At 45.7% G+C, this 72,089-nt stretch overlaps 2 protein-coding genes and 1 pseudogene across 8 annotated transcripts; 1 reads left to right on the top strand and 2 right to left on the bottom strand.

The window, feature by feature from the left end:
* The first annotated feature begins 2,000 nt into the window (after positions 1–2,000).
* LOC125518112 (F-box only protein 7-like) lies at positions 2,001–4,367 on the top strand. Its single transcript, XM_048683049.1, has 2 exons — positions 2,001–2,242; positions 2,452–4,367. Exon 2 carries the CDS (start codon positions 2,529–2,531, stop codon positions 3,933–3,935), a length of 1,407 nt encoding a protein of 468 aa, XP_048539006.1. The 5' UTR covers positions 2,001–2,242; positions 2,452–2,528; the 3' UTR covers positions 3,936–4,367.
* A 17,595-nt stretch (positions 4,368–21,962) lies between these two features.
* Positions 21,963–26,769, bottom strand: LOC125518113 (cell number regulator 13-like). Of its 7 annotated transcripts, none has more exons than XM_048683054.1 (6): positions 26,238–26,769; positions 25,830–25,882; positions 25,465–25,550; positions 24,674–24,855; positions 24,355–24,556; positions 21,963–24,222 (listed from the first exon to the last, which is right to left on the bottom strand). In XM_048683054.1, the coding sequence occupies exons 1-3, from the start codon at positions 26,673–26,675 to the stop codon at positions 25,529–25,531; spliced, it is 513 nt and encodes a 170-aa protein (XP_048539011.1). In that variant the 5' UTR covers positions 26,676–26,769; the 3' UTR covers positions 21,963–24,222; positions 24,355–24,556; positions 24,674–24,855; positions 25,465–25,528. The 7 variants fall into 7 exon arrangements, with proteins under 7 accessions (XP_048539011.1, XP_048539010.1, XP_048539009.1 ...); XM_048683053.1 differs by having other exon boundaries at positions 25,830–25,885; XM_048683052.1 differs by lacking the exon at positions 25,465–25,550.
* A 2,699-nt stretch (positions 26,770–29,468) lies between these two features.
* Positions 29,469–37,467, bottom strand: LOC125519183 (annotated as a pseudogene).
* Between the last annotated feature and the right edge of the window lie 34,622 nt (positions 37,468–72,089).

The following is a 72,089-nucleotide window of genomic DNA, read 5'->3' on the forward strand; positions in this document are numbered from 1 at the left end:
TGCAAGTTCACCCTCGACTCGCAAATAGGGTCCGACCATTTTTGTCTCATTTGCAAGTACGTCCTTGACTCGCAACTGGGACCTGACATTTTTTTGTCCCAGTTGCAAGTCTATCGCCGACTTGCAACTGGGGCTCAACCTTTTTTCCCAGTTGCAAGTCCATCGTCGACTCGCAACTAGAGTCCGACCTTTTTTCGTCCCAATTGCAACCCCCTCAACTCGTAACTAGAACCTGACTTTTTTTTGTCCCAGTTGCAAGTCCACTCTCAACTTGCAACTGGGGTCCGGTTTTTTTGTCCAAGTTACAAGTATACCCTCGAGTCGCAACTAGGGCCCGTCATTTTTTTCCGGTTGCAATTTCATTGTCGACTCGCAACTGGGGCCCGACATTTTTTCCTCCTAATTGCAAGGAGGGTAGAGTATTCAACTCAAATTTGTAGATTCGACACAAGGGGAGCCAAAGAATATTTGCAAGTATTACCAACTGAGTTATCAATTCAATCACGTCTGGAGATTAATTATCTGCAACAAAATGATCAGTAGCTGAGTAATATGATACCTTTGATAGTAGTGGTAGCAGTAACAGTAACGGTAACAGTGATAGTATAGTTTTGTGAGGCTCTGGAGAAGAACTAGAATTGAGTCGTCGCACAAACTTGCGAAAAGAAAATAGAAAAATGCAGTCGACGGCGAAAAAAACTAAGGCCCACTAGATGTGAGGCTCTGGAGAGGAATGTGAGTGGACTATAGACAAAAAGCGGCCGGCAACCCAATATCACGAAAACACACGATAACGGCCCGACCTTGCACTAGCAACAACCTGGACATGAGCTACGCGTGGGACAAGGCTCAACAAGCAAGCGTACCAGCCAGACCATCATGTTTTGTACAAATATTAAAGACAGATGATCCAACGACTTTGGACTTAGATGTGAGGTACTCCCTTCGTTCGGAATTACTTATCTTGAATATGGATGTATCTAAAACTAAAATACGTCTAGATACATTCATTTCTGCGACAAGTAATTCCGAACGGAGGGAGTAGCTATTTCACATCTAGATGTGAAATAGCAAATCTATTATTTTAAAGATGATCTAGGCTACCTATCCTCATTTTGATGAGAATGAAATCTGTAATTGAACTGGGTGGGCCTAAATAACAGATAGTTTGTATTTCCTTTTCTTTGCATTTTTGTAGTTCTATATATTATCTCTGATGTAGATGATAGACACAACTCTGTAAGCAACTTTAGGAATGATAAGATGTATCTGGCAATTTTCATGCTAAACTTTATTTTTTTACAACAATAATTCAATATTTTCTCTCTTGGTTTCTTACATAATGGCGTAACGGTGCATTAATTATAAATTTGCACATTTTATTTTATTCATGTAGAACTCCATTTATTATTACGATTTGATATTGGGGGGGGGGGGGTTTCTCTGCCATCAATTCACACGCTTATGTGAAAAAATTATATTGATTTCAGTTTGAGTTGAATATCCAATCTCAATATGAGAAGCTATCATGAGGTTGACCTTAATTAGATCATTGCATGTGACTGAGCCTTCGGTAATTACCTTTGTGTTGGACCCAATTAAGTAAACTAATTAAACATATCTATTTGCTTGCCACTGCAAATCAAAAATTGAACAAAAATACATTTTTATTGTTCTTTTATTTTTTATTGAGGTTCATGTCCACTACTCCCTCTGTACCAAAATACTTGTAGTTGGGGAAACTAGTGCAAGTTCCCTCAACTACAAGTATTTCGGTAGAGAGTGAGTACATTATTTCATGTTGTGAATTTCCCTGGTTTATGCATACTATTTTTATTTTTACAGTCCTTTGAAGAGTAGAATTTGTTTTCTAGTGGATGAATAAGAAATTGGTTATTTTATACTTTTTTGAGCGAAGGTTACTATACTTGTATTACACGCAGGGGCCTGTGAGAGCAAAATGGGCCAGTCTACAGAAATATATGCATGATGGACCGCTTGCCAATTGACCGCTCAAAAAACCGGTACCGTCAAGGACAGGAAAAAAAGACTCCACCGGTCCCACCCCCTCGCCGCCGCCGCCGCCGCCGCCGGCGGCGGCGCGAAGTCAGCTTGCTCCTCCCAGCGGTTCGAATCGCCGTCTTCGCTGGCCACAGTTCGCACGAACCAGCCCCCCCTTGTCGTCGGCGACTGCCCCAGCTCCTCCCCCGGCCGATTAATCCCCTCTGGTCGCCCTCCGCCGGTTAGTGCTCTTCCTTTCGCCCTTGCTTGCGTGACTCGGAATTCCTGCAGAAACAAGTCCGAATCTTTGTCGAGTGCCTTCTTGGGCTCGGATTTGCTTCTCCTACCGGAATTTGAAGCGGTTGGTGATCTATCTGTATATAAGTATAGCCAGGAGCCAGCCTTTCCTCTGCAGAAATTTGCGTCCAGCTTACTGATTTTTTTTATCAGTTTGGCCGAAGCTCCTCAAGATATCTGCAGAGACACTCTGCGAAATTTGTCAGTTTGGCCGAAGCTGAAGATATCCAATGGAGTCATGTAGTGTTGCCAGGATAATGAGCTTAGGGAAGCTTGCTATACACCGGACGTATTTGTGCACCCTAATCTTCAGAACTTTGCCAAAGATGCTAGGCTTCACTCCCAGTTTGCTGAAGAGATTCTGCAAAGCTGAACATGTTGAGCTACAACTGACCAAGAAGACTACACTGGGCACATTGCCGGAGCTGCCTCCGGACATTTTGATGGGTATCTTTGCCACCCTTGAGATCCCTGACCTCGTGCGTGCCGGCTCTGTCTGCTCATCCTGGCGCTCCGCATACACAAGCCTACGGAGCCTTGGGCAGTACAAACTCCAGCAGACGCCATGTCTCCTCTACACCTCCAAATCCACCAGTGAGAGTGTTGCATGCCTCTACAGCCTCGCAGAGAAGCGATTGTACAAGTTAACCCTCCCGGAGCCGCCTATCCGCACTAGGTGTTTGATCGGGTCCTCACATGGCTGGCTGATAACTGCTGATGAGAGATCTGAGATGCACCTCGTCAATCCGGTCACAGGTGAACAGATTGCTCTCCCTTCAGTGATCACCATTGAGCAGGTGAGGCCCATCTTTGATGAGCATGGTGCTGTCCACAAGTATGAACTCTCATGGCACACTGGAATGCACGATGGTTATAACTTGCCGTCAATCTTTGATCTTGACAACCTGCGGCACGAACTCCACTATAAGGCGTATGTGTTCTCCGATGCATCCACGGAAAGCTTCATTGTGGTGCTCATCCACAATCCAATGCGTCAGCTCTCTTATGCAAGGGTAGGGGATGACAAGTGGACCTGGCTGCCACCTCATGATGTCTATGACGACTGCACTTACAAGAATGGCCTATTGTATGCAGTGACTTCAACTGGAGAAATTCATACTTTTGATCTTAGTGGGCCTGTCGCCAGTATGAAGATAATTATGGGGGCATCTGAGAATGTTTCAGCTGGCAGTGCGTACATTGTTCAAGCTCCCTGGGGTGATCTGCTGCTTATTTGGAGAATCTTTGGGGATTATGATTTAGAACCTGAACCTGGGGCATCTGTGTTTTGGCAAACAGGCAGAATTAATATGTATGAAGTTGACATGGTGGCAAGTAAACTTAAGGAAATCAATTCGTTGCGTGCCCATGTGTTATTTCTTGGGCATAATCAATCTCTTTGTCTCAATGCTGAAGAATATCCAGCTCTCAAGGCAAATCATGTCTACTTTACTGATGATAGTTTTTTCTGGACAACGGGATTGAAGAATAATCACCGTGACATGGGAGTTCTCAATTTGGATGATAATAGCAGGGAGGAAATTATATCTCCTCATCTTTGCTCCAACTTTCCAGCTCCTATGTGGATTACGGCTGATCTTAGAAAGATGAACTTGGCATCAGTAGGGGTAGCTTGAATAAGAGCTGATGGGTTCAATGAGCTAATAATGGGTGGTATTTGCAAGGTTATTGCAGATACCCAGGGAGTAATAGGACTGTGCGCGGCCATTATTTGCAATGAGCTAATAATGCCCTTAGTTTGTACACTCGACTAGCTTCGATCCAGTTTACTTTGAATAAAGAGATTTCGTTTTCCTTTGTTTACTCATGTTGTTTACTCAATGTACCAAATAACTCTCTCCAATTTTAATGTGTCAACAGAAACTTGAGGAATACCAAATTGCTCTCTCCATTTTTTTGGGGTATGTTCGGAACATATGGTGTATGCTCAAAACATTGCTGGGGCGGAATCAACAACGAAATCTTGCTGAAGTAGAAACAGATTATTTTTTTTGCTGTAACAAACAAGATTTTCATGCATACAAACAAGGGAAAAGGTCTATGTATAAGGAAGAAGAATTCCCAACAGGTTGTCAAGAAGTTGATCATGAAATTTGTTCCAGACTTCTCTACCACCTAGAAAGAAACTAATTGACCAATGTAGTTGAACAACAAATGTTCCCATTTCATACATTTACAGGCAGTTTGTGACTGGCCACTCTACACCTTTGATGCGCAAGAGAGAATTCTTGGTCCAGTAGAATGCCGAACAACATGACGCATAGTTGCCGCCTCTTTTGTTGTTTGCCTTCGCACAGTATCGGTTCCTGTAAAACTGGATTAACTTAGTTTGGTTTTATGTCAGGAACAAGAAATATAGCTATTCACAGGAGCAACAGCAGCAGCACATCTATTAACTTGAGAATCAAAAACCTACATGGTAGATCAAGCATATTGTTGCCACCAGTCAGGACCTAGCCGGTGGCAAAAGTGCGCGTGCCAGCGGACATCATCGCCGGAGCGAAGTTTGGCGACGCAGCCAAGCTCGCCACACCAAGTGCCGCCTACTTGATGCAAATAGGAGCAGTGCCTGATCATCTATGGTTAGGGCATTTCAAAATTAGCTGACTCGGCACTCAAAGGAGGAGAAATATGTTCAGGCCAGCCGGGGTATTTTCTTTTCTCTTCTTTTTCTTGATCTGGCCGGGTTAATTTTTCGGAGACAAGAAAGAGGGAATATGGGGCGGGACGGGACGGGGAGCACGGGGCATATGAAGCGAACCGACTTCGGTTGCGTTCTAGCCCACGAGGTTTTTCCAGGTGGCCCATTTGGCCCATGTTCCACTCTCTCTCTCTCTCTCTCTCTCAAAAAACACATTCCCTCTAGCACACACACAGAAAACTCTTCCACTGAAATAAGATATGGTTAGAGAGGAGTGGCAGCTACAACCTACAAACATCAGCAATTCAACATGGTGCATACTTCGGATCCTCCGCGATAGTGTTTCGAGGAACTACCGATCTCAAAATCCTAGAAGCTTATGCTTGCCGGGAATCCACGGCTCTTGCTGGGGATCTCGGTTTGCGGAAAATATATGTTGCATCTGATTGCCAAGGGGTTGTGAATGATATTTAGTAGCCAGCAGGGCACCGGAGGTCCTCATGGAGCGATTATAGAAGAAATAGCAGATCGAACGGCTGGCTTTCAGTCATGCAAGTTCATTCATGAATGTAGGAACTTCAATTTTGAAGCTCATAATCTCGCCAAGTTTTTTGTTTTTACTAGGGGGCATAGTAAATGCGATAAAATAAGGACGCCAATATCTGGCGATCGGTCGCCGGGGAGTGAGGCTCCAACGACCGATTCATTCTTTAGCTAGTCGATCGACCAGCAAACATTTTCATTCGTTGGGAACTCGGGATCGAGCGAACCAACGGCCCCTTTAGCTCCCACATTCGGCTTCCAGGCCTCCAGACTCAGTTATAATTTCCTTTGTACAAAAAAACACATGTAAAAATGATTTGTAAAGAATACACTTTCTTATAAAAAGCAGAGGAACTTTTTTTTATAAAAATCTCATGATCTGAAGAAAAAAAATGAAAATTGCCATTGTAAAATTAGAGAATACTTTTCCCATAGACAAAAAAACAAAAAGGCATATGTTAAAATGCCATGATAAAAAAAGCAATCTCTTAATAAACATAAAATATCATCTCTTAATAATAAAAAAATGCGCTCTCTTAATAATAAAAATTTCATCTCTTAATAATAATAATGCCATCTCTTAATAAAAATAATGCCATCTCTTAATAATAAAAAATGCACATGTTCTTCACTTAGATTTGTTTGAGCTTGTCAAGCAATTGCAATATATGAAACTAGTCCCAACATGATAGATATTTAAGAGGTATATAATAAAAACTTTCATGAAGATTATTGGACAAAATAAACTTGATTCATTGTAATAGTTTTGAGATATGATGATAGTGATATGTGAGTGATATTGGTGAGTAATTATGCTTTAGTAAGAATATTGGTGTTAAAGTTTATGATTCCCTATGCAAGCACAAAAGTCAATAGTTATGCAATGAAATTATATCCTACTTGTGGTGCATTATTCAGTGTTAGTTATGCTTAATGCTCGCTTATGTAATTTTTTGTTTCTTGGTTGGTTGCTTCTCAATCTATTTGCTAGTCTCCATTTGTGCATCCAAAATATTTAAACCCAATTTTGTCATATGAGTCCACCATAGTTATCTATATGTGGTATTTTCGTGTTGTTCTAAGCAAATTTGTATGTGCCATATCTAATTTTCAAAATAAATTTTCTTTTTGTGTGCTTGTACCGCTCATGAAGCGGCAGGGGGTGACTAAATTTTTTCATGCTAGATGTGTTATTCTCAAGATGAGTGTTTATTCACTTGTCATTGCACGAGAGTGCGACGGTAATAGGGATGCTCAGTCCCGAAATGAAAAAGAAATTTACTTTATGTTATCAAATAATAAATTCCTTGAAAAGTGTTGGTATGGACGGCACCCGTGGATACGACTAGTCGTGCAGTGTGAAAGAATGGTGGAAAATGGAATAAACTTTATTTTCTGTTTGGGTACCGCCTATGATATATCTAGCATGGAAAGTGTTGGGAATTAGTCGGTCGTTTTTGGTGACGGTAAAAGTATGCCTCTCAAAAAATTTATCTCTCAATTTAAACTTTGAGCTCTGGCACCTCTACAAAGCCCTACTTCCCTCTGTGAACGGCCTATTTATTTAATTTATGCAATTTTTATTTCTATTTGAGTCACCATCTTCTCTTATAAAGCACCAACCAATGGGCACTATGATCGTACTTGAGCATTGGATGTAGCTAATATGCGAGTGTGTTTCATGAATGAATCAATGATTGAGCATGATGGGCTAGGGATAACTTTCTTTAGTGCTGATATTTTGAAAGACATAGTTTCTTATTGATATGCTTGAGTATTGAAATCTTCATGTCAAAACTAGATTATTTCTTTGAACTATATAAAAGTCCAAATGTCCATGCTATAAAAGAAAAGAATATGTGATGGACATGTTAGGCAGCATTCCACATTAAAAATTTTGTTTTTATCATTTACCTATTCAAGGACGAGTGGGAATTAAGCTTGGGGATGTTGATACGTCTCCAACGTATCTATAATTTTTTATTGTTCCATGTTGTTATATTATCATTCTTGGATGTTTTACAATCATTTTATAGTAATTGTTTATCATTTTTTAGGACTAACTATTGACATAGTGCCCAGTGTCAGTTGCTGTTTTTTTGCTTGTTTTGTACTTCGCAAAATATTAGTACCAAACGGAGTCAAAATGCAGCGAAACTTTTTGAAGAGTTTTTTTGACTAGAAGACACAACATGGGCCAAAGAAGTACCAGAGGGGAGGCCCGAGGTGGGCACAACCCACCTGGGCGCGCCCAGGAGCCCAGGCATGCCCAGGGGGTTGTGCTCCCTCGGTGGCCTTCTGCACTGCCTCTTTGCTCTATAAATATCCCAATATTATTCCAAAAATCTTAGGGGAGTCCACAAACACAATTCCAGCAGTCGCAAGTTTCAGAACCACGAGATCCAATCTAGACAACATCACATAGGGGTTCATCATCCTCATTGGTGCCTCTCCGATGATGCATGAGTAGTTCATCATAGACCTACGCATCCGTAGGCAGTAGCTAGATGGCTTCCTCTCTCTTTTTTGATTCTCAATACAATGGTCTCTTGGAGATCTATTTCATGTAACTCTTTTTGGGGTGTGTTATTGGGATCCGATGAACTTTGAGTTTATGATCAGATCTATATCCATGAATATTATTTGAGTCTTCTTTTGATCTCTTATATGCATGATTATTTATAGCCTTGTATTTCTTATTCAAATCTTTGGTTTAGTTAGGCCAACTAGATCAATTTTTCTTGCCATGGGAAGAGGTGCTTTGTGATGGGTTCGATCGTGCGGTGTTCTTTTCCAGTGACAGAAAGGGCAGCAAGACACACATGTATCATTGCTATTAAGGATAACAAGATGGGGGCTATTCCTACATGAACAGATCTCGTCTATATCATGTCATCGTTCTTATTGCATTACTCCGTTTCTTCATGAACTTAATACACTAGATGCATGCTGGATAGCGGTCGATGTGTGGAGTAATAGTGATAGATGCAGGCAGGAGTCAGTCTACTAATCTTGGGTGTGATGCCTATATATTGATCATTGCCTTGGATATCATCATAATTATTCGATCTTCTATCAATTGCCCAACAGTAATTTGTTTACCCACCGTATGATATTTTCTTGAGAAAAGCCACCGGTGAAATACGCCCCCCCCCCCCCGCGTCTATTAATTATCATATTTGCTTTGAGATCTATTTTTATTTTCTTTTATTTTCATATCTATTATTTCAAAAATCCAAAAATACCTTGCTGCACTTTTTTATTACTTATTTTATTTTATGTTTTATCAAGATCTATTATCCAATCTACACAATTTTTATTCCGTTAACTTGACAATTTCTGGCACCGTTACCTGTAGAGGGATTGACAACCCCTCATAAGCGTCGGGTTGCAAGTATTTGTTCTTTGTGTGGAGGTACCGTTTACATAATGTTCCTTGGTTCTCCTACCGGAATTATATCTTGGTTTCATAACCGAGGAAAATACCTACCGTAGCTGTGCTGCATCATCCATTCCTCTTTAGGGAAATACCGACGTAGTTCAAGCGACATCACGCTTCTCCCCCGCCGTTCCCGCCATTCTCCTCATCGGACCAATCGCCATGCCGCCGAAGAAATATGTTGCCCCTCGCGTCGCTGATGCCACCCAACCGAAGCAGAGGAAGCCGAGGGTGCCGCTGGCAAGACCGCCGAGCGTGACCAATGCCGAGTGGAGTGTGGACGTTCAGTGCCAGGAGGCGGTGGCGTCGGCGGAGCAGGCAGAGGCGTCTCGTGCGGGGATGATGAACCTGTCGCCCGGCCACGGCCCACATGCCACGTGGGGGAGCCAAGCGAGTGTCGCGTCGCCGGCCAACCTCTCGCCGCCCCCGCCGCATTGGGGGTACGCCCCATCGCCCGGCTACTCGACGGTGATGCGCATGGCGGGTTCAACCCCAACATCACCTTCCCGCATGGCGTGCCGCCGCGTGCCTCGCCCTCCGGCCTCAACCCCGACCAACGCGCTCCCTCCCCCGCATTCACCACCGGCCTCAACACCTAGTACATCTACTAGCCGCCTACGTACTCAGCCTTGCCTGCGCCTCCTCTACACCGGGGCGCCCTGCCGTTTGGACACGGTTCGGCGCCACAGTTCAATAACACCGGCACCGAAATGGACGAGATCATCACGAGCGGCTCGGTCGCTGCCGCTTCCTGCCCCGGGTTCCACGCACAAGACGACACGATGGACGCCGACATGGATGACGATCTCGACGACGCCGATGAGGAGGGGGAGGAGGAAGAATAGGCGGAGGAGGAGGCGGAGCCGGCACCGACGATGAAAGGGAGGAAGAAGAAGAAGGCGGCCAATGCCAGGCCGGGCGAGCCTCGCGTCAAGTGGACATCGAAGGAGGACGAGTGCCTCGCCGAAGCATGGAAGACAGTCAGCATCGACTCGATCACCGGCGTGAACCAAAACACCGATACGTACTGGAGAAGGATCAAGACGGCGTTTGACGAGCGCAAGTTGGTCGACCCCTACTTTGCCACCATCCACATGGAGCGCGGTGACACAGCCATGTCAAACCATTGGGCGATCATCCAGGTGCCCTGCAACAAATGACATGGGATTGTAGAGGAGGCCGCGGCTCGCCCGGAAAGCGGCTCCAACATCGAGGGTCAGGTATGCCCAGCCCGTCGGCTCAGCTCTTTTTCGCCGTGCACTTCGCCGACTCTTGTTCTTCGGCTGTGCAGATGGTTCGGATGTTCAACATGTTTCGCCAGGACAACAGCGACGACCAAGAGTTCAAGTTCCCTCACGTGTTCTCCAGGATCGAGTCGTGCGAGAAGTGGAGGGAGGTTCGGCTCACCCTTGCCAAGGCCAAGGAGACGTACAAGCCGGACGCGCCTACCCTGGGACGACGGATGGGCGCCCTGATGGCAACAAAAGAGCCAAGATGGCGAGGGACGTGGCACCTGCTGCCGAACAGTTGCAATCGTCGATCGAGTAGTGCATCGTCGACGCCAAGAACAGCGCCGCAAAGAGGGAGGAGAAATCCGACACGCGCTGGTCGGCTTTGATGACGAAGCAGGACGTGAAGCTTGACCTTCTCAGGACCAACGTCACCGCGAAGAAGAGGAACACCGACCTGACGTTCTTGATGTCGGCAGACATGTCGAAGATAGACGAGCAAGTCAAAGCGTGGTGCCTGGCGGAGCGCGGACTCATCCTGAACCAGATGTGCGGGCCGGCTTCGACCACCACCCCTAAGCCCACATCGACACCAATGCCGAGCCCAGCCCGAGCAATGAAGCCACGCCGCCGACCACCAGCCCGAATGCAGAAGCCACGCCGACGCCGAGTACACTGACGCCGAGCACGCCGACATCGGCCAGTCTCACGCAAGAGGAGCCCGCCGTTTGATGTGTTCCTTTGTCTACGCGCCCTTTCTTTTGATCGCCGAACTTTCGTCTATGTTTGATCGCCGAAGTATGGCATGGTGATCGCCGAACTGTGTCATAATGATCGCCGAACTTGTGGCGCTTTTTGGCTGCGGGAAAGACAAGTTTGAATTTATGGGCGTCTGGGGGCCGAAACCTGGGGGCGCGGCTGGGAACTGGATCGCCCCCAGGGCGAAAAAACCGCCGGCGCATACGCCAAAACGCGATCGCCGGGTGCGTTGGGGGGCCGAACGAGTGGAGATGCTCTAAACATACACACATAAAATCACTCCTATAAACTCACGCACACACCATACCCCTATAAGCATCTTTTTCTTCTTGAATACGACCCCTGTAAGCACCTCCGAGTGCTGAACCGGAGCATCATCTTGAGATTGACGAAGTCGCCAAAGACGTCTTCATAGTCGAAGGTTAACGTCTCTTTCCACTGAACACACATCACCAGACGATGTAAAATAAATCCAGGAGAATGTGAGCACCAGTGTAAGTCAGGACTTGAACCCTGATGGCCTGAAATAAATTTAGGAAAATGCGATCACGCCCCTATAACACCGTTGCAACACCTCCCATCACCACCTGCTCCTAATCCGGTCAGATGGCGCACCATATTGCCAGGGATCTGCTCTCCTCCACCATGGTTCAAAGCTCCGAGGTGACGACTATTCCCCGACGGATGAATTTAGCTCCAACGAGTGGCATAGATCCCAGGTTTCAAGCCACCACTGCGCGGATGTACCACGATCCGCCAATTTTGTTTTCCCTGATGGTGCCCCTACCATATCTACGAGTAGTACAAATTGTGTGAGTTCTTATCTGAAAACCCTAACCTTCTGAAATCCTTGAGCGATTCCGTGTTTTGCAGAAGCATTGCAACATTTGCGTTGATGATGAGCTTGTTTGTGTAGAGACTAAATGTTTTCCTGAGTAAATTCCTTGTTGCATTGATGATAACAGATATGAACTTGATAGATGTTCATCTTGAATTCATTACAAAAAAGATGCATCCCCAACAAAATGATGCTGAATTCAGTAAGTTGCAATAGCTGATTTTTTTCTTAACGTTGTTGCGCTGAATATGCTGAATGTTAATGTTGAATTTCACTTATATCCTCATTGGATGTTGAAGTCCAGTAAACCAGTTATTTTTCTAAAAATGTTGCACAGTTCAGTTAATATGTAGCGGCGGGACTCCATCCAAAAATATATTAAGTTGCGATTCAGAAGTAAAACAAAAAAGAAAAACAACTAGTTCATTTAACTACTGATGACAAGTGCTATTTAGGGAAGGAAACATCAATATTAACCCTGAACTTCAGAGCTGCTACAAGTTCAGGACTGTTTTGTGCCTGCATCATCTTGACATTCCAAGCTATGCTAAAAGGAGGTCTAGCTCTTACAAATAAGCCCCTTTATTAGCACACAAGATACAAACAAAGTACTGGCGTTCACAGAGGAAAAATAATATGTCACCCCAGGAGCTACAAAACTTGTACAGAGCAGAGCTAATTTTTCCATTTCCAAGCGTGTTAAAGTGCGCACTCGTGATTTCTCTTCAGGAAAAAAAGCCGAGAAGCTGCGGATGATGCTGAAGGTACAGAGGAGGAGGAAGAACTGCAATACCTGTGGATGTTGCCAACGTTTCTCATTGTAGCTGAGTTGATTTGGAATGAAGCCGTGTAGTTTGAATTCAGATGATGCATCATGCATTGTAATTCCCTTACCTCAATGGATCCATATCTATGAATTTGTTAATTAAATGCAGTAAGCACCATTGCCGTCAAGTACTATTGATTTTCTTTGCAGTGTGACATGAAACTAGTCTGGCATATATACCAATTGTACTGAATGAAATTTGCAGCAGTTGCAAAATTCAGACAACATATATGTTCTTCTCCAGGAAAATAGCATATACACCAATTGTACTGAATGAAACATGCTTTTTGGCGCCTTCCTGACACAACAAATAAATTCTGCATTGTTGAGGTGTAAAATTCACACAACATATCTGCATTGTTGGACGTCGGATCGTTTGGCCAGACGAGGTCTACCCCATCAGGATGCGTGCCCCCTCTGTGATCAACAGGAAGAAACATTGCAGCACCTACTGCTTGGCTGTGTGTTTGCACGGCAGGTCTGGCATGAGATAAGCCGAACGACAGGGCTTCGGGAGCTGGAGCCACTCCAGAATGAATCTTTGAGTGCTTGGTGCCTGAGGCAGGATCGGGACCCGACGGGCAGGAAATCAACTAGGGCAAAATGCATCCTCGCCTTGTGGACAATTTGGAAGCATCGAAACGACGTCGTGTTCAATGGGGCTCCAGTTTCTCTGCCACGAGTCAAAGAGCGGCTACTTGAGGAAGGGAGGCTCTGGGCGAAAGCTGGCTTGTTTAAAGACGACATTAGAGGGTTTGAAGAGTTAGGTAGCGAACGGACAGCCAGTGAGTAGCATGTAATAGGAGTTAGTGCTCGGTGGATTCGGGAGTGTTCTTTGTAAATATTGTAGCCCGCGTGAATATTTGGGGAGTTTTTCCCCCCTCTCCTTTAATGAATGATACGCATACTCGTGCGTATTCGAGAAAAAATATCGGTTCTTCTCCAGGAAAATAGCAGTCATCTGGAATAGTAGTTAAGCACAGAAGTGATCTTCGTGGTATGCTTGCATCCATCAAATCCAATGCTTGCATACAACAGACTGAAAAATACAACACACGGAAAACATAGAAAGAGATCTGATGCGACAAGTAGATTCTGCATCAGGATTCAGGAGTTCAGCAAGCACACATATCTGTTCTTCTCCAGGAAAATAGAAGTCATCTGGAATACTAGTTCAAGCACAGAAGTGATATTCTTGATGGGATCATCACATCCAATGCTTTTACATAAAAAACATACTACTACAACAGATTGAAAACATAGAAAGAGATCTGGTGCTACTTGCATACATCAGATCCAATGCTTTTACATAGAACAATCCCTTGCATTATTGATCAACTGTGATCATAATGCACACTAATTGATGGCCAAATTAAGAATCTCACTCACACTACTAATTGATGGCCAGCGAAATACTCCTACTACACACTTGCAACTAGCACTAGCGACTCTGCTTCATCTTCTCTGCTTCCCCTGCTTCCTCTGCTTTGCTTCCTCTGATGTAAGACTACCACCAAGAAGCTTGCACCGCTGATGATTTCTTCCTCTGCTTCCATCACTTGAGCACTCATCCGTGGATTCGCAACGCTTGAGCAAAGTCCCGTCGACGAGCCATCTCGATGCGGTGAGCTTGATAACGCCATGCTTGCTGTCTTGCTTGGAGCAGCTCCTCAGGGGACTTGGTCACGTCGGAGTGATGGATCCAGGGGTCGTTGAACTGCACGGTGTCCGCCATCTGCTCCACCTTTCGCCGGGCCTCCGCTCGGCTGCGCTCGATGTCGCCCCGACGGCTGGCCTCTTCTTCGGCGGCACCACGAGCCTTGTCGAGAAGAGCCATGGTGAGGCGAGCGTTCGCGATCAGTTCGCGCATGCTGATCGGCGGCTTCGACTGCGTCGTGCTCGCCGGAGATTCGGCGACCTGGTTCTTGGTCACTGTCGGTGTACTAGAGTAGGGGTACCCTAGTATCCCGAACTTGTGCACGGGCAGTCGCAGCATCCCGCGGCAAGGCTTGCCGGGTAACCGCCAAGGTCCTCCGTGGTTCCTTTGGAGCCATTCAAGGACAAAGTATCCAAACCAAGGAGACAAGACCCCGGCAAGAGGAGCTTGCCGGGAAGGCCAACCAAGGCATCTCAAGGAACTTGCCGTGACGCGCCACGCGTCCCGGCAAGGCCCGGTGAGCGACAAGCTCCCGGACGCGACAAGACAACGACCGCGGCAAGGCGCTTGCCGCGGCAAGCCACCACTCTGTGCCCGCGCTCCAGCACATCCACCAACGTGTCGCTCTGGGACCCTTCCAGGCGTACGTGGCGGGAGGCTGTGCAGCCAGCGGTGCGCGGTGGCAAGCGGCGCTGACAAGATTGCCATTGTGGCGAGCGGTGGCGTCCCTGACGGTCCCTTTTGCACTATTTAGGCGACGCAGACGGGCATTTAATGCCCTGGCCCCCTGCCGTCAGGGTTAGGTATGATACACTGTAGCAGGTAGCTGTACCAACCGCAACACCTTTCCATTTTTACCCTTGTCTACGTTGCCACCTGTCGGTGACCCCTTGAGCATATAAAAGGAGGCCCATGCGCAACGTAGAGGGGGAGGAGAGGGGAGAAAGAGAACACTCACGCTCGGGCTCGTTAGCTGCTGGGGTGTACTGTAGCACTCCGCGCTCCCGAGCAAGAACTCAATACAAACCACAAAGCAGGAGTAGGGTTTTACGCATCCGTGCGGCCCGAACCTGGGTAAACTGCTCGTGTGCTTCGCCTCGATCCGCTCTTCGTGCGACCCTCGCCCCCGCCGAACCGAAAGGGACTCGGTCCGCCGGTCCCATAGGTGCTCGTGGATTAGTCCCGCGACAGTCACGGACGAGTGGAGGCATGTCGGACTCTTCAGATCCTTGCCGCTGCTGGGACACGGAAGCTTTCTGTCCTTGATGTTGGCGTTGACCGCGACATGGAGCTCGTTCCCGGAGCAGGCACCGCGTACGCGCTTCGCCGGCGGCGGTTGGACGTCGCGCACGGGTCCGGGGCGCTTTGGCTTCTTGGCAGCCGCGGGGTTCGCCATCGAGGCCGGGTTTACGCGCACGCGGGAGGAGCAGGAGTGCAGGTCGGCGGTGGCGGCGGCGCTATGGTGCGGGAGCAGAGACGGTGGGAGCACCGTGGTGCCGGCCATGGTCGCGGCCGCGGAGTCGCGAGAGCAACGATCAAACGATGATCGCGAGAGTAGGGATCCGGCGGGAGGGAGGAAGAGGATGCGGTGGAGAGCGAGGTGAGATAGATCGGGAATTTGGAAGACGGGGACGAGCAAGAAAGAAGAGACGCGGGAGACAGAGAAGTGGCTGCAAATAATTTGAATCCGAGTCGGCCCAGGCACCTTTTTTGAATCCGAGTATAAGATGAATCTTTCCCTCTTTCCAACTAATGGCTTCTGAGTTGCTTACGTCTCTCTGCTTCAACTAATGGCACACAGACACACAAAGAGGATCTTTTGGTGCATCAAGGTCTTTTTTCAATCCAGAACAGCACTTATTTCGAGATCCTGATGTGTTTGTAGTGTGTGCAGCTACAGATCTTAACTCTGAGCTCTGTAGTTGCTGCTTGTCAAGTTGAAGTCTGATTATGCGCAAAAATAAAATAAAATTGAAGTCTGATTATTCTGAAGTTGAACATGCCGGCTAAGTATCACTTTTGGCTCAGAAACCTCGCTTACATTTTTATTGTATATATGCTACTGAATGTGCTCCATTATATCAAACCTCCGGGTCTAGAATGATCCGAACTCTGGTCAACATTGGAGCTGAACTCGATATGGTTACTTCTATTGTCCTGTTTGATCGGCCCATTTATGTCGATGTCGTGTCTCTGTCAGCACACCCATGGATCAGCACAGTGGGTTGCTTAGGCTCCATTGATAAGCTTATGCTTTCAGAGTTCAGCATTGCAGCAACATCTGTCATGGCGGGCCGATCTACTGGATCTTCCTGGGCACAAAGCAGTGCCACCTCAGCACATCTCTTTATTTCAGTTACTTCATATCTGTCAAGTTGAGAGAAGTGTGCCAAAGTAGGCCAGACGGGTGCATCCGTGAGCATGTTGTTTTTCTTAATTTAAATGATTCTATTATTTACAAATTCCATCATTATCAATCAACACGAACATTTTGTTATGTCCTAATCATTTCTTAAAATTTGTTAATAATATTGGAATTTCAAATTGTGTACGATTTTTTTACAAACTTGAACATTTTTTCCAAAAATATTAACAAATACCCAACAATTGATGAAAATTTTAAATACAAAGTGCAAACCACATACTTTTTTAAAAATGTATCAACTTTTTTCAAAATGCAAACATTTTTTAAATTTATGAACATAAAATCCAAAAACAGGAATAATTTTTGAAATTACGGAACATTTTTGGAAATTGTAAAAACTATTTGAAAACCAGAACATTTTTTGGTATTCTAAACAACATTTAAAATTCTTGAACATGTTTTGAAAATAATAATAAAGTTCAAAAGGGAGAAATTGAATTAGCGAAGAAGAGAAGAAAAAAATAGAAAAAAATTGCTTAGGCCTCGACCCAACTAGGCGACTAGGGGTGGGCATAAATACCGCCGAAACCCAAAAAATAATTTTACAGTTCTTATTGTTAAGTACAGTTAAAATTGGTTTTTTGTTTTAATAACCGAATTCAAATCAGGTTCGGCATTAAAGAAACCATATAATTGAAATAAAAAAGAACACAAAATAATCAAAATAAAACAGAACAAGACCTAGTAGAAAAACATGAATAAACCGGCCTGAAAAATTAAGAAGGTACATTTGCCACATAAGAAGTCAAAAGAAAAATAAGTGAGCATTATTATAACTTGAAGTAAACCTTGAGGGAATCTCTCGTGGCTCAGCTTTTTTGAAGATTAGAAAGAAAAGAAAAAAACTGAAGGCGCCAAATAGAGTTTGAGTATGCCACGCGCGTCGGGCCGTGTACGGGTAATATATACACATGCCGTGTATCGGTGTGCTCGGCGCGAACGACGTGTTTTTTAAGAGAAAGACCATCCTATGAAAGGGTATAAAGAAATCTTCTCTGTTGATGTGTTAGGGGGAGGGTTGTACCCAAGCAGGAGTGTTTATGATTTTGTAAAGGAAACATGTGGACAAAAGTCTGATATATAGAGGCCTTTTTTTTATGGAGATAACTGTTCCAAAACATAAGCAATAAGATGCTAAATTTTGCTAAAACTGGCTTAGGACAACAACAACAAAAGGTTTAAAGGTGGAACATATTTCATTTATAACTTGATGTAGCTGATGGATAATCAGTCGTGTACCACATAAACAAGTTTATCTTCGTTTCTTTTTTTAAAGAGGATGTACCCCTATTTGGGCGATACATGCAGCCATATTATTAATTATTCATGTAGACCTTATAAAGTAGTACATCAGTATGTCTAAAGCAACCATCTTGGCAACACCTATTGCTACTCCTATCCTCTTGATAAAGGGGTGCCAAATGTCCGAGCCTAATACCAAACAGACATCGCACCAAAGCCTAACATCTAAAGTCAGATATCCCATCCTAGACACATACCCGGACTGGATCGCACACCGGTCCAGTGGGCACCACATGCGCACACTGCAAGGTCCGTTACCACTGTCTTTTATCGATCCATCTTCAGAGCAGAAACTGACGCAATGACCATGCCAGGCCTCTCTATCATCGACGCCACCACGACACCAGACAGCGTCACCCTCCTGCATGAGTCCATCGTCACACATCAGACGCCTAATCTCCATGGCGCCATGCCATCGAGATCCGTCACCATCAATGTGTAGGATGAAGCACCGCTCCACCAAAGATGTCGTCCACTGGTCCCTCGAGCTCGTGTACACCTCTAAGAATGACGCCCCCAAGGGGGAAACAACACAAGCGCGTCGCCGTCTTCTGAACTATCGATCCAGGGTTTCCCCCGGAGGTAGCAGATAGTGGTCTAGAGCTTCTCCACGATGATGCCTTCAAGAAGGGAACGACACCGTAGAGCACCGCCATCGCCACCCTTGGCATCTAGCCAAGAGCAGGTTTTCACCCAGATCTGTTTGAAGAACTTCATCCAGCTTCTTGTGCACGGATCACCGCCTTCTCTGCCGGAGACTAGACCAAAAGGATCCAGCCGCCGCCACCGGACCGGTCGCGGCACCACCATGGTGCCAAAGCAGCCAGCTTTGTGAGGCCCACCACGCCAGCCTGTCGCTATATACCAGACCCGTCGGCCCTCCAAAACCCAGCTGGGCCCGACGAGATCAAGGATACCGGCCGCCGCCACAGGGGCGCCTCCCCCGCGGGAAGGTCGCGCCGCCGCCATGTCCACCGCCGGGATCCTGCTGCACCGCGCCACCGGGTCACGGAAGTCCATGTCGCCGCCATAAGAGGACTCCACAGCGAGCGAGGGAAGAAGACCCCGCCGCCGCCGTCATAGCCCATAGCCTGGGCTTCACCGACGTGAACTCGGGCGACGGCGGGAGGGAGAGATCAGGGCGAGGTGCCGAGGGCCGGTGGCGCGGTTTCCCCTCGTGTCGCCTAGGGTTGGCGACGCGGGGGTCGGGGCCTACCTTTAAAAAAAGTTTATCTCCACTAACAAAACTGATCTTAATATCTGAAACCTGCACATTGCTCTGAACAATAAAAAGGCCATGATCCTTCCACACGTTCCAATTCCAACCATATGTGGCATTGAACATTTTTCGTCGCATCAAACCTCCGGGTCTATGATGAAGCGAACTCTAGTCAGCACTGTGGCTGAACTCGTTATGGTTATGTCTATTGTCCGGCTTGATCGGTTTATGTATGTATCTTCACCAGCACCCCCTTCACTCAGCGCGGAAGGCTCCTTAGGCTCCATTGGTAAGCTCATGCTTTCAGAGCTCAGCATTGCAGCAACATCCGTCATGGCAGGGCGATCCACTGGATCTTCCTGAGCACAGAGCAAGAGCAGCGCAACCTGAGCGTACATCACTACCTCGGCGATGTCGTATCCGTGCCCTAGTGATCGATCTACGAGCTCATGCAGCCTTCTGTGATTCTGTCCTTCCATATACACCAGGCCTGAAATGTTTTTCAATACAGTTGCCATTAAAGAAATGCAATCTGAATCCAAATTCATACATAATTACATACATATATGGGCCGACTATTAACATTTTAACAAGAACAGTCATAGAACTGTAAGAGATGTCGCCTGGAATTTATGTTCACTCACATCTCGTACAAGATCGCCGACGGTATCCCCTCGCTTGTCGAGTATGGTGTTCTTTCGTCCGCTAATGGTCTCCAGAACCAAGATGCCGAAGCTGAACACATCCGTCTTCAGAGAGTAAACCCCTCGAGATGCGTACTCCGGGGCTATGTAACCACTGAAAAGAGGGGATGAGAAAACTGCAATATTAGCACATATGACCCAGTGACTGAAAAATCAGGAGGCAGGTAGCTTCTTACCTAGTGCCCACCACCCTGCATGTATGCTCTTCTGTTACGTCTGGACTCAGGGTTTTAGCTGATCCAAAATCAGAAATATTAAGGGTCATGTCACATTCCAAGATAATATTATTTGGTTTCAAGTCCCTATGGACAATAGATAGCATGGGGTGCTTGTGCAGGTAAACAAGCCCCTCTACTAACCCTTTGATTATTTTGAGTCTCTTAGACCAGTCTAGTAATGGCCCTTTTATTCTGGCTGCCAAATGTTGAAACAACAAACTTTCAGATAAAATAAGATTTATATTTTGCTCTAAATCAAATTAGAATAGTTTTTAAATCAATTACGGTAAATCAGAATAGTAACCTTGTTACATTGGTATGCCGAAGCCTAGCAAGCTGCAGTTCATTGCTGAAATAAGATAACATTGCACGGTGATCGAATCTCTTGATGCCAACCACAAGTCCATGGGGCAACTGATCCTGCAACGATTGCAAATAGAGTTTAGACATCATAGGCATTTACATAATTAGTTCCTTTCTATTTGCTTACAAATACCGTGTATGCTGTAGCAAATCCACCAGATCCAAGATATCTCTTCTCTGAGAAATTATCTGTAGCATCCACGATCTGAAAGTAATTGAACACTGTGAATCCTGGGTAATTTTCTCCTGTGCGCATGCAAAGTTCCACTAATTCTTTGTTGTCAAGGATTTTCTGTATTCTGTTCTTGCAGGCCTGCTGTTCCAGAGTCATGAACAATATATCCTCGTCACTAATGAAATTGCAATAAACATTGATATGGCTAACAGTATACAAATATAATATTAAGATCTTCCATTTTCTTTGTCACGCAGATCATCGAATCATCATTTGTAGAAGCCGCTAGCTTATGAACTTGAAAATATACTAAAATTTAATAGAAGCTTCATGGATAATATTGTGTTGTCTCTCACTGAAGTCCTATCTTTATAAAGCTTCAGATGAGGTATGATGCATTGTAATTCCCTTAACTCAGGGGATTCATGCCAATGAATATGTTAATTAAATGAAGTAAGCACCATTGCTGGCCTGGCATATACAGCAACTGTACTAAACGAAATCTGTAGGAGTTGCAAAATTCAGACAGCAAGTATACATGAGCACTTGGCAACAATGATGCATGTATGCATCAGGATTCAGGAGCTCAGGAGACATGCTTTTTGGCGCCTTCCTGATGCGACAAATAAATTCTGAATTGTTGTGGTATAAAATTTTCTAGACGGGGACATATATCTGTTCTTCTCCTGAAAAATAACAGTGATTTGGAATAGTTCAAGCACAGCAGTAATCTTCTTTGTTCATGAAAAGAATTGTTATTAGGAAGGAACATACAACAGATGAAAACGTAGAAAGAGATCCAATGTTCTTACATGAATCAAATCCCTTGCATTAATTGACCAATTGTGATCATAAGCACACTAATTAATGGCCAAATCCAGAATCTCACTCGCACTACTGGAAAATATGCCAGTGAAATACTCCTACAAACTTGCAACTAGTAGATAACATAGTTGACAACTTGTATCTTATCCATCCCATCCTTTGCTTGCTCTGATTTTCTCAGCTACTGGAAAACTGCCGACTCTGCTTCCTCTGCTTTGCTTCCTCTGATGTAAGACTAGCACCAAGAAGCTTGCACTGCTGATGATTTCTTCCTCTGCTTCGATCACCCGTGGATTGCAGTCATCCGTGGATTTGCATCGCTTGAGCAAAGTCCCGTCAAACGAAGTATTGTGAAATCAGAGATGAATTCATTGGATCTGTGCCTCAGTACACACTTTTCCGACTAGAGCAGCAGAATGCTTTAAGAAGCCACAGAAGCATACAAGAATAAATAGATACGAAAAGAATACTCAGATGCTCTGCAAAATTCAGATCAACAATTTTCTCATTCATATCGAAAATTGATTACAGTATGACTTGATAGTCGGTACATCAAGGACTTGCTTAGCTCAAAGCTTCACTCACACATACACACAAGAGTTCACCAACCAATGCTACTCGTCAGAAACTGCAACTTTAACTCACCACGACGCCAATGCCTAAGAATCCAAGTCAGCCAAGATTAATTTTACAGGAGGGTCAGCATAGTCTCCAGACGCTAGGCAGCTCACATGATTACTGTGTGTATCGACAAGTTCAATTCTACTCCTTTTTTCCTGCTACAAGCCGGGTAGCAAACGGGCATTTTGGATTTTGCGGCGAGTGCGTTTTACGCTCTGTCTCGTGCCGGAATTGCAGTACATGAGCTTCCTTTTTAGGCTCATCTGCTTTACTTTGATTTATTGAAAATGCCCTTTATTTACTTAAACCCTTACTTAGGACCAGGTGTGGATGTAGTGTAACTATGCCGTACACATCTTAACAAGGTTTTTGCTGCCTAGCTAGATGGAGACTCTGCTGACACTCTTGTAAAATTACTAATGACTGAAAGGGATTGAAAGAACACTAGAAATCTTGGTGATTAAGTGCAGAACCTAGAGATGCAAAGATTAAATGAAACTCATGTGTGAATGGTTTAGGAAGGACTAGCTTAACTCGAAGGCTCACCCACACGGACTCAAGAAAGGAATTGGTTCCTCTGCTTTGTTTCCTCTGATGCAAGACTAGCACCAAGAAGCTTGCACTGCTGATGATTTCTTCCTCTGCTTCGATCACCCGTGGATTGCAGCCATCCGTGGATTTGCATCGCTTGAGCAAAGTCCCGTCGACGAGCCATCTCGAGGAGGTGAGCTTGATAACGCCATGCGTGCTGTCTTGCTTTGAGCAGCTCCTCAGGGGACTTGGTCACGTCGGAGTGATGGATCCAGGGGTCGTTGAACTGCACCGTGTCCGCCATCTGCTCCATCTTTCGCCGGGCCTCTGCTCTGCTGCGCTCGATCTCCTGCCGACGGTTGGCCTCTTCTTTGGAGGCAGAGCGAGCCTTGTCGAGGCGAGCCATGGTGAGGCGAGCGTTCGCGATCAGTTCGCGCATGCTCATCTGCGGCTTCGATTGCGTCGCGGCAGCCGGAGATTCGGCGACCTGGTTCTTGATTGCGGAGGAGTGGAGCAGATCCTTGCCGCTGACGGGAGACGGAAGCTTGCTGCCGTTCTTGATGTTGGCGGGGACGGCGACATGGAGCTCGCCCCCGGAGCAGGCACCGCGTAGGCGCTTCGCCGGCGGCGGTTGCTCGCCGCGCATGGATCCGGGGCGCTTTGGCTTCTTGGCAGCCGCGGGGTTCGCCATCAAGGCAGGGTTCACGCGCACGCGGGAGGAGCAGGAGTGCAGGTCGGCGGAGGCGGCGGCGCTACGGCGCGGGAGCAGAGACGGCGGGAGCACCGTGGTGCCGGCCATGGTCGCGGCCGCGGAGTTGATCGAGGAGCAACGATCCGGCACTGAGAGAGAGAGGAAGATGGATCGAGGGAGGCTGATCGGAGGGCGTGGTCTGATGGATCGGGATTTGGGGAAACACGGCGAGCAAGAAAATAAGGACGCGGGAGGCAGTGAAGTGTTTGAATCCGAGTCGAAGTCGGCCCAGGCCGGCATAGCTAAAACGCGCACTTTGGTTTTTGAATCCGAGTCGGCCCAGGCATGGCTTCTGATTACTACGTCTCTCTGCTTCAGTTCAGAGTTCCTGATGTGTTTGTATGGAGATATTCAGGCGCATCAGGGTCTTTTTTCAATCCAGAACAGCGCTTATTTGGAGATCCTGATGTGTTTGTACTGTGTGCAGCTGCAGATCTTAACTCTGAGCTCTGTAGTTGCTGCTTGTCAAGTTGAAGTCTGATTATGCGCAAAAAAAAACAGAAAAAAAATAATGAGTTGAAGTCTGATTATTCTCAAGTTGAACATGCCAGCTTTTGGTTTGCCATGTATGATCTCAGAAACCTGAAGATCAAGCTTGCAAAGATTTTGGTAGTTGGTACTACAGAAACATGTTTATTTTCACTATACAAAACTGGTCTTAATATCTCGAATATATACACTACCTGAGCCGTAAAAAGACCATAATCCTTGCTTACATTTTTATTGTATATATATGCTACTACTGAATGTTCTCCATTATATCAAACCTCCGAGTCTAGAATGATTCGAACTCTAGTCGACATTGGAGCTGAACTCGTTATGGTTACTTCTATTGTCCTGCTTGATTGGCCCATGGAATTAGGGTTGTTGTAGCCTTGATTTAATCATAGACGGTTTGCATTCGTGCACATACATACTTGGAATTAAATGAGGCACGCTTGGAAATAACTTACAGTAGGGAAAACTTACCGCATAGGTAACGATCCAAGGAACCATTTTGCATGAACTCATACACTAGAATCCTTTCTTTCCCATGGATGCACCACCCCAATAACCTAATCACATTGGCATGCTGAAGCTTTGCAAGCTGCAATTCACTGTTGACTTCAAGCATTGCTGTGTGCTCATCAGCTCTTTTGATGGCAACATTAAGTCCACCAGGCAACTGGCCCTGCAATTTTTAAAAAGGGAGTTAAAATTAACTTTCTCTAAGCAGACATCCACACTTTATTAGGAGGACAAGGGAGATATGCATTCACTTTGTTAACTTGTTTCTATGTTGGCTTACCTTGTACACCTTCCCAAATCCTCCCCACCCAACTATCATCTTCTCTGAGAAATTGTCTGTAGCATCCAAGATCTGACAGAAATCGAACCTTGTGAATCCCGAGCAAGCCTCTTCCATACGGGTACAAAGTTCCACAAGTTCTTCAATGTCAACGATATTTTGTTCTCGCAGGTCCACTTTTCCTGACTCACAGATAATCTATCCTTGTCACCAATGGAGATTTAACGAACATTGACACCACTAAAAGTATACAAATTATTGATAAAATGCTCCAGTTTGTTTGTGTTTCATGTGATTACTGATGGATTAAATACTTATGTGCTAAAGGAATTTCTCAAGTCCAGAACTGTAGTTTGATTGAAGTTCTTATTTTGTACTCCCTCCGTTCCTAAATATAAGTCTTTTTAGAGATTCCACTATAGAGACTGCATTCGGATGTATATAGACGCCTTTTAGAGTATATGTTCACTCATTTTGCTCCGTATGTAGTCTAAAGTGGAAACGGAGGGAGTACATGTACGATTGCTTTCACTAGCTAGTGCTCTTCCATGACACATGTGCTTATTAACTTCTATTTTTTACCACAATTAAATTCTATGTGGTGACACAAAATTTATTCATGAAAAAGTATGCATGTGTATAACAAAAGTAATATCATTATCATTATCGACATAACGAAGAAATTCTGAAATCCTTGAAACTTACAACATTGACATAAAACTTAAGCCTATTAGATTCCATATATCCGAGTCCATGATTAAGCCCAATAGGAAATTCACTTAAGTGCTTACCTACAAATGGTTGTTCTCCAGCATTGCAGAGTTCAGTAGCTCCTTGAATGCGGATTTTGGTTAACTACAAAGATTTTGTTGGAAACCTAAACGTAGGTAAATCTCATCATTAATGTGCCACCCACCTTTGGTTTCAACAGTCATAAGAAGTGGGAAGCCTAATGCATTTGAGTCTGTATAGCTGAACTTATGGCACGGTTACATAACTTGAGCATGACACTGACTCAACTTAACAAGGAAAAATCATGCTTATTGACGAAAGTGCTAGGAATATGTCAAATCATTTTGCATCTTAAGTAAAACAAATTCATTGATGTGGCGTACATCCTGTAATAATAAGCTACATAATGGAAGAATAATCTGACCTGATGTGACGATTTGAACTATCTGTGACTACAGTGAGCACCCCCTCATCAGCCTGCTAGACAATATCAAATATCATCGTTATTGATATACACTAACCAGCACAGATTGTATGATTGAGGTTAGCTGTAGCCCCTCATTCCCCCAATCTCCAATACTATTGGTCCACGATTAAGTAGTCCGTTAAACCTGTAAGCAATCCCCCGTAGCTCTAGCATTACTCACTGTAAATTCATATCGAATTGTTTAACTGGCAATTAACAATCTGCAATTGGACCCCAATTCAGACTCAGTTCGACCAAATTTAAGTAAAATCGCGCTGAAATCAGAGATTTTCCTCAACCAGAGAGGTTTCCGGTTTGATATCAGCTCTGAAAATCAGTGGTTGCCCCAATTTTGATACTACTAACCTTGACACGGCGACTATCTGCAGTAGAATTGTCGACGAGGGCGATGAGCGGGATGAGGCGGATGAACATGTCGATCTCATGCTGCGCGGCGCGGAGCTCCTCGGCCATCCGGGCTCCTAGGAGCAGGCGGCGCAGGTAGCCGCAGTCCTGGCACGCCGTGACGAGCGCGTAGCACCGCCGCAGCGCGCCGCCGAGCTGCTCCAGCGGCCGCCTGGTGGCCTCCCGACGCATCAGCTCGGCGAGCTCCAGCTCCCCGAGCAGGCCGCCGACGAGCTCCACGTGCTGCGCGAGCCGCACGCAGGCATCCCGGTGGCGACGCGCCACCAGGGCGGCCTGCACGACCATGGAGACCAGCCCGAGCGCGTCCACGCCCATCAGCTGCGCCATGGTGGAGGCTTGCCCAAGGGCGCCCCACAGGCTGCTCGACGGGCTCGCCATGCTCGCTGCTCCCCGCTGCAGTCCTCATTGCCGCCATTGACGGGCTCGGGTGTATCTATCGGTGAGCTTGTGTGTGGATCGGCGACTTTGACTAAGCGTGGTAAATGTGTGGACTGTGGACTTCCGTTGCATTTTTTTTCAGGAACTTTTCGTTGCCACATTTTCTTCTTAATTTGGGACCAATGGTCTTTTCAAAATAAAAGGACCTTTTTTTAAAAAAACTTATAAAAGTTCATAGAAAATACTCCCTCCGTAAAGAAATATTAAGAGCGTTTAGAACACTCCTTTAGTACTCCCTACGTAAAGAAATATAAGAGCGTTTAGAACACTAAAATATAAGAGCGTTTAGTACACTGCTTGTAAGAAAATGTGGCAACCAAAGCTTTAGTGTGGCGCTCCAACCTCCAAGGAAGAGTGTTCCTCTGTAAACTGTGGGACAGGTTGCCCCGTCTTCCGTGTCGCTCCCCCTCCCCCCTCCCCCTACGGGCGATCCGGGAGAGCCCCTCTCCGCCGCCAAAGGCCTTTCCTCTCGCCCCTCCTCCCCTCGCCGTCGCCAACGGGCGCTGCCAGGTAAAGCCCACGCGGCGTCGACGTCGGCGGGGCTGCTTTCCCTCCCTGGCTGGCGTGGTGCGACGCGGGGCTCGCCCTCCTTGCCATGGCGTGGTGCGGCTCTTGTCCCTGGCTCCGACCTCCCCCCGGCGGCTGGGGGCCTCTCTTGGTGTGGCCTCGCTCCCGTTGCGCCCTGGCTCGCTGTTGTGTGCCCGTTGCCGAGGCGAGGCGTGTAGGCTGCGGATCTGGGGTTCCATGCCCAGATCCGGGTCGGTGGTGGTTGGCGGCGTCTTGGGCAACCAGCGGCGCTGGAGGGTGGTGGTGGTGGCGTGTCGGGCTGCTCCTGGTCGGGCGCGGATGGCGTGCTGGCTAGGCTCTGGCCAGCTAAGGTGGATGCACACTGGCCGGATATGATGCAGCTTTTCCGATGGCCGGGGCGGGTTAGGGCAGCGGCCCGGTGTGGCTGCTGCTTTGGTTGTGGGCGGCGGCGGCGAGGTGGCTCGACTCTTTGGAGCTTCCATTCGCGGAGCTGGCATCACGGCAGCTCGGTGGGTCGGCTACGGTGGCAGATGGATTGCCGGCGTCGGCTCATCTGTAGGCGGCCCGGTTCGACCTTCAATCCCTCATCTCGTCGTTCGACCGCTAGCTTGGTCGAAGGGTTGGCCCTCCCCCAGCTGCGGTCCATCACTCGCCTCGCACTCGGCAGCAGGACCGAGCTCGTCTCGCACCCAGCAGCAGGATTGAGCTTGTCTCGCGCCTGACAGCAGGACCGAGCTCGTCTCGCGCTCGGCAGCAGGACCGAGCTCATCTCGCGCCCGGTGCCGCAAGACGGGTCGATGGAGGCCAGTTTTGGCCAGCCAATTGGGTCTCAGCACTGGGGGCAGCCCAGGGGTGCGAAAAGCGGGTCCTTTCCGCTCGTGTCTTTGGTTGGGGTAGCGGCGGATCTCGGATGAGGTGGTGTTAAGGTCTTGGATGTCGGGGCGGCGGCCCTGGTGGTGGGTCCGCGGTGCTCATGGGCAGAGCCTGTGGCTTGGTGCTGCCCAGTTGCCACGGCCGTGTGGGCGGCGTGGTAGCCGGGGTGTGGCGATCAGTGGCGGTGAATGGTGCCCGGGGTGAAAACCTGCTCTATCTTCGGACGGACCGGCGGTGGCGAAACTCGTTCCCTTCTTGAAGGCGTCGTCGCGGCTCTCATTGCCCGTCGTGTTGTTCTAGGGGAAACTCTGATCCTCGGATCGGGCGGTGGCGGCGCTCCGGTGTCGTCCCCTTCCTAAAGGCGCCGTCTTGGAGCCCACGGTTCATCATATGCGGCTTCACCTCTTCGCGTAGTGCTAGGAATGATGTTGTTGCGCTCAACGCCTATGTATCCTGCCTTGGGTGTGTGTTGTGGGGGCGTGTGTTTGTATCGAGTGTTGTTGATCGATGGTTTATATATAAAGCGGGACGAAAGCCTTTTTCGGTAAAGCTTTAGTGTTCTAAACACTCTTATATTTATTTATAGAGGAAGTACAAAGGACCCCACACATAATAAAAATTACATCAAGGTTTCTAGACCATCGAACAACAGCCCTACAATGTGCCACCAACGCACCGCTATAACCGCTCCCATATCAGAGTCGGCTTACCTTGTCGATGATAGCTAGGAAGTCTTCGTGCAAGTGAGCACTCTTGAATACCCCCTCCATTCCATAATATAAGACGTTTTTGCAAGCTAAGCTAAAACAGCTTGCAAAAATGTCTTATATTATGGGACTGAGGGAGTAAATCTAAAGCAACTGACATCAAATCTCGCCGTTGCGCATGCACGGTAAGAAACTCTAAACTCGCTGCCCTAAGGCGACGGTAGGAATCTACGTCGGAGCTCCAGATTGACGAACTTGAGGAGGATCGAAGTCCAAAAAAGCCTGTGTAGTTAGAGCATCTACAACCGAACTTGACAAATCCGATGATCCAGCTTGCAAAGATTCCGAAATCCCTAGCTCTGGTGCCGTAGAAAATAGGAACAACAAAAAATGAAACATTGTAGGTCTGAATTACAATGTAGCTGATGGAAAACCAGTCTGGTAGCTGGTACCAACCACAGACACATGTTTATTTAATTATTTTCACTCCACAAAACAGGTCTTGATATCTACACTACCTGAGCCATAAAAAAGGCACATAATCCTTACATTCTAATTATATATTCCAGATGGTAGCACTAAATGTTCATCATATCAAACCTCCGGGTCTAGAATGATTCGAACTCTAGTCGACATTGTCTAGAATGATTCGAACTCTAGTCGACATTGGAGCTGAACTTGTTATGGTTATGTGTATTGTCTTGCTTGATTGGCACATGTATGTCGATGTCGTGTCTCTGTCAGCACACCCATGGATTAGCTTAGCGGGCTGCTTAGGCTCCATTGGTAAGCTTATGCTTTCAGAGTTCAGCATTGCAGCAACATCTGTCATGGTGGGCCGATTTGCGGGATCTTCCTGAGCACAAAGCAGTGCCACCTGAGCACATCTCATTATCTCCGTGACTTCGTATCTGTCCCCTAACAACGGATCCACAAGCTCATGCAATCTTTGGTCCTTCCACATATGCCAGGTCTGAAATGTATAATATATTTGACTTTAAAGAGATGCAATGCAATTTATATGGGCCAGGTATTAAAATAAGTCTTGCTTTTCCACACCCTATTAGAAAAGTTCACAACTTTTGATGCCAAGCAATGGTATAGGTTAAAACTCACCACTTAAGTAAAAAAATTGTAGTAAGCCTATTTTCTAATATTGAGAGCGGATAAAAAATGTTGCTTGAAATGTATGTTTTCACTCACATCTCGTACAAGATCACCAACAGTATCCCCTTGCTTGTTGAGTATGGTATTCTTTCGGCCACTAATAATCACCAGAACCAAAATGCCAAAGCTGAACACATCTGTCTTCGTCGAGTAAACTCCTCGAGATGCATACTCTGGAGCTTTGTAACCACTGAAAAGTGAAACAAAAGATGTCAAGACTGTGAGATTAGGACATTTGAAAACAAATGATGGGAATATGTGATTATTAATATTGTAGGCAGCTGATACCTGGTTCACACGACCCTACTCATGCGCCCTTCTGCTACATCTGCTATGTGATTATTAATATTGTAGGCGGCTTATTTACTTTCCCGTTGCTAGCGCTATCATCACTACAAAATACCAAAAACATTACTTTTACTACCGTTACCTTTTGTTACCGTTACCACTACTATCATATTACTTTGCTACTAAATACTTTGCTGCAGATACTAAGTTTCCAGGTGTGGTTGAATTGACAACTCAGCTGCTAATACTTGAGAGTATTCTTTGGCTCCCCTTGTGTCGAATCAATAAATTTGGGTTGAATACTTTACCCTCGAAAACTGTTGCAATCCCCTATACTTGTGGGTTATCAAGACTATTTTCTGGCGCCGTTGCCAGGGAGCATAGCTCTATTCTTTGAGTCACTTGGGATTTATATCTGCTTATCATTATGAAGAACTTGAAAGATCCAAGAACCAAGATTTATCCCTCAACTACGAGGGGAGGTAAGGAACTGCCATCTAGCTCTGCACTTGATTCACCTTCTGTTTGAGTAAGCTTGCGACACGTAAACCTGCTTCTGCTATTCGTTCTGATATGTCACATGTTATTGATGATGCTACTTCTGCTATGCATGATACTTATGATAAAACTACTTCTATGCTTGATACTATTGTGCCACTTGGTGAATTTCTGGATGAACAACTTGCTAGGGCTAGAGAGATTGAAAATATTGAATCTGATAATACTGATGATGAAGAATGACTTGTTATTCCCGAGGGTTATGTTTTTGATCAAGAAGCCTCTTTAGTTATTTTAGCTTGCAAAGATAGATACAAACTTAAGAGGTTATTTGCTAAATGGAATAAGCAATCTCTAAATGCTAGAATGAAACCTGACCCTGCTTTTGCTACTTCACCTATCTGTGTTACCGATAAGGATCATGAGTTCTCTGTTGATCATGATATAATTACTTTGGTTGAATCTGATCCTTTTCATGGCTATGAATTTGAAACTGTTGTGGCACATCTTACTAAATTAAATGATATAGCTACCCTGTTTACTAAAGATGAGAGAACTCGCTACTTTTATATCCTTAAAATATTTCCGTTCTCATTAAAGGCTGATGCTAAGATATGCTTTAGTTCTCTTGATCCTGGTTGTGTGCGTAGTCCCCAGGATGTTGTTTATTACTTCTCTGCTAAATATTTCCATGCTCATAAGAAACAAGCTGCTTTAAGGGATATATATATAATTTTGTGCAAATTGAAGAAGAGAGTCTCCCACAAGTTTGGGGGAGGCTTCTCCAATTGCTTAATGCTTTGCCTGACCATCCTCTTAAGGAAAATGAAATACTTGATATCTTTTATAATGGACTAACCGATGCTTCTAGAGATTACCTGGATAGTTGTGCTGGTTCTGTTTTCAGGGAAAGAACACCGGATGAAGCTGAAATTCTATTGAATAATATGTTGACAAATGAAAATAATTGGACACCTCCGGAGCCAATTCCTGAGCCTATTCCTAAACCAACTCCAAAAAAGAGGGGTATTCTATTTCTCAGTCCTAAAGATATGCAAGAGGCAAAGAAATCTATGAAAGAAAAAGGTATTAAAGCTGAAGATGTTAAGAAATTACCTCCTATTGAAGAAATACATGGTCTTGATTTACCGCCTGTTGAAGAAACTCATGGTCTTGATAACCCGACACAGGTAGTAAAGGTAAATTCTCTCTATAGATATGATAAAGCTGAAATCCAATTTACTAAGTTTGCTAGCCCATGCTTAGATGAGTTTGGTAAATTTATGGCTAAGCAAGAAGACTTTAATGCTTATTTTGGTAGACAATTGAAATACAATTCAAATATGCTTGAACACTTGAGTGATTAGATGGCTAATGTTAAAGGTGAACTTAAACTCATTAGTAAACATGCTTCTATGGTTACCACTCAAGTAGAACAAGTAATTAAAGCTCAAAATGATTTGCTCAATGAATTGAATAGTAAAGATAATGATAATGTTGTTAGAGTTATGACTAGAGGTGGTAGAATGACTCAGGAACCTTTGTATCCTGAAGGCCATCCTAAGAGAATTGAGCAAGATTCTCAGAGAAATAATGTATATGCACCTAGTCCTTCTAAAAGGAAGAAAAAGAAAAATGATAGGACTTTGCATGCTTCTAGTGAACCTATTGCTGAAACACCTGAGAATCCAAATGATATTTATATTTTTGATGCTGAAACTCAATCTGGTAATGAACCTGAAACTAGTGTTAATGATAATGTTCATGTTGATGCTCAACCTGAAACCAGCTCAAACCCGAGTCCAAGCTCGTTTTGCAGCCATTTTCGATCTCCCTTCTCAAAGCACCTCTCACAAAACTGCTTGGGGAGATTGTTCCTTGGTATGTGACTCCTCCATTAGTCCAATTAGTTTTTGTTCTAGTGCTTTATTCATTGCAAATTCTTGCTGCTTAGGTGACCCTGTTCTTGAGCTTGCATGTCAAATTTACATGGTCAAAAGTCGTTTTGATGCATGATATAGGCCCTAGGCACTTGTAGGAGTAGTTGCTATCAATATTATTGAGTTTGGTTTACTTTTATTTTGAAGTTACTAAAAAATTCAGAATTTTTCAGAAAATGATGAAGAGACTTTTGAGGGGCTCATCGAGCCGAAGCCCGAAGGAAAAGGCACCGAAGCCTAAGTATAATCTGCCTCGCACCCGGAGGTTCGGGCGTGTGAATGGCCTTCCGATGATTTCTTGAGAGCAGCCGGGATTTATGAAGATTTTCATGAATTGGCTAAGAATGCAGGCCTCACCGCTTTCCTCCACGATCAATGCGATCAGTATCTCTTACTCACAAATATCTTTGTGCAAAATTTTCATTTCCATTCTAGGAGCTCACCACCTATGGTGGAGTTTCATTTATATGATGAGTATAAGGAGATGTCACTTTATGATTTTTGTCGGGTTTGATTAGTCCCTTTTGAGGGCAAGACAGAAGAATCACATCCCGATGATGTGGATGGGTTTATTGATACTATCACTGTAGGGGAAACAAGGAAGGTTTCCGATGCACGAATCACTAGCATACATTTTCCTGTTTTACGCTGTTTTGCATTATTTGCTAGTCGTTGTTTAATTGGTCGCGGAAACTATGGAAACCTTAGTGTCCCTGATATTATTATTTTGCTCCATGGTTTATACGGTGATAACTCTGTTAGTATGGGCGGAATTATTGCTAAACGGTTAAGTCTGAACCATACAAAGGGGCCCATCTTTGGAGGCATCTATGCTTCACGCCTAGCTGCACATTTTAACATACCTATTAGGCATTATGAGAAGGAAGAAAAAGTGCTGCGTCATGTTTATCTAGATTATAAAAGTATGGTGGAACATGATTTTATTGTTAAGAATAGGGAAGGAGAGCTTAAATACAAATTGTTCTTTAATAAACATCATCCTGAGACTATTACTCTGCCTGCTCCTTCTTTGTTTGATTTATCTGCAGGCCAGTACCTTGTTCCATTGAAGGCTATTCACGCCTACCGGAACCCTGCACCAGCCATGGAGCCAGAGCCAGAACCACAAGTTGATCCTTCACGATAGTCTAATTACCAGTGGGATCCGGAGATGATTGTCAGCCAGTGGCAATCGGAGTCTTCTTCTTCTTCTTCTCAATACGACCCCAACTACTATTATGGATATCCGCGAGGCCAGCCGTGGCCATAGACCAACTTAGGCCAAAAGCCTAAGCTTGGGGGAGTACGTATTTGTCACCGACATTACATTTATGTTTACACAATTATTGCTAGATGTCGGAGCTCATATTTTTTTCATCTACTACTATTACTCCACTCATCGACCGCTATCCAGCATGCATCTAGAGTATTAAGTTAAAAACAGAGTAACGCTTTAAGCAAGATGACATGATGTAGAGAGATAAATTCATGCAATATGAAAACATCTTGTTATCCTCGATGGCAACGATGCAATACATGCCTTACTGCCCCTTCTGTCACTGGGAAAGGACACCGCAAGATCGAACCCAAAGCTAAGCACTTCTCCCATGGCAAGAACTACCAATCTAGTTGGCCAAACCAAACGGATAATTCGAAGAGACTTGCAAAGATAACCAATCATACATAAAAGAATTCAGAGAAGATTCAAATATTATTCATAGATAGACTTGATCATAAACCCACAATTCATCGGTCTCAACAAACACACTGCAAAAATAAGATTACATCGAATAGATCTCCACAAGAGAGGGGGAGAACTTTGTATTGAGATCCAAAAAGAGAGAAGAAGCCATCTAGCTACTAACTATGGACCCGAAGGTCTGAGGTAAACTACTCACACTTCATCGGAGGGGCTATGATGATGAAGAAGCCCTCCGTGATGACGGCCCTCTCCGGCAGAGCTCTGGAACAGGCCCCAAGATGGGATGTCGTGGATACAGAAAGTTGCGGCGGTGGAATTAGGTTTTTGGCTCTCCTTCTGATCGTTTGGGGGTACGTAGGTATATATAGGAGGAAGGAGTACGTTGGTGGAGCACCGAGGGGCCCACGAGGCAAGGGGGCGCGCCCTAGGGGGGGCACCCCCACCCTCGTGACCGCCTCTCTGATGCCTCGGCGTAGGGTCCAAGTCTCCTGGATCACATTCGGTGAGAAAATCACGTTCCCAAAGGTTTCATTCCGTTTGGACTCCGTTTGATATTCCGTTTCTTCGAAACACTGAAATAGGCAAAAACAGCAATTCTGGGCTGGGCCTCCAGTTAATAGGTTAGTCCCAAAAATAATATAAAAGTGGAAAATAAAGCCCAATATAGTCCAAAACAGTAGATAATATAGCATGGAGCAATCAAAAATTATAGATACGTTGGAGACGTATCAGGCATCCCCAAGCTTAATTCCTGCTCGTCCTCAAGTAGGTAAATGATAAAAAGAGAATTTTTGATGCGGAGTGCTACTTGGCATAATTTCAATGCAAATCTTCTTAATTGTGGTATGAATATTCAGATTAGAAAGATTCAAGAAAAAAGTTTATATTGACATAAAAATAATAATACTTCAAGCAAACCAACAAAGCAATTATGTTTTCTTAAAGTAACATGGCCAAAGAAAGTTCATCCCTACAAAATCATATAGTTTAGTCATGCTCCATTTTCGTCACACAAGAATGCTCTCATCATGCACAACCACGATGACAAGCCAAGCAATTGTTTCATACCTTAATAATTTCAAACTCATAAACTTTCACGCAATACATGAGCGTGAGCCATGGATATAGCACTATGGGTGGAATAGAATATAATGATGGGGGTTACGTGGAGAAGACAAAAGGAGAAAGTCTCACATCAACGAGGCTAATCAATGGGCTATGGAGATGCCCATATATTGATGTTAATGCAAGGAGTAGGGATTTCCATGCAACGGATGCACTAGAGCTATAAATGTATGAAAGCTCAACAAAAGAAACTAAGTGGGTGTGCATCCAACTTGCTTGCTCATGAAGACCTAGGGCACTTGAGGAGGCCCATTGTTGGAATATACAAGCCAAGTTCTATAATGAAAATTCCCACTAGTCTATGAAAGTAATAACTCTAGAGACTCTCTATATGAAAAACATGGTGCTACTTTGAAGCACAAGTGTGGAACAAGGAATAGTAGCATTGCCCCTTTTTTGGGCCTTCTTTTTTTCTTTGGCCTTTCTCTTTTTTTGGGACAATGCTCTATTGAATGATGATCATCACACTTTTAATTATTTACAACTCAATGATTACAACTCGATACTAGAACAAAGTATGACTCTATATGGATGCCTCCGGCGATGTACCGGTATATGCAATGAATCAAGAGTGACAAGTATGCAAAAATTATGAACGGTGGCTTTGCCACAAATACTATGTCAACTACATGATCATGCCAAGCAATATGACAATGATGGATGTGTCATGATAAACTGGATGGTGGAAAGTTGCATGGCAATATTATCTCGGAATGGCTACGGAAATGCCATAATAGGTAGGTATAGTGGCTGTTTTGAGGAATATATAAGGAGGTTTATGTGTGAAAGAGCGTATCATATCACGGGTGAAAGGATCGATATGGTTGACTAGAGGGGGGGTGAATAGGCAACTAACAATTTTTAGCCTTTCTTTAACAATTTAAACTTTGCATCAAAGTAGGTTGTCTAGATATGCAACTAGGTGAGCAACCTATATGATGCAACAAGGATAGGAACACAAGCAAGCAAGAGATATGAAACAAATAAGCTTGCTCAAATAAAGGCACGAGATAACCAAGAGTGGAGACGGTGGAGACGAGGATGTGTTGCCGAAGTTCCTTCCCTTTGAGGGGAAGTACGTCTCCGTTGGAGCGGTGTGGAGGCACCATGCTCCCGAAGAAGCCACTAGGGCCACCGTATTCTCCTCACGCCCTCACACAATGCGAGATGCCGTGATTCCACTATTGGTGCCCTTGAAGGCGGCGACCGAACCTTTACAAACAAGGTTGGGGCTCTCTCCACAACTTAATTGGAGGCTCCCAACAAAACCACGAAGCTTCACCACAATGGAATATGGCTCCGAGGTGACCTCAACCGTCTAGGGTGCTCAAACACCCAAGAGTAACAAAATCCACACAAGAAAGTATGGGGGAAGCAAATATCCTTTGGTGGAAGTGTAGATCTAGGCCTCCTCCTTCAATCCCTAGCAAATCAACAAGTTTGAGTGGCTAGAGAGAGAGATCGGGCAAGAGAGCTTGAAGTGCATTAATGGTGGAGTGAGAAAGGTAAAAGGTGAGAGTGGTAGGTGGGAGAAGCTCTCTTAAATACCAACCCTAAAAATCCAGCCGTTGCTGCGTTTTCAGCCCCACAGCGGTACAACCGGTCCTTGTCCCGGTACAACCGGGACTCACGGTGTAGCTGCAGAACCCTACCAGGTGGTACAACCGGGACTCACGTTGTAGCTGCAGAACCCTACCAGGCGGTACAACCGGGCCACTAGGCGGTGGTACCGGTTAAGAGAATGACCGGACCAACCGCCCAGCCACCGCACAACTACCGCCTCGAAACAGAGACGAGACCGGTACTTGAGCGGTGCAAGACCGGAACAACCGCATGGCCTTGAGATCTTGGACGGCGAAGTTCTGAGTGGAAGAACCGCTCAGACCACCGGTGGTACCGGTCATCGAGGATCGACCGGATCAACCGGGCCACCACCGCCCGAGAACCACATCAAAACAGAACCTTGAGCGGTACTTGAGCGGTGCATGGCCGGAACCACCGCCCTAGCCTTTGTTGAGCAAGGTGCCGGTACCACCGCCCGGAGGCAGCGGTACAACCGCTCGGTCAAAGCTGGAGAGTGTCAAGGTCCAGCGGTACAACCGCTCCAGGGAGCGGTACAACCGCTGGGAAGAGTAGAAACACGAAGGAAAGACAGGGGGAACTCTCTCTCTCACAACTGAGGAAGACAAAGGAGGGGTGAGGAAATTGTACGTGAACTGATTCCCCGAGAGCTTCCTAATGAGGATTCCCTCTTGATAGTACGGGTACTCTACGACCAAAGATAATAAAAGCGTAGAGGACACGTCTTCGATCTTTTCCTACGAGAGGCAATAGCAATCCGATGTAAGCCTAAGCATCGAGAACCTAAACCATATAGCACACGATTAGACCACAAAGGGTTGTCATCATCATCCAAAACATAAAGTAGGGAAATGCCCTTTCAATCTCCCCCTTTTTGGTGGATGATGACAACAACACGATTTGCAAGAGATAAGTCAATGAAATCTAGACGGAACTCCCCCTGAATGTGTGCCCCAAAAGGAACTAGCTGTTAGAAAGCATGGGCACACTTTCAGGACTAGACTCCCCCTAGATTTTATAGACTCACCACTCTGAGCACAAAAAGGAGAGACAATATAATACTTAGAGTGCAATAATAACGATAATGACCGATGAACGGAAAGGTAAAAGGAGTAACATAAGACTCACACACAGCAAGGAACGAAACAAGTCCACGAACAAAGACCAACACTAAACACGAGAAAAAGAGAAAAACCCATGCAAATCCCCAAGACCTATAGAACCCTCTCCCCCTTTGGCATCAAGACACCAAAAAGGAAAAGAGCGAAGCTAGCGTCCCAAAGCTCATGCGTCCTCCTCTGACTCCTCGGTCGCATCTGGATCCTCATCGTCAGAGTCATCATCGTCGTCGTGATCAGATTCTTCCATGGCATTGTCAGCTGCTGCAAACGAGGAGGATGGCTGGGGAGGGGCTTCATCATCAGTCCAGGTGCTATGGGTAGAAATCCAACGCTCCTCTGGGGTGATGCTCTTCTCAGAGCCACTCTGAACCGGCATGTTGAGGTGCTTCATCATTACAATTTGGTGACGTCGTGCAAGCTTCTCATTGACATGTGCCTCATACATCTTCTTCTGGATGTCAGCCTGGAGACAAAAGGTCTTCTTCACCTTGGCAGTGAGTTTGGCCACCCAGGAAGGCTTGGCCCCTGGCTCCAGCTCAAAGTCCTCATCGTCAGAAGTAGCATAGACATCCTCAGGAGCATTTTCAGGGAAGCGAGGCTCGGCATGCTTCTTCTTCTTCTTAAGAAGCTTGACCGCATGAACAGTGAGGTTGTCTGGAGAAGTGAGGAGCTCTCCAGGACGACGAACAGCCCACGCAGAGTTCAGAAAGCACATGACAAACGGGGCATAGATTGGGACTTTACGGTAGATGACCATGTTGTACATCTCATGCCACATCCAATTTGACACATCAAACGTTGCCCCTGTCCGCACCATGGTCTTCATAGCAACCATCAAATCAACCAGATAACCATGAATCTCATCTTGATTGCCCACCTTGGGCAAGAGCACATTGCAGAACACTCGGTGCATGATGTCATAGACCTTCTCCAAATCCTTGGATTCTCCAATAATCCCACGGCCCCGAATGTACAGAGGGGCAAGCTTCTCCTTAAGCATGGACTCAGGAAAGTCATGAGGACGAATGCCACCCCTTCCTTCCAGACCGGTATCCTCGTACCCAATAACATTGCAGAATGCCCTCCAGGGAACGTGAAACAATTCATCGCGACACATGAAGGTGAGAGTGCGCGCATCATCTTCCCCAAAATGAACCGTGGCATAGAACTGATGGATGAGTTGAACATCAAAGTCACAGTTGACTGACATGAGCTTGACAAGATCAAACTCCTCGCAGAGAGCCAGTGCCTCACCAAAATACTCCATGTTGTTCCTCCAATGGTCAAGATCAATTGTCCACTGCTTGCATATCTGTTCTTGTTGTGCTCAAAGAGTTCATGAACAATCCGCACTTGCATCTCATTCCGGAACTGAACGGTGGTCCAACGGGGAGCAATGGGAACCTCATACGGATTCTTTGACCGGAAGGCTTCCCAATCCTTGGCTTTCCAACGATGCAACAGCATAACCACACGTTGCTTAGCAGCTGCAGACTTTTCACGGCGAGTGGGCTTGGTGGGAATCACAACTTATTCTTCATCATCACACACAACCGGGCGCAAGGTCCTTCGTGCCCTCTTCTTGGTCTTGCGAGGAGCAGAGCGAGAACTAGAGCCACCTGAACACACACACGAAAAGAACACACAAAACCCAACAAGGATGAGAGGATTGCACCCACTAGCAGAAAAGGAACAAGTTGCAACAACAGAGAAGATAGAACAGTGCTTTGTGGTTGATATACTCCGGTTGTACCGGATCTTCCGCCGGTAGTACCGCTCCAGCGGTTGTACCGCCCAGAGGGGCGGTAGAACCACTGACGGTGGCACTACCACGGAAGATAGATCTAACCGAGGCATACGAATCACACAAGTAATATTCCAAATTCTAAGTGCTGCAAACAAGACAGGAGGCAAACAAAGATCTCTTCTACTCCATAGTTCAAACACTAATCGCGGAAAGTTAAGTAATGCCCTAGACAAAGGAAGAACCCTAGAAAGATCTAGGAGCAAAGAATCACGAGGCATTACCACCATCCATGGGAAGAGATCGGGAGGCCTCCACAGAGAGAATCCACGGAGAGCCAAGGATCCGAAGCGCGAGACGCACTCCGGTGCAGGGGTAGAGATGGCCAGCGGCTAGGGCAAAGAGAAGAGGAACGAGGATGAAGGGAAAAAATACAACCCTTCAGCCCCGTCGAGTATATATAGGCCCGTAGACACGCCCCGGTAGTACCGCTTTGGGGAGCGGTTGTACCGCTCGTCTGGTACAGACCGGTGGTTGGAGGCAATACTTCCGGTGCCTGGGAGGCAGCGGTAGTACCGCTCTGCGTCAACCGGTAGTATCGAACGTAGGTTACCGTGGGTTTGGGCGGTGGAACCGCCCAAGCACCGAACGGAGACCCATTGGGACGGCACAACCCGGGACCAGCGGTAGAACCGCCCGTGATACCGGTTGTACCGCCCGACCACCTATGCCCAAGCCAAGATCAAATGAGTGCAATCCGAAGGGAGGAAGAAAGAGCACAAAACAGGAGAGAAGCAACACCCTAGGAGAACCCAACACAAAGAGCAAAGAAAGAACGAGAGAAAACAACACGAGAACAATAAGGCTAACTCCAACCTCCCGAAGAGAGGACGGTGGACGAGGCCACCTATGTTTGAGTCAATTGGTATGGCACCATGAAGAATTATCCTTGGGTCCATGACCAAAACTCGTCTTTGAAGCACAAGTACCATCAAACATGGCTAATATGAAAGACTCGATCAATTTATGCATAATGGGGGGAGGAAGAGTTCATTGAGAGAACATCACTCCCCCTATGTTCATGCCTACATCTAAACAAGACAACATGTTGAGTACGGTGGGGTGTGCAAGAGTTCAAGCAACATTGCTCGAATCAATGATATTTAGCTCATGCCTTAACTCGCGAAATCTTGCTTCATCCAAGGGCTTCGTGAAGATATCTGCAAGGTTATCATGAGTGTTGACATAGTTGAGCTCGATCTCTCCTCGCCTAATGTGATCCCGGATGAAGTGATACCGGATCTCAATATGCTTTGTCTTGAAGTGTTGCACCGGGTTGAGAGAGATCTTGATGGCACTTTCATTATCACACCAAAGAGGCACTTTGTCACAAATGACACCGTAATCCTTTAAAGTTTGCCTCATCCATAAGAGTTGTGCACAACAACTCCCGGCTGCAACATACTCCGCCTCGGTGGACGAGAGAGACACACAACTTTGCTTTTTGGAAGACCAACTTACCAAAGAGCAACCAAGGAATTGGCACCCTCCGGAAGTGGACTTCCTATCCACTTTGTCTCCCGCCCAATCGGAATCCGAGTACCCTACAAGCTTGAAGTTTGATCCTCTTGGATACCATAAGCCAAAGTTTGGGGTATGAGCCAAATATTGAAATATTCGTTTGACCGCCACATAGTGACTTTCCTTAGGTGCGGCTTGAAACCGTTCACAAATTCCCACACTCAACATGAAATCTGGTCTAGATGCACAAAGGAAAAGCAATGAACCAATCATGGAGCGATATACCTTTTGATCCACCACTTTACCATTGGGATCTAAGTCAAGTTGGCACTTGGTGGGCATTGGAGTGGAAGCCGGCTTGACGTCACTTAGTTTGAATCTCTTGAGCATGTCTTGAGTGTATTTGGATTGATTGATGAAGGTTCCTTCTCTTCTTTGCTTCACTTCGAACCCTAGAAAGAACTTCAACTCTCCCATGGAGGACATCTCGAACTTTGAGGTCATGAGAGCGGCAAATTCCTCATTGAAAGCCTTGTTAGGAGAACCAAAGATAATGTCATCAACATATAATTGGCACACAAACAACTCCCCTTTGACCTTCTTAGTAAAAAGAGTGGGGTCGATTAGCTCAACTTCAAAACCACGATCTTGTAACAACTTGGTAAGGTGGTCATACCACGCACGTGGGGCTTGTTTAAGGCCATAGAGTGCCTTATCGAGTTGATACACATGATCGAGAAGGTAGGGATCCTCGAACCCGGGGGGTTGCTTGACATAAAGCAATTCATTAATAGGACCATTAAGAAAAGCACTCTTCACATCCATTTGTTGTAACTTAAAGTTATGATGAGAAGCATATGCAATCAACATGCAAATGGATTGAAGACGAGCAACGGGAGCAAAGGTTTCACCGTAGTCGATACCCTCGACTTGGGAGTAGCCTTGTGCTACCAAACGAGCTTTGTTGCGAATGATAATCCCATGGGCATCTTGCTTGTTCTTGAATATCCACTTGGTTCCAATGACATTGTGGTTCCCCGTTGGCCTTGGCACCAATCTCCACACTTTGTTGCGCTCGAAGTTGTTGAGTTCTTAATGCATGGCATTGAGCCAATCCGGATCTTCTAGCGCCTCATAGACCTTGTGGGGTTCCACACAAGAGACAAACGCGTGATGCTCACAATAATTTGCTAATTGTCTACAAGTGCTTACCCCCTTTCTTAAGCTTCCAAGCACATTCGTCATGAGATGATCCTTGGTGGAGAGCTTGGATGCAATCTTGGCGGCACGACGCTCTAATTCCTCCTCGGTGGTGAGTTGAGGAGCGGTTACTTGATCATCTTGAGCGCCGTCATGAACTTGTTCTTGATCTTGAACTTGCTCGGGGGAGAGAACTTGACCTTGGGCATCACTTGGTGTGTCAACACCGTCTTGAGTATGATCTTGCCCTTGGTCTTGTTCATGAGGTTGAGGGCCTTCACTTTGTTCTTTGGAAGCATGTGGGCCTTGGGTTGGTGATGGCTCCACTTGAGTGGAGCTTTGTCCTTCTCCTTCGGCCACAAGGGGTTCCTCAATGGGTAGGATAAAGCCAACACCCATTCTTCTTATGGCTTGGGGAGGAATTTCATCACCTACATCACAAGTGCCACTTTGCTCCACTTGGGAGCCGTTATTCTCATCAAACTCCACGTTACACATCTCCTCAATAAGTCCCGTGGATTTATTGATGACACGGTAAGCATGAGAGTTTGTAGCATAACCAACAAATATGCACTCATAAGCTTTAGCCTCAAATTTAGACAACCGAACACCTTTCTTGAGAATGAAACACTTACACCCGAATACCCGGAAGTACTTGAGGTTGGGCTTGTTACCAGTGAGTATCTCATATGGAGTCTTGTTCAAGCCCTTGCGGAGGTAGAGCCGATTGGATGCATGACACGCGGTGTTGATGGCTTCGGCCCAAAAGTTGTATGGAGACTTGAACTCCGCCATCATGGTCCTTGCCGCATCCATCAACGTCCGGTTCTTCCTCTCCGCAACACCGTTTTGTTGAGGGGTGTAGGGTGCGGAATATTGATGCTTGATTCCCTCATCACTAAGAAACTCATCCAAGGTGTAGTTCTTGAACTCGGTGCCGTTGTCACTTCTTATTGTCAAGATCTTTGCATTGTGTTGATGTTGTGCTTCATTTGCAAAGTCAATGACAGTTTGTTGGGTCTCGCTCTTCCTATTGAAGAAATACACCCACGTGTACCTTTAGTAGTCATCCACAGTCACCAAGCAGTACTTCCTACCTCCAAGACTATCGAAGGATGGAGGCCCAAAGAGATCCATGTGAAGGAGCTCCAAAGGCCTCTTTGAATAAATGATAGTTGTGGGAGGGTGAGCCTTCTCATGTAGCTTTCCTTCGATACAGGCACTGCAAGCACGATCTTTAGCAAAACTAACATTCGTTAGTCCACGGACATGGTCCCCCTTGAGGAGACTTTGCAAAGATCTCATATTGACATGGGCTAAATGGCGATGCCAAAGCCATCCCACATCAACTTTAGCCATTACGCACGTCGCGGTCTTAGTGGGTCGCTCCAAAAAGTTAATCACATATAGACCGTTCTCGACATGCCCAACAAAGGCTACTTTAAGAGTCTTGCTCCACAAGAGGGCCACGGTATCAATATCAAAGAAAGTGGCAAAGCCCATGATTGCAAGTTGACGAACCGGAAGTAAGTTGTATGCAAGGGACTCAACAAGCATGACCTTCTCGATCATGAGATCATGAGAGATGACCACCTCGCCAAGTCCCAATACCTTAGAAGATGAGGTGTCACCCCACTCGACATTGGTGGGCATAGATGGAACCTTGTGCACATCCACCACCAAGTCCTTGCTTCCGGTCATATGATTTGTAGCTCCGCTATCGAGCAACCATGATCCCCTACCGGAAGCAAACACCTACAAGAGATCAATGCTTGGTTTTAGGTACCCATTTTGTAATGGGTCCTTTCATGTTAGTAACAAGGGTCTTTGGAACCCAAATAGACCATTCAATGTATTCATGAAGAGAACCAACAAATTTGGCATAAACATGCCCATCACTAGCACGGCATAACACATAAGAAGGATTAAAATCGCCGGCTTTGTTGGGAGGGGTGGCATTGCCCTTCTTGACATTGCTGCCCTTTGCAATGTTCTTCGTCTTTTCCTCGGACACACTCTCTCCCTCCTTCACAAAGGTTTGCATGAGAGGAGGAGGTCGTTTGGTCTTGTCATTCTTCTTCTTGTTCTTGGAGTCGGGCACGTACCCAACCCCTTCCTTGGCCACGACTTCCTTTTGACTACTCAAAAGGTCGTTGAGGTTCTTTTCACCTTGTATGCATGACACAAGGCCTTTCTCAAGCTGCTCCTTCAACTTAGCATTTTCCTCAACAAGATGTATATGCTCACAACACGGGTTAGTAGCATTTGCATTGTCAATTAAAACCATATGAGGAAATGTGGCTTTCTCCTTAGTTAGCTTCACTTGGAGTTGATCATGAGACTCCTTGAGACTAGCGTGAATACCCTTCAAGGCCTTGTGGGCCTTGTCAAGTATATCAAACTCCTCTTTGAGTCTAGCAAGATCAACCCCAAGTTTGGCCTTCTCGGAATTTAGCACACGAGAAACAAGAAGAGCATGATCACGATCTTTCTTTAATTTAGCATGATCTTCGTTGTGTGACTCCTCAAGAGCCAAACGTAGACCACGCTCTTCCTCAAGAGCATTGGAAAGATCCGAAATCTCATCGGCATAGTCACGACTATGCCCTTCCATCTTAGAGATGGTATCTTCGTGAGCATCGATCATGTCATTGGCTTCACCAAGTTGTTCCAAGAGAGCAACAAAGTGCTTCTTGGACTTGCCCTTGAGGTTGCCCATAAAGGTCTCAAACTCATTCTCCTCCACATTAGTTCCCTCATGTTCACCAATGCAATCCGTTGAAGAAGGATGATTAATGATGGTATTTTTTATGTTGGGGGTTACCTTGTTGGTGGCTTTAGCCATGAGGCACTTGGCGGTGATGCTCTCATTGGGTGAGTCGAAGAGAGACACCCGTGGAGTCGTCGCAATGGCAACGGAGGCCATGGCAACCGACTCATCACTTTCATCATCGTCATCATCCTCATTGTACTCTTCTTGTACCACCAATGCCCTGGGAGGCGTCTTCTTGGTGAAGTTTCTCTTGTTGGAGAACGACTTGGCCTTGTCCTTTCGGATGAGCTTGCCACCATTGTCTTCCCTCTTCTCATACGGGCATTCCGCAACAAAATGACTCACGTTGCCGCAATTGTAGCAAGTCCTTACACGTTGCTTGCCCTTCGTGCCACTTGAGTTGTTTTTGCTAAAGTTTGGCCTCGAGTTTTTCTTGCTCCAAAATTGCCTTGAAGCAAGTGCCATGTGTTCATGATATGCATACTTCGTATCTTCGGGGTTTCTCCTCTCTTCTTCCTCTTCTTCTTCTTCAACGGTGAGCTTGGCCTTCAATGCAAGGTTAGGCCTCTTTGCCCTTTGAGAACGAAGAACCGCATTGTCGGCGGTCTTGTCCAAAATGTTCATGGCCACAAACTCATCCAACACTTCGCTTGAGGTCAAAAGTGTGGAAGTCCGGTCTTTGACAAATGACGGAGGTCATGGCCTTGTGATAGGGCATCATTGCCTTGAGGAATTTGCGCTTGATCCAATTGTCATCCGTGTCCTTGCTCCCGTGATCTCGTAGTGAGACCGCGAGTTTGGTTACTCTCCGATAAAGCTCACGAGGTTCTTCATCTTCTTTCATTGCAAACTCATCGGCCTCATCTTGTACCACTTCATAGTTGGAGCGTTGAATGCTTGCGCTTCCCCGGTAGAGAGAGATAACACAATGCCATGCCTCTTTGGCCAAGGCGAAGGGACGAAGATGAGGTAGGTCTTTGGGTGGAATTGCATCTTGAATGATGAAGAGAGCATTCTCATTGAATTGATTGTCCGCGGCTTCTCGAGGAGTGAAGTTGCTTGGATCATGCGGATAGAAACCTTCTTCAATGATTCTCCAAAGGTTAGTGTTCACATGATTTAAATGACGTTTAGAGCGGTAAACCTAAGAATTAGAGTCCTCATTTTTCACAATCTTAGGGGGAGGACCTGCATGATTCAAATGAGTGGAAGGAACCGGTCCACCATAAACAAGTGGTGCTTCCACATGGGCAAAGATGCCGGTGCCATTCTTACCACTAGAAGAAGGAGCCTTTTCACTACTAGCTTCCCCCTTGCCGGGGATAGCATCCATCACCTTGTCGGCGGGGTCACCCACTTTCAACGGTGCGGTGGATAGTTTAAGCCCCTCAAGAAATTTAGTAAACATGCTTTCAACTTCGGTCGTCATGGAGGTTTTCAATGTCTCCAAGGCCACATTGAAATCCTCACGAGAGACCGAGGTTCCCCACTACTAGGAAAAGGCCTACTAATGGCGCACCAGTTTTGCCTACTAATGGCGCATCACTGGTGCGCCATCAGTAGCACGCCACTAGTAATTTTTACTAATGGCGCACCACTGGTGCGCCATTAGTATCTGGTATACTAATGGCGCACCACCCAGTGCGCCATTAGTATATAACACCATGCGCCATTAGTGTGCCTCCCAGGGGCCATATTTAACCATGTGCTTTGGCACACTAATGGCGCACTGCAGATAGATGCGCCATTAGTATACTTGGCATACTAATGGCGCACTCTGTCTTGATGCGCCATTAGTATCCTTTGGCATACTAATGGCGCACCTTGTTGTGATGCGCCATTAGTATGAATATTTGGTTTTTTTACTTTTCTGATTTTTGCACAGGTTACAAAATATATTATTTGACAGAATATAGACAGTAGCACACATCAACAGCAGATTCATCGAATACAATTCATCATATTAGTCTCCGAATTCAAAAGACCGAACAAAGATAAAACATTACAAGTCTCGAGACCGCGAGTATCGAGTTTGTCTTCACATTACAAGTCGATATCAATCATCTAAACTACCATCACATAGAAGAGAGCTGTGGTCATCACGATGAGCATCATCGCGATCAAACTGGTCTTCATCCGGTTCCTCCAACGCTCCCTCCTCTCTCCCGCTAGATAGCAGGCGTATCTAGATTCGGCCTCCGCCCTAGTGGTGTACCCTTTGTAACTGTTACTGCTGAAACGGTGAACCTGTCTCCGACACTCCTCCCAGTTGTCGTAGACTCCGGGAACCTTACCCTTGTACATGACATACGACGGCATCTCTATGCACAAGCCAAACAATAGACAATACATACATAAGCAATATATAAGTATGCAACAAAAGGATCGGAAGAGAAAAGCAAGACATTAATAGCACGATTCATGGTCCTACTAATAAATAGCATCGATTACATCTAAGTTGAACGACTGTCCAAACCAAAGAGACATACAATTCATTAAATTTTAATTACAACATGAGCCAATCAATTTTTCAGAACTACACATCACTACTTTCGACTCGACTCATGGACAGGAGCGTGGATGAAGCCGCCATCTGTCGTGATGGTCATGAAATCGCGGGCGTTGTCAGCCTGCATTTGTAGCATACCGTCTATCTCAATGTTGGACGGTTGATATCTGAGGAAGAACTGCCCCGAGGTATGGAGGACATCTTGATGGATGATGTCCGCAAACTCCGACTGGATGCGAAAGAATTCTTGTCTGATGTCCGCGTCCTGGATTGCCAACAAGCTCACAGCCCAATCTTTGAGATTATTTGGTAGCAGAAGGTGATGATGGTCCCTTACGATCGCCCGCATGTGATGGAGGGCGTAGTAGGCATCCTTCTGACCGCCAGGCGGCTGCTTGACGCAGCAGAACATCGTATTGTGGGAGAACACGTGCTTGCCGTACTTACGAACTGCCCTGATGAAGGTGCCTCCAGATTTGGCGTAGCCAGGGAGAACATCATCAAGAACTTTCTTGATATTTGTGTAGTCTATCTTGGAGTTACGGTTCGGGTCGAAATACGTGGCCATGGAATATTTCGGGCTTAAGAGGATGAGTGTGCAATGTGTGTCACTGCACAGAACACGGAATGTTAGAAAAAAAAGAACGATCGAAATCTAAGAAATCATATGTTACGGGGCGGTTAAGGGATGACTTACTCGAGAAAGTAAGCCACAAGGAAGTTATCCTTATCTGGGTTTGCCAGAATGACGTCTTCGAGGTGTGAACTCGCGACATGGCGGTCCCTAGCGCTGCTCAAGAGCTTGGCACGCATGTAGAAGGGGTCGACGATCACGATGTCCGGGGTCTTGTCTCTAATGATCCGCATCTCCATACTCAGCGAAAATAGCCGAACAAAGGTGTAGTGCAGCGGATGAAGGTTGAACATAGCAAAGATGTCATCAAACCACAGGACGATCGTACCCCTGATGGCGCCATCCACAAAGCCCTTGCCCTCTGGCACCTTGGCCACGAAAACTGGGTATGCCACATCATTCTCTCTGAGACGCCGCTTATCCAAAGAAAGAACACTGTCGTGCAGACTCCGCATAGCACCGGTTGCAACACTGAGCATATTTGTCGGTATCATCGCCCTACCCGCCACATGCACCCTCCTCGAGATATCCTTAGGTGAAGGTGGCCCGTCCTGAGCACAGATCGTACTCGGTGCCGGCTGGCTCGCACCGGCGGCCTTTTTAGTCGGTCGTTTCCGGCCCTTCTTCTTGATCTGCTGTAATGGGACCGAGTTCTGCTCACAGACCGCCTTCTTGAGCATGTTGGGGCTGATAATATTTGGCACCTCCGCTATCTAAGGCTCGGTGAAGGTGGCAGCTGGAGGCGTCTCCTGAGAACTGAACGCCAGACGACGCCTGTTGCAATTGGGTTTCTCCGCCGTACCAGCTAGATCGTGGTCGTCTTGTTTGGGTTCTTGAGAAGGAGGCCCGCAGAACTCGTCACTGTGCCCATGTTCGGCAAAGTACTTATTGACGTTGGTAAATGTACCATCGTCGTTGTCGTCGTCGTCCGGATCCTGTGCCATATGCATGTCCGGATCCTGTGCCATAGGGATGTCCGGCATGTCCGGTAGCGTTGTGGCGTTCTTGCCATGGCTTGGCGCCGGCGCGACTGGTGGTCTTGTCTGTGGGGTGGTGTCCCCACCCCCAAATGAATCTGGCTCTTCGGCCAAAGCAGGGGCCAGCTTACGCAGGCGCTGAGGGTCATCTCATCTTCTTCGTCGGCCCCAGCAGGTCGAATCGGAGGTAACAGCTCGTCGCAGCCTGGCAGCACCCGAACCACTTCAACCCTATACATTGTGGGTGGCATCGGATTACCATGGAACACGGGGTTGCCCGGTTGAACGATTTTGCCCTTGGCGACATCGACCAACTCGCCGCCCACGAAGTGCAGGAGAGTGCAAGGAACGTCGGCGGCGCCCTGCGAAAACATGTAGGGCGTCAGGGATGCCCAGTCAAAGGCAAGGAGATGAAGTCCTCGGCCGAGAGGCTTAGTTACCGTGATGCCGTCGAGCTCGGCTAATGTCGAGGCACCGCCAATGGCGGGCGTGCAACTGACGGAGGGGCCGCTTGCTGGCGAGGTGCCGGCCGGCGTACACCCGGGTGCATTAAGCTCCAATGCCGGCGTCGGAGACACCAATACCGCCGCCGCCGGAGACACCAATGGCGCCGCCACCGTAGACACCAATACCGCCGCCGCCGGAGACACCAATGGTGCCGCCTGCGCGTTGTGTGAGTTGCTGGCCGTGAAGCTGGGAATCGGGGGCGGCCCCTGTTGGCCACCCGCAATCCACGTCGTTATCCCATGAATCAAGGTAGGCATAATGCCAGTAAGCGTCGATCCCAGTTGTTGTTGCACTTGCTCTTGGACCATCTCCGGAATCCGCGCCACTTGCGCCTTGAGTGCTTCAACCTCGCGCGACTAGCTTTCCGAGCTGGTCTTTTTCTCCTTTCGCCCACCAGCGCCATAGTATGACGACCATTTTGTGGACAAGCCTTTGCCGGCCACATGACCAGCTGACGTCGGCTTATTGAGCTTATCCCTGTTTTTCATTACGTTCAATGCCCTATTCAAAGGGGTGTCGAAAGGGGAGCTCTGAGACGACCCCGCGCTACTGCTTTCTTTGTCCTGCGGAAGGAACGTGAACCATTTAGAAATATTGGGGATTAATTAGAATGCAACCATATGGAGCTAATTACGCGGGGGTGTATTCCTTACCAGAACAAGCTCAAGCTCCTTGGTCTTCGGATCCGTGGTAAGCTCCTTTGTTACCGGGTCCTCCTTGTACCGGGCCCTGAGAAAGTTCCTGGTCTTCTTGTCACTGTATTTCTCGAAGCGGGGTGGTAGGCCTTGCTCGGCACGCTCCGCGTCCTCCTTGTCCCATACAGGCTCCGCCACTCTGTAACCGCCGGGACCGAGTTGGTGGACCCCTATGTTCAACTGCCGCATTTCTTTCCCCCACTGACTTGATTCGGAGGTTGCGGGGCTCTCGCACTTGATCTTGAACTCCTTGTAGTCATCTTCGCTCATCAAAGGATATTTCACCTTGATCTTCTCATAACTATCACCTTTGTCAATCATTGCCTTCACCGTGCTTTTCCAAGTAGACAGGGTCGTGCTCATCGTCGTGAGGGCGGCACCGTTCACTTTATTACCCGAGAGGCGTGTGTTTGTGAACTCAGCGGGGAACTTGTATCGTTCGTGCAGCTTCATGAAGAGGAGGCTGCGCAAATTCCCTCGGTCCTTATGCCTTAGGTTCTTGGTGTTGATCGAGGCGGTGCTCCGGAGAATGCACCCAAGCTGAATCGAGTACCCCTTGACTACGTGTTTGGGCGCCGTCGGATGCCCGTCGGAGTTCACTTCAGTAAATTCCTCCCTGACGGTGCCGAGCATGTTCGGGCGCCGGTCCTTCCGTTGCCTCTTCGGTTGGCTGCCATCTGTGCATGCGCCGCCATCATCAGTGGTGGCATCTGCGGTGCCATCATCAGTGGTGTCATCCCCGACGCCACTAGGGGTTGTGTAGTCAGGATCGGTGTCTTCCGTGGCGTCCTCATAGCGGTGAGGTTCTTCCTCCAACTCCTGGGACAGCTCCCAGAATTGCTTGCCGCCCGAACCGCCGGCCTCATCGTTGTGGGCCATGTTTCGCTCTAAATAGGAAAAAAGTTTGGTCAAAAAGTTGGTTATTGTCAAGGAACAAGATCATGGTCTCATCATTTAGGGTTTGTCGACACCGAGGCATCCTAAAAGCTAAGCTTTTATCATTTAGGGTTTGTCGACGCCGAGGCACCCTAAAAGCCTAAGCGTACATCATTAAGGTTCTCATCGACACCGAGGCACCCTAAAAGCCAAGGTTTCATCATTTAGGGTTTGTCGACGCCGAGGCACCCTAAATGCTAAGTTTTCATCATTTAGGGTTTATCGATGCCGAGGCACCCTAGGTTGGGCCTAATCACTTGGCACTAATCAGTTGGCTCTATTGCCACCTATGTTGGGTTTACCATCTAGGGTTTATCGATGCTGAGGAGTAGTAAGTACTAAGATACCCCGGCCCATGCATTAGTAGCAAGTACCTCATATGTCCGATTTTTAGCAAAGTCATGCTAAAATTCACGGAAAATTTCAGCATGACCTTTGCTGAAAATAGGACATATGGAGTACCTGAATTTGCCGGAACGGAAGTTAATCGACATTCCGGCAAACTCAAGGGACTCTCGGGGTACCTGCAAAATCGTCATGACACGAAGGGCCTCTCAAGGGCCTCAAGCAGCAGCGGCGTCTCCCAGGACCCCTTTTTTTGCTAAATTTCTTTGAGCAACAATTAGAGCAGAAAATTCAGCATATTTCTATATAATTTTTTTGTACACATAAGATGGAAATGTATTGCTGAAAGTTTAATGCTTACAAAAGACTTGCTGAAATAGTGAAAAATATGGAGTCACCAAGCTGGCTAAGAAACTCCCAAAGTCCACTAGCAAATCCAAGATCTAATCCTGTTACACACATCATAACAATTTAAGATAATTAGGATAAGGATAGTAGGAAATGAAAAAGAAAGAGCTCAAAAAACAATCACAACAGAAAAATAATAAAAACCTAGTCCTAGAAGAAAATAAATCCTAAAAGAAAAGAAATCCTAAAATATGGAGCAAGTCCTAGCAGTAGTAGTCCAACTAGATGGCCACCACTACTACTCCTATCTCTGTTTAGCATCATCCACACGATAGTCCATTGGAATTTTGTTTGACACAGTTGAACAACAAAGAAGGTGCCGTAGAAGCAGCTGCTACTGCTAGCTCCACTACATACATACTAGCCACTCTAAAACTTTTTTAAATCATTCACCCAACTCTAATCAATTCACCCAACCCTAATCAATTCAACTACGAGTTGCTGATTCGACAACCTACAAACTGATGACAAATTTATCTGCCATGACCACATCCAGGAACAGTTCTATTATAACACAATATTTCAGGGAAACACACAAAAGAAAACAATTCTTGTAATACATTGTTAACAGGGCATGGATTTTACTCCTACAGCAAGAACAACAACCCTGGGAGAAACACATGCTCAAAAATCAAAAGCTTCTGCAATAAATAAATAAAGACAATTCCCAAAACTTGTTAATAAAATAGTACTATGTGTACTAGAGGAGTCTTGTCAGGCACACAGATGCATATTCAGAAACCAAAACAATGACAAGTATAGGCAAGTGTAACTGGTCACTGAAGTAGCTCATGTCGTTGCTTCTATCTGTCATGGACTGGTTTTCTGTAACCGATACAATTTAGTTGAGTTTTAAGGTTGACTAATTGTGCCCTTGTAAGTGCCTAGCAAACAGACTACAGGAATGGCATAAAGAGAGGAACATGCCAATGCACTCCAGCTTTTGAAGCAAGTTGTACTTAAAAATTCACCTTAGACAATCCATGACTGTGTATTGCGTTAGATAATGCAAACAAGAACAGAAGGCAACTTTGCTTATATAGAAATGTTGGCAAATGCAAACTCCCAAGTCTAACCAGGAAGCATCAGACGCCGATGCATAACACTGCTCACTCGCTTACAGACACTACCGCCCCAAAATTCAGAACATAACCTAGTACTTGGCGCGTCGGCTCAATCAGGCATGGGGCGAAGCAAGGGGAAGAGGAGAGGGGAGGGGCACCTGCGCAGGGGCCGGGTAGTGACGGACGGCGGCCAGGTTGCACGGGCGACGGACGGTGGAGGCAAAGCCGCTCGGCGAAACAGAAGGCGGTGGTGACGGCGAGATGGGGTTGGTCGGAGGAAGAAGATGTGCTCCGGCGGGGGCGGGGGCGCGGGGGCGACGGGGGTGTGGAGTCCGGCGAGGGTCGGGGCGGCGGGGGTGGGGGCGCGGGGGTGGAGTCCGGTGAGGGTCGGGGCGGCGGCGTCGTGGGTCGGGGCAGCGCGCGGGTGGATCTGGTGGCGAGGGAGAGAGGGTCGAAGGGGATCTGGCGAGGGAGAGGGAGATTGCTAGGGGGAAGCTTACTAATGGCGCACCACTCCTCGGTGCGCCATTAGAAATCTTTTTTTAGATAGCAATGGCGCACCCCGCAGCGGTGCGCCATTAGAAATCTTTTTTTAGATAGCAATGGCGCACCCCGCAGCGGTGCACCATTAGAAATCTTTTTTTAGATAGCAATGGTGCACCCCGCAGCGGTGCGCCATTAGAATTTTTTATTACAGTTCGAGCACAGGTTATATTGCACCTAACCCAATCCACATCAGAACCCGCCCACTAGCCCGACTGGTCAGCACACAGCACACACACCAGGAGGTCTTGGGTTTGATTCCCAGGCTCCGCAATATTTTTTTTTTGCATTTTAAATGCTGTTTGATATTTATTTGTGTTTAAATATGTTCAAACTTGTTTAAATCATAACAGTAATATTTTTTTTATAAAAACAGTAATAATTTTTTTAAAAATATATTCAAATTTGTTACTTGAAAATATCATCGGCGGCGGCGGTGGAGCGGGGGAGGGTGCGGGGGGTGCCCGTTGGCAGCGGTGGAGCGGGGGAGGGTGCGGGGGGCCGGGTGCTCATCGGCGGCGGTGGAGGGGGATCGAGATCGAGTGTCCTCATGAATTCAAAAAGTTCCTGTGAAATTTAAAAATATTCATGATATCAAAAAGTGCCCATGAAATACAATCGAGAAATGAAGACTACGATTTAAATACAATCGATCTTAGCTAGCTATCTGTTCACAATCTTCTTGCCCTTCTTTTTCGCAAATGGAGTTCTTTTGTGGAATGGACGTCCTTTAGGTAGGGTGGTCCTGCTTCTTCTTGTGGTGTGTGCTGCTACTTCATCGTCGTCGTCATGTTCGATCTTCGGGTCGCCGTACTTGTCGAAGTCTTGCTCATTGGCTACTCCATCCATTCCGATGATCTTCCTTTTGCCTCTCCTCACGACAACACGACTGGGCTTTGACGGGTCGGTAATGAAGAAGCATTGGTCCACTTGGGAAGCCAGTACCCATGGCTCATTTTTCGCGGTGACGTTTGCGCCCGCGGTCTTGGATTTGGCTTCGGGTATAACCATGGTGGTGAAATGCCGGTCTTCTTTTAGGACGCTCTTGACCCATCTAACACGGAACATCGGGACCTTCTCTCCAGCGTAGCTCAGCTCCCAGATCTCCTCGATCCTTCCGTAGTATCTGTCCTTGTCGTTACCGGTGTAGGATTCCATCGTTACCCCGGAGTTCTGATAACCATCGCTCTTCATGTCCTTGTTCTCGGTGTAGAATGTGTAGCCGTTGATATCGTATGCCTCATAGGTCATCAGGTTGTGCTCGGCGCCCTATGACAAGGCGAATATGAGTTGTTCTTCCGCGGAAGAATCCTCATGTAAAGGGTATGACAGAAGCTTCTGCTTGAACCAACGCGTGAAACATGAGTTGTGCTCTTTGATTATATCTCCGTCCGTCCTCTGTTGGCCTCGGTCATTGTATGTCTTCTCAATAAAGGTTTTGTGCTCTACCACCCAAGGATCGACCACGTCTATGTGTTGTAGCGCAACTAGGTTTGCTCTTTCAAAGTCGGCGAGTCGACCCTCAAAGTCGACATGCATTTCGCGGCGACCCTCACGGTGACGCCATCCAGCGAGCCTGCCAAGGTGCCTGTTGACGTGCAGACCAACGGGGTTCTCGATGCCTAGATAATTCGTGCAGTAGGAGATGGACTCTTCGGTCAGAAAGCCCCTGGCTATACTTCCCCCTGGACGTGACATGTTACGAACGTATCCTTTGATGACACCATTCATCCTTTCGAACGGCATCATGCTGTGCAGGAACGTCGGCCCGAGTTGGATGATATCCTCCACGATATGGACCAGCAGATGCACCATAACGTCGAAGAATGCGGGTGGGAAGTACATCTCAAGCTCGCATAGTATCACCACGATCTCTTCCTGTAGCCTTCTGAGTTGCCTCACGCCAATCGACTTCCGAGAGATGACGTTGAAAAAGTTGCATAGGCCAAATAGCGTTTCACGGACGTGTGCGTCCATGATCCCACGGATTGCAACTGGAAGTATTTGCGTCATCAGCACGTGACAGTCGTGAGACTTCATCCCGCTGAACTTCTGCTTCACTGGGTCTAGGTATCTACTTATCTTCCCCGCGTAACCGTAAGGAAGTTTTACTCCTACGAGGCAGGTGAAAAACTGCTCGATCTCCTCCTGACTTAGAGTGAAGCACGCGGGAGGGTAGTCACTTCCGGTCTTCTTGGCCTTTTTGCCTTTGCAACGAGTTTTTGTGTCCTGCTTCGCCTCATCATCATCATCATCATTAGCGTGAAGCTCCTGCCTGATGCCCATTGATTTCAAGTCTGCCCTTGCTTTCGGCCCATCTTTGGTCCTCTCTGGCATGTTGAGCAGGGTACCAAGCAGACTCTCGCACACGTTCTTCGTGATATGCATGACATCAAGGCTGTGAGGCACACGGTGGATCTTCCAGTACGGCAAGTCCCAGAAAATAGACCTCGTTTTCCATACCTTCAGCAGTGGCTCTGGCGCCTTTCGCTTCTTTCCCAGCAGTGGGCAATCTTTCCAATTTTTCAACAGCTCGTCTATTTCCTCGCCGCTCCTCGTACGCGGGCGTTTTCGGGGTTTGGTTTCACCATTGAACAGATCCTTGCGTTTCCTCCACGGGTCATCGTCGCGAAGCCACCTTCGATGTCCCATGAACACGGTTTTCGAAGACCCGGGATCTCTATCTAGCTGGCGATATGTTGTGTCATCCATGCACCTTACGCATCCAGAAAATCCGTGGACTACCTGCCCCGCGAGATATCCATAACCGAGATAGTCGTGCACCGTTGTGAGCAGTGCAGCTCTCATAGGGAAATATTCTTTCTCTGCGGCGTCCCACGTATTGGCTGGCGTTTTCCACAGCGTGTCTAGCTCCTCTTTCAGCAGCCCTAGATACAGATTGATGTCGTTCCCTGGTTGTTTCGGCCCTTCAATTAGCATACTCATGTGAATGTACTTCCTCTTCATGCACAACCAGGGGGGAAGGTTGTACATCCACACAAACACAGGCCACGTGCTATGTGTGCTTCTCTGGCTGCCAAACGGATTGACTCCATCGGTGCTCGCGCCCAGAACGATGTTCCTTGGATCCTTCCCAAATTCTAGGTATTCAAAGTTCAACGCTTGCCACTGGCTCGCATCCTTAGGGTGACTCAGCATCTTGTCTTTTTATTTATCTCCGGATCATTTCCGTCATCTTCCCGCTTCTTCTCCTCCCTATCCGCGTGCCAATGCAGGAGCTTTGCTACCTTAGGGTCCGCGAAATACCGCTGTAGACGAGGAGTGATCGGAAAGTACCACACCGATTTTCGAGGAGCTTTCTTCCTCTTCTTGTATCGAGTGACGCCGCACACCGGACATATGGTAGACTCCGCGTGCTCGTCCCGATAAATGATGCAATTGTTCATGCACACATGGTATTTCACGTGCGGTAAATCCAGAGGACACACGATTTTCTTCGCCTCCTCGAAACTGGTCGGGCACTTGTTCCCCTTGGGAAGACATTCGTTCCAGAATGACATGTTCTCGTCGAAGCATGCGTCGGTCATTTTGTGTTTTACCTTCATCTCCAGAGCCATGAGCATTACTTTCAGGCGGGTATCCTCGGGCCTGCATCCTTCATACAATGGAGTAACCGCCTCTATCTCCAGTTGATCCAGCTTGGCTTTCTCTCGGGCGGCAACTCTTGCGTTATCCGTCTGCTTGAGAAGCAGCTCTTGAATATGAGGTTCCTGCACCCAGCCTCCATCGCCGTCTGCTCCGGCATCTTCATCTTCATGATCATGCCCTTCGTCTTGATCTTCCTCATCATCATGTACGACATCTTCTACATGATGACTGTGTACAGCATCACCGTCGTGATCATGTCCTGGAGATTCTTTGTCTTCTCGCCCGCCCTCGCCGCGGTGGTACTTGTCTTGTTGCCCTTCCTCATTTCTTGCCCGGCCCCCATGGACGACTTCATAGTCATCTTCATCACCTTGCCACCAATAGCCATCCATGAAACCACGCAAGAGCAGGTGGTCCCGCACCTGCCCGAAATCCGGGTCCGCAATAAGGCTCTTCAGCTTGCATCTTCGACACAGACATCTTATCTCCGTCTCATTCTTTTGAAGCATCTCGGCCTTCGCGGAGCTCAAAAACCTATTCACGATGCCTTCGGTCTTCGTGCGGACCATGGTCGCCTGCGGGGTAGAGCAAAATGATATTTTAGAACCAAGAAAAAAATTGGCATGACCTTCCCTAAAAATAGGACCAAAAAGAATGCATAGTGCCAAAATTCTCGCCGAAACGGAAATGAATCAACATTCCGGCAAAATATTGGCAACTATCGCATTTCAAATACCGGTACCTGCAAACACAAACATATATGCAACACCACAAACACATGCAACACCACAAACATACATAGATCTAGCTAGGCCACAAAAAGTGCATGTGCACGTTGTTGGAGCGAGCTAGGGAGAAAAAAAGTAGATCTACATCATGAAGATAGCTTTCCCCTTACTTACCTATCAAAAAAAGGTAATTTCACCACTTAATTTTGATGAATCTATGGTGGAAATGAGGTGAGGAGGAGGAGGTAGCCGAAAGCTTGGAGAAGGAGGTGGAGGGAATGAAGTGGGGAAAGTGAGTGGGTAGGTGTGGGGCTATCCAAAATATCTTGTTGGGGTCCCAGGTTACTGATGACGCACCACCTGCAAATGCGCCATTAGTAACCCTGGTTACTACTGGCGCACCACCTGCAAATGCGCCATTAGTAATCCTGGTTACTAATGGCGCACCTGCAGGTGGTTTTGCAGAAAAGTAAAAAAAAAATATACTAATGGCGCACTTTTACAGGGTGCGCCATTAGTAGTTTAAACTAGTAATGGCGCACTGTGAGGCGGTGCGCCATTAGTAGTTTTGCAAAAAAAAAGAATAAAAAAAATTTAGTATTGGCGCACTGCATGCCCGGTGCGCCATTACTAGTTAGAACTAGTAATGGCGCACTTCGGTAGGATGCGCCATTAGTATGTATGTAAAAAAAATTATCACTAGTGGCGCACCTATTTTCTGGTGCGCCATTAGTGTCTTCCACACTAATGGCGCATCACCAACTAGTGCGCCATTAGTATATAGTAGTGGCGCACTACTTCTATGGTGCGCCATTAGTGTCAATCCTATCTATAGCCCTTTTCCTAGTAGTGCCCCCATCGCCCGTAGACGAGGTCGGATTCACACCGGAGTGTTCCTCCACACCGTCTACGGTATCAACCATACTCTTTGGACGGTAAAGTCCTTAATAAAGAGAAGAGGCTCTGATACCAATTGAAAGGATCGATATGGTTGACTAGAGGGGGGTGAATAGGCAACTAACAATTTTTAGCTTTTCTTTAACAATTTAAACTTTGCATCAAAGTAGATTGTCTAGATATGCAACTAGGTGAGCAACCTATATGATGCAACAAGGATAGGAACACAAGCAAGCAAGAGATATGAAACAAATAAGCTTGCTCAAATAAAGGCACGAGATAACCAAGAGTGGAGACGGTGGAGATGAGGATGTGTTGCCGAAGTTCCTTCCCTTTGAGGGGAAGTGCGTCTCTGTTGGAGCGGTGTGGAGGCACAATGCTCCCCAAGAAGCCACTAGGGCCACCGTATTCTCCTCACGCCCTCACACAATGCGAGATGTCGTGATTCCACTATTGGTGCCCTTGAAGGCGGCGACCGAACCTTTACAAACAAGGTTGGGGCTCTCTCCACAACTTAATTGGAGGCTCCCAACAAAACCACGAAGCTTCACCATAATGGAATATGGCTCCGAGGTTACCTCAACCATCTAGGGTGCTCAAACACCCAAGAGTAACAAAATCCACACAAGAAAGTATGGGGGAAGCAAATATCCTTTGGTGGAAGTGTAGATCTAGGTCTCCTCCTTCAATCCCTAGCAAATCAACAAGTTTGAGTGGCTAGAGAGAGAGATCGGGCAAGAGAGATTGAAGTGAATTAATGGTGGAGTGAGAGAGGTAAAAGGTGAGAGTGGTAGGTGGGAGAAGCTCTCTTAAATACCAACCCTAAAAATCCAACCGTTGCTGCGTTTTCAGCCCCGCAACGGTACAACCGGTCCTTGTCCCGGTACAACCGGGACTCACGGTGTAGCTGCAGAACCCTACCAGGCGGTACAACCGGGCCACTAGGCGGTGGTACCGGTTAAGAGAATGACCGGACCAACCGCCCAGCCACCGCACAACTACCGCCTCGAAACAGAGACGAGACCGGTACTTGAGCGGTGCAAGACCGGAACAACCGCATGGCCTTGAGCTCTTGGACGGCGAAGTTCTGAGCGGAAGAACCGCTCAGACCACCGGTGGTACCGGTCATCGAGGATCGACCGGATCAACCGGGCCACCACCGCCCGAGAACCGCATCAAAACAGAACCTTGAGCGGTACTTGAGCGGTGCATGGCCGGAACCACCGCCCTAGCCTTTGTTGAGCAAGGTGGCGGTACCACCGCCCGGAGGTAGCGGTACAACTGCTCGGTCAAAGCTGGAGAGCGTCAAGGTCCAGCGGTACAACCGCTCCAGGGAGCGGTACAACCGCTGGGAAGAGCAGAAACACGAAATAAAGACAGGGGGAACTCTCTCTCTCTCACAACTGAGGAAGACAAAGGAGGGGTGAGGAAAGTGTATGTGAACTGATTCCCCCAGAGCTTCCTAATGAGGATTCCCTCTTGATAGTACGGGTACTCTACGACCAAATATAATAAAAGCGTAGAGGACACGTCTTCGATCTTTTCCTACGATAGGCAATAGCAATCTGATGTAAGCCTAAGCATCGAGAACCTGAACCATATAGCACACGATTAGACCACAGAGGGTTGTCATCATCATCCAAAACATAAAGTAGGGAAATGCCCTTTCAACGGGGTTTGGATGCACCGGCGAAGTTTGCACCAACTCTCGATGTGAGAAAGGGCAATGCACGGTACCATAGAGGCTAGCAATGATGGAAGGGTGAGAGTGCGTATAATCCATGGACTCAACATTAGTCATAAAGAACTCATATACTTATTGCAAAAATCTAGAAGCCATCAAAAACCAAAGTATCACGCGCATGCTCCTAGGGGGATATATTGGTGGGAAAATACCATCGTTCGTCCCCGACCGCCACTCATAAGCAGGACAATCAAATAACACCTCATGTTTCAAATTTGTTGCATAACGTTTACCATACGTGCATGCTACGGGACTTGCAAACTTTAACTCAAGCACTTCTCAAATTCACAATTACTCTACTAGCATGACTTTGATATTACTACCTCCATATCTCAAAAAAATTATCAAGCATCCAACTTTTCTTAGTATTCAACACACTCAAAAGAAAGTTTCACAAATCTTGAATACCAAGCATGTTATTATTAAGCAAATTACCATGCTATTAAGACTCTCAAAATAATTTAAGTGAAGCATGAGAGATCAATAGTTTCTTTAAAACAAATCCACCACCGTGCTCTAAAAGATCTAAGTGAAGCACATAGAGCAAAATTATAACGCTCAAAAGATATAAGTGAAGCACATAGAGCAAAACTACATAGCTCAAAAGATATAAGTGAAGCACATAGAGTATTCTATCAAATTTTAATTCATGTATGGCTCTCTCAAAAGGTGTGTACATCAAGGATGATTGTGGCACACTAACAACCAAAGACACAAATAATACAAGACGCTCCAAGCAAAACACATATCATGTTGGTGAATAAAAATATAGCTCCAAGTAAATTACCGATGGAAGTGGACGAAAGAGGGGATGCCTTCCGGGGCATCCCCAAGATTTGACTTTTTGGTGTCCTTGGATTATCTTTGGGTGCCATGGGCATCCCCAAGCTTAGGATTTTGTCACTCCTTTTTCCATAATCCATCACAATAATTCACCCAAAACTTGAAAACTTCACAACACAAAACTTAAAGTAGAAAACTCGTGAGCTCCGTTAGCGAAAGAAAACAATAAACCACTTCAAGGTACTGTAATGAACTCATTCTTTATTTATATTGGTGTTAAACCTAATGTATTCCAACTTCTCTATGGATTATAAACTATTTTACTAGCCATAGAATCATCAAAATAAGCAAACAACACACGAAAAACAGAATCTGTCAAAAACAGAACAGTGTGTAGTAATCCGTAGCTAGCACAATATCTGGAACCCCAAAAATTCTAAAATAAATTGCTGGATGTGAGGAATTTATCTATTAATCATCTTCAAAAATAATTAACTAAATAGCACTCTCCAAATAAAAATTACAGCAGTTCTCGTGAGAGCTAAAGTTTCTGTTTTTTACAGCAAGTTCAACAAGACTTTCCCCAAGTCTTCCCAACGGTTCTACTTGCCACAAACACTAATTAAACACAAAAAACACAACCAAAACAGAGTCTAAATAATTTATTTATTACTAAACAGGAGAAAAAAGCAATGAATAAAAATAAAATTGGGTTGCCTCCCAACAAGCGCTATCGTTTAACGCCCCTAGCTAGGCATAAAAGCGAGGATAGATCTAGGTATTGCCATCTTTGGTAGGCAATCCATAAGTGGCTCTCATGATAGTTTCATATGGCAATTTTATTTTCTTTCTTGGAAAGTGTTCCATGCCCTTTTTAATGGAAATTGAAATCTAATATTCCCTTCCTTCATATCAATAATCGCACCAACCGTTCTAAGGAAAGGTCTACCAAGAATAATAGGGCAAGAAGGATTGCAATCTATATCAAGAACAATGAAATCTACGGGCACATAATTCCTATTTACAACAATAAGAACATCATTAATTCTTCCCATAGGTTTCTTAATAGTAGAATCCGCAAGATGCAAGTTTAGAGAGCAATCATCAAAATTACGGAAATCTAGCAGATCACACAAAGTCTTGGGAATAGTAGAGACACTAGCACCCAAATCACATAAAGCATAGAACTCATGATCTTTAATTTTAATTTTAATAGTTGGTTACCACTCATCATAGAGTTTTCTAGGGATAGAAACTTTCAACTCAAGTTTTTCTTCATAAGATTGCATCAAGGCATCAATAATATGTTCGGTGAAGGCTTTCTTTTGACTATAAGCATGTGGAGAATTTAGCACGGATTGCAACAAGGAAATACAATCAATTAAAGAGCAACTTTCATAATTAAATTCCTTGAAATCCAATATAGTGGGTTTAGCAACATCTAGATTTATATTTCTTTCAATCCCACTTTCATCAATTTCATCATAAAGATCTAAATACTCCGAATTTTTAGAACGCCTTCTAGGTAAAGGAAGATCATATTCAGTTTCATGAAGATTCATATTGCAAAACAAAGATTTAATAGGAGACACATCAATAACTTTTAGATCTTCATCTTGATTTTCATAGGAATTGGAAGAACATGCTTTAATAAATGCATCTTTGGAAGCACGCATCCTAGCGGTTCTTTCCTTGCACTCATTAATGGAAATTCTCATGGCTTTGAGAGACTCATTGATATCATGCTTAGGAGGAATAGATCTAAGCTTTAAAGAATCAATCTCAAGAGAAATTCTATCAACGTTCCTAGCCAAATCATCAACTTTAAGCAATTTCTCTTCAAGCAAAGCATTAAAATTCTATTGTGAATTCATAAACTCTTTAACACTATTCTCAAATTCAGAGGGCATCTTATTATAATTTCCATAAGAGTTGTTGTAGGAATTCCCATAATTATTAGAAGGATTACTAGGATATGGCCTAGGATTAAAATTCGCTCTATAAGCGTTGTTACCAAAATTATTCCTAGCAACAAAATTCACATCCATAGATTCATTGTTATTCTCAATCAAAGTAGACAAAGGCATATCATTGGGATCAGAAGAAACACTCTTAGTAGCAAATAACTTCATAAGTTCATCCATCTTGCCACTCAAAACATTTATTTCTTCTATCGCATGCACTTTTATTAGAAGATCTTTCAGTATGCCATTGAGAATAATTAACCATAATATTATCTAGGAGTTTAGTAGCATCTCCTAAAGTGATTTCCATAAAAGTGCCTCCCGCGGCCGAATCTAAAAGATTTCTAGAAGCAAAATTCAATCTGGCATAAATTTTTTGTATAATCATCCACAAATTCGAACCATGAGTAGGGCAATTACGTATCATTAATTTCATTCTCTCCCAAGCTTGTGCAACATGTTCATGATCAAGTTGCTTAAAGTTCATAATATCGTTTCTAAGAGAGATGATCTTAGCGGGAGGGAAATACTTAGAGATAAAAGCATCTTTGCACTTGTTCGAAGAATCAATACTATTTTTAGGCAAAGACGAAAACCAAGCATTAGCACGATCTCTAAGCGAAAAAGGAAATAGTTTCAATTTAACGACATCATTATCGACATCTTTTTTATTTTGCATATCACATAAATTAATGAAGCTATTCAGATGAGTAGCGGCATCTTCACTAGGAAGGCCGGCGAATTTATCTTTCATAACAAGATTCAACAAAGTAGTATTGATTTCACAAGATTCAGTATTGGCAAGAGGAGCAATCAGAGTGCTAAGGAAATCATTATTATTGGTATTGGTGAAGTCACACAATTTGGTAGTATCTTGAGCCATCGCGACAAACAAGCAATCCAACACACGAGCAAACAAAAAGGCAAGCGGGCAAAAAGAGGCAAATAGAGAGGGAGGATAGAGAGAGAGGGCAAATAAAATGGAAAGGGTGAAGTGGGGGAGAGGAAAACGAGAGGCAAATGACAAATAATGTAATGCGAGAGATAGGGATTGTGATGGGTACTTGGTATGTTGACTTTTTGCGTAGACTCCCCGGCAACGGCGCCAGAAATTCTTCTTGCTACCTCTTGAGCTTGCGCTGGATTTCCCCAAAGAGGAAGGGATGATGCAGCAGAGTAGCGTAAGTATTTTCCTCAGTTTTTGAGAACCAAGGTATCAATCCAGCAGGAGGCCACGCTCAAGTCCCTCGTACCTGCACAAAACGATAGCTACTTGCAACCAACGCGATTAGGGGTTGTCAATCCCTTCACGGTCACTTACGAGAGTGAGATCTGATAGATATAATATTTTTGGTATAGAGATGCAAAGTGAAAAGTAAAAGGCAAAGTAAAAGCAAAACAAGATTAAAGTGATGGTGATTGATATGATGAGAATAGACCCGGGGGCCATAGGTTTCACTAGTGGCTTCTCTCAAGAGCATAAGTATTCTACGGTGGGTGAACAAATTACTATTGAGCAATTGACAGAATTGAGCATAGTTATGAGAATATCTAGGCATGATCATGTATATAGGCATCACGTCCGTGACAAGTAGACCGAAACGATTCTGCATCTACTACTATTACTCCACTCATCGACCGCTATCCAGCATGCATCTAGAGTATTAAGTTAAAAACAGAGTAACACTTTAAGCAAGATGACATGATGTAGAGAGATAAATTCATGCAATATGAAATAAACCCCATCTTGTTATCCTCGATGGCAACGATGCAATACGTGCCTTGCTGCCCCTTCTGTCACTGGGAAAGGACACCGCAAGATCGAACCCAAAGCTAAGCACTTCTCCCATGGCAAGAACTACCAATCTAGTTGGCCAAACGAAACGGATAATTCGAAGAGACTTGCAAAGATAACCAATCATACATAAAAGAATTCAGAGAAGATTCAAATATTATTCATAGATAGACTTGATCATAAACCCACAATTCATCGGTCTTAACAAACACACCGCAAAAAGAAGATTACATCGAATAGATCTACACAAGAGAGGGGCAGAACTTTGTATTGAGATCCAAAAAGAGAGAACAAGCCATCTAGCTACTAACTATGGACCCGAAGGTCTGAGGTAAACTACTCACACTTCATCGGAAGGGCTATGATGATGAAGAAGCCCTCCGTGATGACGGCCCTCTCCGACGGAGCTCCGGAACAGGCCCCAAGATGGGATCTCGTGGATACAGAAAGTTGCGGCAGTGGAATTAGGTTTTTGGCTCTCCTTCTGATCGTTTGGGGTACGTAGGTATATATAGGAGGAAGGAGTACGTCGGTGGAGCACCAAGGGGCCCACGAGGTAGGGGGCGCGCCCTGGGGGGGCGCCCCCACCCTCGTGACCGCCTCTCTGATGCCTTGGCGTAGGGTCCAAGTCTCCTGGATCACGTTCGGTGAGAAAATCACGTTCCCGAAGGTTCCATTCCGTTTGATATTCCGTTTCTTCGAAACACTGAAATAGGCAAAAAACAACAATTCTGGGCTGGGTCTCCGGTTAATAGGTTAGTCCCAAAAATAATATAAAAGTGGAAAATAAAGCCCAATATAGTCCAAAACAGTAGATAATATAGCATGGAGCAATCAAAAATTATAGATACGTCGGAGACGTATCACTCTCCCGTGTAAATAGTTTTATTTCTTTTCTTTTCTTTGGGGGTCGATAGGAGAAGACCATAATTAAATTGTTGAAGTGGCTCTTATATGCATACTTGTTGATCTGAAAAAGAGCCCATATTGCCTTGTCTTCTCCTATTTATTGAATGCTTGCAGATTCCAGCTTAGTCCAATGCACGCACACTACTATTATTATTCACACCGTTCGGTCGTGCAAGTGAAAGGCAATTATGACGATATATGATAGACTGACTGAGATGAGAAAAGCTGGTATGAACACGACCTCTTTTGTTTTTGTAAATATGATTAGTTCAGCGTTCTTGATTTAGCCTATTATGAATAAACATGTTTGCAATGACAATAAGAGATCATAGTTCCTTGTGCCATGTTTGATTAGCTATGAATCATAATGGTTTACCTTGCGTGCCAACATGCTATTGAGATGGTTATGATGTGGTATGATAGGGTGGTATCCGCCTCTGAATGATTTAAGTGACTTGACTTGGCGCATGTTCATGCATGTAGTTGAAACAAAATCAACATATCCTTCACGATATTTATGTTCATGGTAGATTATATCCTACTCATGTTTGCATTCGGTGTTGATTAATTTTAATGCATGTTCATGATTGTTGTCGCTCTCTAGCTGGTCGCTTCCCAGTCTTTTGCTAGGCTTCACCTGTACTAAGCGGGAATACTGCTTGTGCATCCAATCCCTTAAACCCCAAAGTTATTCCACATGAGTCCACTATACCTACCTATATACGATATCTACCTGCCATTCCAAGTAAATTTGTATGTGCCAAACTCTAAACCTTCAAATAAATATCCTGTTTTGTATGCTCGAATAGCTCATATATCAACTAGGGTTGTCTGTATCTTCCATGTTAGGTGGGTTATTCTCAAGAGGAGTGGACTCCGCTCCTCACTCACGAGATAAATGGCTGGTCACCGGGATGCCCAGTCCCATGTTTTATGCAAACTAAATCAAAATAATTGCAAAAAAAACTCCCCCTGGGACTCTTGTTAGTTGGAGGCACTCGTTGTTTCGAGCAAGCCATGGATTGATGCTTGTTGGTGGAAGGGGGAGTATAAACTTTACCATTCTGTTTGGGAACCGCCTATAATGTGTGTAGCATGGAAGATATCGCCATCTCTTGGTTGTTATGTTGACAATGAAAGTATACCACTCAAAATATTATTCACCTCTGTTTCAAAACCGAGCTCTGGCACCTCTACAAATCCCTGCTTCCCTCTGCGAAGGGCCTTTCTATTTACTTTTATGCTGAGTCATCATCCTCTTATTAAAAAGCACCAGTTGGAGAGCACCGCTGTCATTTGCATTCATTATTGTTAGTTTACATTGAGTATGACTTGACTGGATCTCTTTTACCATGAATTACAATGTCTAGTCATTCCTTGGTCTTTAAAGGTGCTCTGCATTTATGTTTTGCGGTCTCAGAAAGGGCTAGCGAGATACCACCTTGCTATATCATATTATGATTGTTTTGAGAAAGTGTTGTCATCCGATATTTATTATTATTGCTCGCTAGTTGATTATGCTATTGATATGAGTAAACTTGAGACCTAAGCATCGTTACAAATGTGGTTAGTTATAATCTTTGCTGAAAACTTGAATGCTGGCTTTACATATTTACAACAACAAGAGCAAACAGAGTTTGTAAAAGTTTTTCTTTATCACTTTCAGTTTGTCAACTGAATTTCTTGAGGACAAGCAAAGGTTTAAGCTTGGGGGAGTTGATACGTCTCCAACGTATCTACTTTTCCAAACACTTTTGCCCTTGTTTTGGACTCTAACTTGCATGATTTGAATGCAACTAACCCGGACTGACGCTGTTTTCAGCAGAATTGCCATGGTGTTATTTATGTGCAGAAACAAACGTTCTCGGAATGACCTAAAACTTCACAGAGCAACTTTTTGGAAAATATAAAAAGTACCTGCAAAAGATGAAGGCCAGGAGGCCCACCACCTCTCCACGAGGGTGGGGGCGCGCCCTCCTACCTCGTGGGCCCCCTGGTGCCTCTCCGACTCCAACTCCAACTCTATATATTGTGTTTCGGGGAGAAAAAAAATCAGAGAGAAGAATTCATCGTGTTTTACGATACGAAGCCGCCGCCAAGCCCTAAAACCTCTCGAGAGGGCTGATCTGGAGTCCGTTCGGGGCTCCCGAGAGGGGAATCCGTCGCCATCGTCATCATCAACCATCCTCCATCACCAATTTCATGATGCTCACCGCCGTGCGTGAGTAATTCCATCGTAGGCTTGCTAGACGGTGATGGGTTGGATGGGATCTATCATGTAATCGAGTTAGTTTTGTTAGGGTATGATCCCTAGTATCCACTATGTTCTGAGATTGATGTTGCTATGACTTTGCTATGCTTAATGCTTGTCACTAGGGCCCGAGTGCCATGATTTCAGATCTGAACCTATTATGTTTTCATCAATATATGAGTGGTCTTGATCCTATCTTTTAAGTCTATAGTCACCTATTATGTGTTATGATCCGTTAACCCCGAAGTGACAATAATCGGGATACTTACCGGTGATGACCGTAGTTTGAGGAGTTCATGTATTCACTATGTGTTAATGCTTTGTTCCTGTACTCTATTAAAAGGAGGCCTTAATATCCCTTAGTTTTCGTAAGGACCCCACTGTCACGGGAGGGTAGGACAAAAGATGCCATGCAAGTTCTTTTCCATAAGCACGTATGACTATGTTCGGAATACATGCCTATATTACATTGATGAACTGGAGCTAGTTCGGTGTCAACCTAGGTTATGACTGTTACATGATGAACCGCATCCGGCATAATTCTCTATCACCGATCCATTGCCTATGAGCTTTTCCTATATTGTTCTTCGCTTATTTACTTTCCCGTTGCTATTGCTACCATCACTACAAAATACCAAAAACATTGCTTTTACTACCGTTACCTTTTGTTACCGTTACCACTACTATCATATTACTTTACTACTAAATACTTTGCTGCAGATACCAAGTTTCCAGGTGTGGTTGAATTGACAACTCAGCTGCTAATACTTTGCTGCAGATACTAAGTTTCCAGGTGTGGTTGAATTGACAACTCAGCTGCTAATACTTGAGAGTATTCTTTGGCTCCCCTTGTGTCGAATCAATAAATTTGGGTTTAATACTTTACCCTCGAAAACAGTTGCGATCCCCTATACTTGTGGGTTATCATACACCTTTGGACAACCAATCTCAGAAATTGGAATCTTCTTTTCACATCCATCTCCAATGTTGATCTGGCACTTTTCCATCTCTGAGTCTCTTCCTTTCATTACTGTGATAGTAACACACCTCTTCTCCTCATACAATATCAACATTTCTTCTACATCTTCCTCAGATTGGATTAGCTGCATGCCTGCCATTCCTACACCTTCTTGCTTCACATAGTACATTGAATCCTTTTGATCATAGCCCTGTATCCCAATAATAGCTAACATGTTGATATATGTGATATCTGATTCACATAAGGTCCTTTCCAGATTGTCACAGCCTTGGAAATGAAACCTCATATCCCATGGTTCATCATCATCCAAACTGCAAGTTCAGTTAGCATTACATTCAGTTAACACCATTCAGTAAACAACAGAGTCAGATAACAGTCAATATTACATTCAGAGAAACAACAAAGTGAACAGAAAATTCAGTTAACAGTCAATCAATTAACAGTAAATTCACTTAGCAGTAAATTCAGATAACACTAAATTCAGTTAACAGTCAATTCAGATAACAGTAAATTCAGTTAATAGTCAATTCAGTTAACCACAATTAAGCTCACATTCAGTTAACAGTAAAATTGTGCTTTAAGTTAAAACTGAGCTAAGTTAAAACTAAATTAAAACTAAGTTAACAGTGAAATTCAGTAAATTCAGTTATCCACAATTCAGTAAATTCAGTAAAAATCTGCTTTAAGTTAAAACTGAGCTAAGTTAAAACTAAATTCAGTTATCCACAATTAAGCTCAGTTAAAACTAGTTGAGCTAAGTTAAGTTAAAACTAAACTAAATTCAGTTATCCACAATTAAGTTAAAACTGAGCTATGTAAACACAACTGAGCTAAGTTAAAACTAAATTCAGTTATTCACTTAACAGTACATTCACTTCATCACAATTATTCTGTTCAACTATTGAAAATTAGATTCAAACCCTAATTCCTAAATTGAGATTCATACGGAGGAAAGAGTCTAGCTAAACTAGCAAAATCACTCAAAGTGTTCAACTACAGTAGCATAATCACTCAAATTGTTCAACTACACTGGCATAATCAAAAAGAGAATTTTGGAAACACTCATTCCACACCGCCGAGGCCGGATGTGAAGTGGTGGCTCCGCCCTGGATTGGCCTTCCAGACTTGGGCCAGTTTGGCGGCCGCACGTGCCTCAATGTCGTCAGACTTGAAGATGTTGCAATCCTCGCCGCGCTCATCTCCGCCGACGCCGGTGGATCGAGAGGCGCCAAACGTACCAGGGAGCGCCGTCGGAGAGCGAGGAAGGACGGGGCGGCCACCAGCATCGGCGATGGCGAGGTCGCGGTCGTCCCTACCGTCACCGCATGCGCCTCCGTCGTCAACGCCGCCGCCGCCACCGCCGGTCGCCATGCGGGAAGTGACCTAGGACGACTAGATGCGACCTGGGGAAATGGCTGGGTCGGGCCGGCTCGTTAGGTCAGTGCGACGCCGTCTAACGGCGCGCGTCACGGGCGCTGTCTCCCCCTGTCCACATGGCGCCTGAGATTGGGCCCAACAGGTCAGTTTTTCACTCAGACGCGCCAAATCGTGCGATCAGTGTTTTTTGAAAATTGTCAGCTCAAACGTGGTGGTTTTTTGAAAAAAAAATGAAAGGTGGTGGTTTTCTGTTTTAGCGTCCCCTAATGTGGTGGTTTTTTGCAATTTACTCGCGGCGGCGGCGCTACGGCGCGGGAGCAGAGACGGCGGGAGCACCGTGGTGCCGGCCATGGTCGCGGCCGTGGAGTCGCGAGAGGAACGATCAAACGACGATCGCGAGAGCACGGATCCTGCGGCAAGACGGGAGGGAGGAAGAGGATGCGGTGAAGGGCAAGGTGAGATAGATCGGGAATTTGGGAGACGGGGCGATCAAGAAAGAAGAGATGCGGGGCGATCCGAGTTCATATCTAAAACGCGCGCTAATCTGAGTGGGCCCATGCATAGCTAAAACGCGCACCTTTTTTGAATCCGAGTATAAGATGAATCTTTCTCTATTTCCAACTATACTAGCACTAATGAATTCCGAGTATTAGAAACAGTTTATTCTTCCCCTAATAATAAAGCAGATGCTGCTTCGGGTCGTACGCCGTCGTCATTTTTGCAAAAAAGTCCTTGTGCTTTTCCGAAATTGAACCCGCGGTCCCTATTTAAGTGCCTCTGAAAACGCTTTGTTTTTACAAAAAGATCCTATGCTTGTAAGGAATTCTGTCCGCAATCCTCTGACACATCTTATCCAAACTTCCCTTTTTCAGCGACGGCGGAGCACGAGCAGGTGAGGGACGCCGCCCTTGTCGTCGGACGGCTACAGCCGC

Source organism: Triticum urartu, chromosome 7 (assembly GCF_003073215.2).
Source record: "Triticum urartu cultivar G1812 chromosome 7, Tu2.1, whole genome shotgun sequence".
Lineage (NCBI taxonomy): Eukaryota > Viridiplantae > Streptophyta > Magnoliopsida > Poales > Poaceae > Triticum > Triticum urartu.

Bases quoted from the DNA above. Each gene is read 5' to 3' on its own strand.
- LOC125518112 (XM_048683049.1), top strand. From the start codon at position 2,529: ATGGAGTCATGTAGTGTTGCCAGGATAATGAGCTTAGGGAAGCTTGCT.
- LOC125518113 (XM_048683050.1), bottom strand. From the start codon at position 23,625: ATGCCGGCCTGGGCCGACTTCGACTCGGATTCAAACACTTCACTGCCT.